Below are 72089 nucleotides of genomic sequence, written 5' to 3'. Positions count from 1 at the left end.
GTCGGGTCGGGACGGGGCGGGCAGGCAGCGCGCCGCGGCTCCGCTCCGCTCCCGTCCAGCCGCCGGCGCGACTGGGGAGCCGGGAGGCGGGGACGGGGGAGGCGGCCCCGTGCCGCCGCCGAGGAGACGCCCCTGACGGGGCGGACCCGCCGCTGCCGCCCCGTGCGGGAACGGAGCTCTCCGCGCCGGGGGGCGCCTCGGCAGCTGGCCCCAAAATGGCGGTCCCATGAGGTGGCTGTGGGTCCCTGAGGGGCGGCCCGCACTTGCCCTCAGCCTCGCGCCGTGCGCGCGCTCCCAGCCGCGGTTTCACTCTCCCCTCATCTGACGGAGTTGCGATTTCACAGCAGACCTCAGAGAAAGGGTGGTCAGCATCCACCAAAACAAAAATGACACTAGAACAGCATAAGCTGGTGTACAACTAGGTACATTTCTGGCAGGTGGAATACTGTTTTTCAGGTATATTCCTCCTTTCTGCTGGCAAGGCACAGTTCTGAAGCCTCTGGTGAAAGTTCTGACTTTTGGTCAAGACAGGGCCCTAATTGGGACTTCTTCCTGCAAAGAAAAAAAAACAAAAACAAAAACAAAAAACCCACAAAAAAACCCATCACAATATACAACCCCTAAATATACCGAAACTTACTTTTTGGAGGTTTCTTCTTCACCTGCAGCCCACAACCCTGGAGGAGTCTGCTTCCAGAGACTAAGTAACAAAACTGTGATGTGTAGATGCACCAGCAGCAGAGATAAAGGGTGACCTTGTGGTGCCTCCTGCATGCCACTGCTGGGGGGGAGGCCTTTCAGCCTCCTCAGCACCAGGTGAGGCTGACAGCCACATTGCAGGATTGTCTAAATCATAACTCTGTAAAAGGCCGTTCTGACCTTTCGCCATTGCCAAGATTTTGGCCTGTTTGTTCATGTTAGAAAAAGTACTGAAGACTAAGTACTGCAAATGCATTAAGAGCAAGGCTGTCTCTCCACAGGGCAAGTTTCAGGTTCCGGGCTTCAAGCAAATTGCAAGCTACATCACAAAGTCCTGGTATTAAGAGGAGATCCAGATGGCCAGTTTTCTATTCATTCAGTCTTTGACCAGGAACTTCTAGTTGCACAGAGCTCTTTACAGTAGCATCACTCATTGTTTACTCATACAGCAGCTAGACAATATATTTCTCTGCACCCTTGTACCACATATGAGCCATTGGGGCCACCAAAACATATACGTACTCCTGAACAGTATCATTTTCAGAAGCACTTGCTCCTGATGCAAGAGGATGCCATACCTCACAAGCAATCCAACATTTTTACTGCCACCAGGAGGACAAGGAAGGGGCTTTGCTTTACAGCATGGAGTACATAACTTAAGTCACCAGTAAATGAAAGGCACGGCACGCATCTATTTATGGCAGTGGGTCACATCTTCACTACTCAAATCACCTACTCATCTGTAGCTCAAAAGGAGCTAAGGTTTGCCACCAGAACCATTCCCATCACATAGCTACTTGAACAGATAAATTGTCATGACTGAGAACATCAGTCACAATGCAGCCCTGCACCAAATTTACAGTAGGAATAGCCCCATGTGGTATACTCATGCCAATGCTATTCCACTAAGCACCATAGGTTTCGTCCTCCAGAAATCAAGGCAAAGCACAAAATCTCAGAAACAGCACCTTGCTGGTATATTGAGAGGGATAGCATGACAAAGAACAAATAAAACGCCAAGCTCTGTGGGAGCCTCTGCAGCTGAGGGGCAAGACAGGTCTCTTATCACAATCTCATGTCACAAACTCATTTGCTCCCCTTTTTCAGCTGCTATTTGACAAACTACTGGCAGGCTTGTAATTTAGGGGCATTTCAAATGATATGTTAGCAACATCTTAATTTTCTGGGAAACACTGAGATGAGCTTCATGTGATTCATAACCTATTTAACAGCAGCCATCATGCTCTAGGTTGTATCACAGCTGCTCCCTCCCCCTCCCCCTCCAAATTTCCAAGAAATTTGGTTTGTTCTCTATTCTTCCCATGGCAAGGAACAGAGTCCCAACCTCATTTCCCAAGTTGTCATTAAGTACAGTCTAAAAAGTTAATAAATTCAGCATTATAAAATGATTGTCTCATCCCCTTCTGCAACTGCATGTACTTATGGATTCTGTTTATTGCAGCTCAGTCTTCTATAGCTCCTGGTTTTGCCACACATCTTTTTTGTTACCTGCAGCAGACAATCCTCTCCTGCCTTTTGCATCTTCCATGCAAGCAGTTGGCCCTTCAAGAGAAGACAAAAATTAGCACAGTGCTGCAGCATTCCTGGTAGCCTTCTCTCAACAAAGAAGGCATCCCACACTGAACACGTCCCATCCACCTTGCTCAGCCACAGCAGCCAAACAGAGAGACACTGAAATGCTGCACATCTCTTGTTCAGAAGCATCTCCCTCAGCAGTGCCTAATCAGTAGGAAGTTGTCCAGTGTTCACCAGCCCTCATGCATCAGAAAAGGTGAGTAATCAAAAAGAAGGTGGATATTCTTCTGGGATCCCTTCCTATCTGCCACCAAAGAGTACATTATGGATTTGAATAGAATTCTTATTACAAAAATCTAGGGGGATCTCAAACTATTCAGCCATCTCAGGCTCATGCCATTTTTTCCCCCCAGACTATATTCTGTAATCTGTTCAAGTTATTCTTTTTGCATCCTGCTATTTCCTTTCTGCCCCTGACATTTTAGCTTTTTCACTTCTGCAAACGGTGTACCCTCTTAATCATTGCTTAGCTAAGGTCTTGTGTTTCATCCTTTAAATTTTTCTCATGAGTCATTTCTAGTGTTAGTAATACTGTTATACTCCAAATCCCCTCCAGTTTTCCCAACATCTCATAACGGTTTGCCCAGAAATGTAATCATACTAAAGCCGTAATAAGCAACTAGCTCTAAAATGCTTTTGCTTATGGTATCAGAAAATGACAGCTTTGCCCCACATACCTTGCCACTTTATATCTAGTTTGCTGTCAGCTATTAGACATAATACCAACTATTTTTTAAACCAGACATCTTTTGAGTTAGTGCATTTCTGATTATTTCCCACAGATATGCAAAAGCTCAGTTTTACAAGTTCAGTTTCATTTCTCTCCTGCATACGTAATTTCTCATGCATCATTTGTGTTCTGACCATCTTCTGATTCTGCATTGCCATTTCATTGGTGTACTGTTTATCCTATCATCAACAGAACGCACTGAAACAATGGAAGAGTTTATCCTTCAGATTATTTCAGGAACCCAAAGCTACCAATTAATACATTCCCTGCATCCTTATCTTTGCTAAAACATAGGGGGATCATATTTAGTGCATCCCCATATTCAATAGGACCACTGCCTGAGAAAAGGTCCAATTTCATACTATAAATGTAAACAGCCCCACTGAAGCCATGTCTTCATTAAATTAAAGGAATAGAAGCCCCACTGTAATACAATAAATTGTTTAATTAGGCATATAAGCATTTCCACTTTCCTTTGAAAGGTCTTTTTTCCCTCAAAATGAGCTAGAGGAGATTACATCTTTAAGGAATGCCCTCACAAAACTTAGTAATTAGTGTTCAATCCCCCCCATCACCTCAGCCCCTTGAAATAGGTCTGCCTTATATTAAAAAAAAAAAAAAAAACAACAACCAGACATGTATATTAAAAGCAAGAGGAATCTGGGAGCAGTAGGCAGCTTTGCACTGCAGATAGATGCATTCTGATCTGCAACACGATTGCAAGTACAGTTTTAACACAAAATGGCTGTGTTCAAGAAACTCCACAGCAGCCTGTGTAGAAATGCAGAAAGCACCAGCAGACAATGGGAAGATCGGTACCGGGAATCAGCCAGGACAGGAATAGTGGACTAGTGCAGGTGGGCCACCCCTTGGCCAAATGAGGTATGTCAGTGACTGTGCCCCTCAGGCACCGCTGAAATCTTTGTGTTTCAGCACAGGGAAAGGTGTTAACCAACAAACCAGTATTTGCACGAAGAAAAATGAACGAGTGGTAAATAAAACAGTGCCCATGAAAGTTCAACACCCCGACATTTGTATGGTCCCAACACCAAATTTCTTCCCACCCCCTTCAAAAAAAACCAAACAAACAAACAAAAAAAAAAAAAAAACCCAGGAGCTACTGGAAATCAAGCACCTAAAATCTGTTCATTTCATTTACAGCCTGAAATTAGATCCAAAGCTGTGAAAATCCATGGGAAAAGTATGTGAATATTGGTTTCAGGCAGAAAAGGCTTAGAGAAAGCCTGACATTTCAGCCTGGCATTTTATTTTGGAGTGCTTCATCACCAGCCTTTGGTCCTGGTAAAACACCCTCAACCTGGCAGTACTCATTTGCAAATGCTGTGTCACCGCTCTCTTCTATCGCTGCACTATAATGACCCCCCATGAAGCCAGATCCTGGGTGTTAAAATCATACTGTCCATCTGTGAGCAAAGGCCCAGAGGGCTCAGCATGTATCATCACATGTGCTAATCTCGATTAGACTGATCAGCAAAATGATCCAAGTGCACTCCTGAGCACCAAGCATAGCAGCAGATACAGCTGTTAGTGCTTGCAGCCCACTCACTACTTACCAAGTATTTAGGTGTTTCTTTGCATCACACCAGGAGAGCATTAAAAAGAACAAATGAAATAGCTTCAAAGAGATTTATGAAGATACTCTAATGTAGAGAGTGGAGCACAGGAGAAAGTGCAAAGGCTAATTTGATTACATTGTTAGACCTGTATAAATTTAATAACAGACTCACTTCCACATTTCTCATCATAAGCTATTCGCATTCACTAACAGCAATAGCTCAGCACCTCACACTCTTGAATCCATCTTCCCAACCTACCCCTGTTAGGGAGAGCAGTGTTACCACTCCTGTACAGATAGATAGAAGCAGAAGAGATGTTAAAGATGCAGATAAAGATTACTGAATTGATTACTGCTCTTCTAGATCAAGGACAACATCCTTACAATATTAATGAAATGATCTTTTTCTTGCATCAATAAGAATCAGCAGATCTGAAGAAGAACTGGCTTATCTCCTTGAAACACTCGGTCAGGAGCTTTAGTAGTCACTGCACAAACTTGGGCAAGTGACTTGGACACATCTGCAGGCACCAGAGTGCTTTGTGAAAACCTAGCACTTGAATAACATACTCAAGGTCATACAGAAGGTGTGTGATAGACCTGAACTGAGCTCAAAAGCCATTAAAGCATCCATTTGCTCTTCATTCTCACTTTTCCTTTTCCAGCATGTCATTTTGGATCAGGATCTATGCTAGCAGGTATAGACATTACTATAGTTCAAGGGTTCACGTTCAGCACTTCACTCATTAAATGCACATTTGTTCAAGGTACAAACACAATAATGGATATAATGATGAAAATCACTGTATTAATGTATCATTTAATAGTGAAGTACATTAATCTCCTGCATACAGCGCTATCTAGAACTGTTTCTTCCTGAACTGTATTTCATAAGGTCAATGCCACCTTCTTTAATCTCTAAGGGTAATCTGGATGGCTACTCTGAATTTCTTTGATCATGGGCAGACCAGTTTTGTTAGCTCAAGCTACTGCCTTGTATTCCACACTAAGGCCAACTGCATCTATCCTTTGATCATTTGAGGAAAGCAAATCCATTCCATCATGCGTCACTCCTCAGCAGAACTGTTTGATACTCACTTCTCCATTTCAACTACCCCTAATGATTTCTCAAATAAATCACATCATTGTCAGTCACTTCATATCTCAAATATTTGCAAATGCTCAGCAATTTCTGCTGCCAACACATTCATTTAAGTTCGTATGAGACGGCATCTGGATCACAGCTATAGTCTTTGAGTCCCTTCCATCACCTAATTGCAACTGTTTTTAAAATGCGGGAACATATTTATTTCCTCTCATTTCTATGCAGTGTTCAAGTTGGGCCATTAAGTAAGCCTTGTGTTCCAAAAACACAGAAATATTTTGCTTGCAAAACTATAGTGTTGCCTCATGGAGAAAGTCCTTCAGCAAGTGTGAATATATTTAATTTACATGTGCATTTTTTAATAGTTTTAGATAACAGAGGAACAAGGTGGGATTAGGACCAGTTTTCTGTGACAAACTTTCTGAAGGATTTCTGGCAGAAATAATGACAATGTATGTATATACATTGTCATTCAACTTCAAGAATGAAAAAGAGAAAATCTGAAAGCTGTAAACAAAATATATTACTAAACAGCTTATCTGTGCTAGATTTAGGGCAAAAAAGCCCTAAGAAGTAGCCTTTTATACACAGCTTCCCATATTGAAGGTCCGGAAGCAATAAAGAGGCAAGCCTTTCAGCCAGCATTCTGTTTACAGCTAGAAAAATCTTCATTAATGAAGATGCTAAACAGAATCAATCTCATAATGACCCTCCAGAAACACCTCAGCAAGACTTTGTGCTGCTGATCCCCACACTGGGGGACTGACCATTCAGCCAGCTTTTAATCCACCTCACTGTCAACTCATGAAGCCCATACTTCTAACAGCTTCTTAGGAGGGTCTAATGGGAATGAGTAACAAAAGTCTCACTGAAAATCTGAGTAGACAACATCCACTGCTCTCTTCTTACCTACGCAGCCAGTCATTTCATCGTAAGTTTATCAAGTTGATCAAGCATAATTTCCCCTTGGTGAGTCCATGCTGACTACTCCTGATGACCTTCATGTGCCTGGAAGCATTCCCAGGATTAATTAACTGCTTACTCACTTTTCTGGGGATCAAGATGAAGCTAATGAGCCTGTAGTTTCCTAGATTCTTATATTGTAGATATGATGGACAGAGTAACATACACTTCTCTCCAGTTCTTGGGCACTGCTGATCACCATCATCATTAGAAGACAGAGCAGCCTCAGCAATCATGTATGCATCCTATCATGGCCCATGGACTTAAATGCAAATTTAATTTTCTTAGCTACTTCCTGACCTGATCCTCTTGTACCAAGGGCACTTTCTCCTTGCTCTACACTTCCACTTAGTCTCTAAGGTCTGGAATTCCTGAAGCCCATTCTTACTAATAAAGAGTCACCCAAGGAGGTATTCAGTACCTCAGCCTTGCCCCGTCCTCTGCCACCAAATGTCCTGACTCATTCAGCTGCAGGTCCACATTTTCCCCTGGTCTTCCTCTTTGGAGCCATTTCCCTTATAAAATACTTTTCATCTTTGACATCCTTTGCAAGACCCAATTCCAGCTGGGATATACACTGTCCAGTGTACTGGACAGTACTGCAGTATAAACACCATCTGCATCATGAGATGGCTATAAATAAGAATTGGCTTCTCATTACAAACTATTTCTCCTTTTATAGCTCCTTCTCCTCATTCTCTCAGTTTCATTCCCCTTTCCGTCTCTTCTGAGATCATCTGGGCTTTGGCACCTTTGCTTAATCCCCTCTCAATTCATGCTCTTGTAGACTCTACCTTCCCACATGCAAGCTCCCAGACACTTCTGGCTCCTGTTTTCTGTCTTTAATTCTGCCCACAGCTAAATACAAGAGTTAGTGATTACAATTCCATTCAATCAGGAGGTGAAAGACATGGGGGCACATACAGAGAAAGTAGAAAAAGAAGAGGCAATCAGATTACAGCTGTAGCCTAGAGCAGAATATTTCATAATATGAACTTGTAATTGGTCTCTGGTCCAGGGCACAAAATAGACATTTTACCCAGAGCACAGTAGTCACCCAAAGACATTAAATTCAGGAAATACTGAGCCTGTTATAAACATTTAAACTTTAATAAAACCATTACATATGCACTGATTGCATAGTTCCTTTATACAGTGAAACTACATACAGCAGCAAATAATTAAATGAGCAGGCTGAACAGAAGTCATTATCAAACCCTTTACTCTTACTGAATGCTCATCCTTACTACAGCTTCTGGTCAATGCATTATTGCAGTTCAGAGCTTAGTCCCCAAACAAGAACCATCACAAGCCATATTCCATCTTAGCAGTGCATCATACAATAATAAGCGTAGCTAAATCAAACAGCCTTCACACTCTCTCACTTCATATTTCCCAGTACCCAAGCCCCTTAAATATCAGACAGTTTTGTAGGGCTGCACTGTTTCTGCACATGCTTATAATCACTTCAACACAAACAATTAAGTTCACTTGTCATATTTAAAGCAACAAATACAACACTTTCCACATAATAATAAAAGATTAAAAAACATATTTACAAGGGAGGGAATAATCATATCAGGAGATACAAATCTACCTCTGTCTTGCTGGCAGTCACCTAGGCAGCCCATCAGGAATTTGTGTGTTTGTTCTTTCTCACCCAAGTAAGATGCAATTATTCCAAGGCAAGCTCTGTTTCAAGGGAAGCATAGAATTCACAATCCCTTCTCTCTGAAGAAGTCTCCTAAGCAAAAAAGGATCAGAAATAAGATAAGCAGAGCTTATCAGAGATGTAGATCAGCATCCACAAGATACATAATATTATTACTTGGCCAGGAAAACTATCTGTACCAAGGATAAGCATTTCAGTAAATACTGTAATCATCACCCAGAGTATGCTTGGTTAATGGTAGATATTGTAAAGCCAATTTCCTCCAGACCAAGCTCCTTATTTCATTTACAAGAAACTTGGTCCTATTAACACTCCTCATAGTTGCCACTCCTGGATCTGGACACCTACAGATCAGGTAGCTTCTCTGGGTCTAAGTTAGCCTCTCCTCTAGAAGAAGGGAACATCTTCACATCCATGGAGAAGAGGCCGCTGCCAGTCTGCCCACACCTATGGGAAAGTAGAATATGCTCGATTTTTATATCAGCAACTTTCTCAGTATTTTTTCCTCCCACTGGAGGCAGAGAAACATACTGAGTAGGAAAGAAATCCTAATTTTCACAGGAAAGCAGCAACAGCCATGAAATCTCACTTGGGCATGGTGCAACACAGGAGTAAAGGCTCCTACTTCTTAGCCCATATTTATGAAGTAATGCAGTTCTCTCCAGTCTGCAATTGACTTTTTTTTTTAGCATGAATTCAAGACCTTGTATGAACTTCTAAAACCAAAAACTCTCAACACTTCCCAGTAAAACTACAAAGCAAATTTATCAGCGCTTTGCCATCTCTCTTCTTCAAGGAAATGTAATGGTGACATATACTTTATGATATATACTATATACTTATTAAAACACAATTAAGTTTTCTTGCAAAAATCTGTTATTTCACTGGTCTGACTTAAAAAAAAAAAAAAACTAGACTTTGTGGTATTGCCACTGATTAGCTCTCGTCTTCTCCATTGAAAGGAAAGGTTTAACACCAAATGTACACCTATTTCTTTATACAGTCTCCACTTGGGCTGGAAGCTGATCTTTTCTGATGTCCATATCCATCTATTAATACGGGTTCCACAAGATCAACTTTAACTTTCCTGCTTGTCAGACAATCCTGTCTGTCAAATTTTGTTCACACAAAAAAAACATCTTTCATTTACACAGAAGTCCAACATTCACACATTTCCAAATTTTTCATTAAGAAAAAGTCAGTTTGCTCAACCGGTGAGCAGGGATGGACACTACAGGGAGATATGAAGGCCATTTAGAAATCTGTTCTCCAATAGACTCAAGCATTCAATTTCTAGAAATTTCTTGAATCAGTCCCAGGAAAAGGTGTGAGCATCTTACTCTGCTCCCAATATCCAATGCACCTTCTTTCAGAGGAGAGCTTTATGACTTCTTCCCCAGCACATACAAGTTCTAGGGTAAGAGCAATATACAGCAGAACAGATGCTGCAGCAGGAGTGTGTTTACATGAAGCTGCTGACAGCAGATGCAAGCTTGTAAAATTAGCCAATAAAAATACCAGCATCACTGTTTACAATTACTCTGAGCAAGATGGGCTGCCAGCAAACTGGAAATTACATCACACTAGTATGCCAGATTAGAGATGCAGCATTTGGCGAAGGATCATAACTTTCAGGCTATAAGTAGGAAACTCATTCAAGTAGAAAAGAGTCAGCCAAGAACTGCCCAACAACCTCAGTCCTTCTTGTTTTTAACTTCTAAAGTGATTCTGTTCAGAGCTAAAACATAGAGCTACTGAAATAAAAAAGAACCAAAAGTACCCTAACTAAAAATGATTTATTATTAACTAACTAATCCCTTTTTTTTATTCTACTGTCCAGACAAAGCTAGAAATTGAACAACTTGTTTTTATAGAGCAGGAAGCTGTTACTCAAAGTACTGCCATTACTTTTTCCCCTCAGAAATAGGGAAAAGTTTGATTTTAATGCAAGTTTCTGTTTACAGCTTACCTATAAAGATATAAGAATTTTCAAAAGACTCTTCCAGAAGGTCAAGAAAACACTGAAATCCTGCCTCATTAGTTATAATTAGAAAGTCTGAACGACTCAGAGTATTATTCATAACAATATGTAAACTAAAGAAATGTTAATACCAACATACAGTCTGGAAGAACTGAAAGTCTTTAAAAAAATTGAAGTTTTATTTTTAAATGTAACTCCAATTACAGTCAGAGCAACAACCCTACACTGCAGCAACTAAGCAAAGTTTAGAAGTCTATTTGCCTGTCCTTTTTATTTTCCTGTTAAGGACTATCAGCCCTTACTGAAAAAAGCTTAATCAACTGTTTTTATAGCATTCTGAACTTAAAAAAACATTAAAAAAAAAAAACCAAGAAAAAGAGAATAAAATGTTAAAGAAACTGAGGAAACTCAAAGATCAGTTTAAGCACAAAAACATCAGCTGCTGTTATCAAAGTAAGAAAATAAATTTATTTGTACTTCAGAGATGCTTATAAATTATCAGTAGCACCTATAATCTTTTCACAGGAACACACAATGGTTTATTAGTTAAAACAGTTAAGTTATTAAGAATGCGATAAATGTAATTAAAATTAACTAGTTACACTTTACAATACAGAACTACTTTTTAATTAACTACAAATATCTTTCTACAACACATCTACAAAAATCACAGTATCATTCCCATAAGCACCACCGCTTCACTCTTCCACATTTTGAATAAGCCTGTAGTTAATAAATTAAAAACAAGAAAAGGAGAAGGGCCAACAAATGCAAATTTAATAAACTACAAAAGGAGAAGAACCAACATATGCAAATTTAATAAGCTCAAAAAAAAAAAAAAAGAAAAAAAACACCCACAACTAAACCCTGCAATAGTCCATTGAAACAGCCAGCAAACGTAACCTAATCCAACCAACAACAGAGAAGAAAAAAATTTAGCAAAAAAGCAAAACACAACTGATACCCCTTACCCACAAAGCACAGACTTCGGGGCTGCACCCGAGCAATAAATAGTTTGAGGCTTCCCCAGCTGTGTCCAATCAGCAGTTAGTCATTAGTGTTATAAAGGTGGCACGTGAAAGCACTCCTGCCATTTTGTCTGTGAGCGTGGTAAGAGAGGGCTGTGCTCTTGGGGGGTTATGATGTGCATTGGGAAAATGGGGGTGCTTACTTTGATAACTTAAGGGGCAATTTTAGTTTGCTGGTTTGGTTTTGTGAGTAAGGTTGCTGTTATTCAGCTTCTTGTGAGGGACTTAAGGTATAGCGAGCTACAAGCCTTGAAAACTTCTGAGTTGTGACTGTTTTGTTATTGAAATGCAGGTTTTAAGGCATTTAGAGACTTCTATAAAGCATCTTCCCTTGCAAAGCCCTTCAGGTTTTTTTTTGTAAGTAACGCTTTGTGTTTTTTTTTTTCTTAAGCAGTTGCTGCAAAGTGTAGGCTGGTGCTATTCAGGTGTGTTGGTGTACTCTGGCTTTCAGTTACATGTATGTTTAATGTTAACTATCAAAGAGCATCTAGGGCTTAGGAGGTAGAGGAGGCTTTTCTTCAATATGGTAACAAATAAGCTCTTCTCTTTCCTCAGAGAAATAATCTACTAATTTTTTCTTCGAGTTTCTCCATTACTTCCATATTTCATATGAGTAGTAATTTTATTCCTGTAAGATGCTGAACTGGAAGAAGTCTGCTGGTCTCAGCTTCTGGAACATAAAAAGTGAGCTATTAAGAGATGAGCTTTTGCTGTTACTCCCTTTTGTAACTATTTCAGAAGAGGGGCCAAAATAAATTGAAGCTTTAAGCTTTTCTTAGGGAGTATAAAGCCTGATTGTTTCAGCTGGGTTAGTTAAGCTTTGCCTGCTGGGTACAGGTGAAAATTCTGTGTGATTCAGTGCACCATGCACAGCTGTGCATGCATTGATCTGGTTTTGCTTCTCTGCTGAAGTACATACTGATCTTAATGTTGTAGCTAATTTTGCTAATGTATGTGAAGAAATTTTGGATGTATGAAACTAGGCATATGCAAGGAACTATGGAAAAATGACTTGGTCCTGTAATAGAAAATTGATGGTTTCTCTAATGCTGTGGTAACTGTGTGTGTGATGTGTATTCTTTGCCATCTTCCCCACCCAACTCCCTCCCACTCTGTCTGGGACCTAAGGATTTCAATTGTGCTCTACCTGTCAACTGGTGCTTGAGTGCATTACTAAAGAAGTCCCTCTGAGATGTGGGTGCTTGTACTTAATAGGCTAAATGGGCTATTTAAATCCTTGATGGTATGTTAACTGTTCCTCTCTTGGTTAAGATTCTTGTGTATTAAACAAAGACTGCTGATGAGACTTCATATATGGTCTTTACTAAATAAGAATGCAGATAGCTTCTCTTACAATTGCATAGTACTAAACGGCTTTACTCTTGCTACTAGTATGCTTTTTGAAGTCTGTTAATAGTGTTTGACTCTCACTTTGCTTTGTTCTGTTAACCTGCATATCTTAGGTTCACAGTCTGGAATGTGTATGGTGATATTTGGCTTTGTGAAGCCTCTAGAAATTGATGCCCTAGTCTTTCTATGCAGCATAAGGAATGTTCTTACTGGGCTCCCTAAGGGCTTTTACCATGTTAACAATAACTGTAAGGGGCCCTTCTTTGTGAGTTGTATATTCCTAGGGGAGGGACAGTTGGTATATGCATGGGAAGAATGGACAGCCCAGGCAGCCATCCCTGCCTTCCAATTTGTGAGTGTTTGTGATACCTCAGCAGGAAAAAGTTGTTTCTGGCAAAACCCAGGGTTTGCAAAGTTGGTTGACTACCTCTCCATTGATATAATAGGATATATGGTAGTACTGCAGTCATGGTGGACTTGCCTCCCCAACTGTCTGTTAATGTTCAATGGAGAGGATGGGCACAGGAAGTACCCCTAAGGCCCTTTTGAAAAGTTAATTCCTTTACTGTTGAGTTTAGAGTGTAAGTTGTCCCAATAGAACATTGAGGAATGCTTGTGAAAAGCTGTAATATGGATGTACACCTGATGGTAATATGTAGGATCTACATAGGTGATTTTTGGTGCCTTTAACCTGTGTAACTGCAGAATGTATGGAAATCTTCACTAGGAGTGCTTGTTCGCCTTGGAGGGTTTAATGTGATGTAATTCCTGACCTCATTTTGACAATTTCACTTCTCTTGCTGGTGATATTTCCATGGTTTTTATTTCCAAAGGACTATTTCCTATGCTAATTTATAGAAGTTACTGCAGTGGAGAAAGTAATTAGTGGGTTAGTTTTCTTCTAACATACAACTGCCATGGCCAGTTGATTTTGATGGCTTCTCAATTTTGTATGTTTTTCTTATATGTACTTGTGCTGTATCTGATAGTAAATGTTACCTTTCAACAGACAAATTAAGAATTAACTTTTGGTAGCAAACTGTAAAGATTGGACTTGCATTTTTTTTAAATAAGAAATACAGATCATGGAGTTGGATCATGATATGCCAGATATTGTCAAGACCATGGGAAATGGCTCATGGCTTATGAGCATAAAGTCTGAGGCTTGTTGCAGATCACCACCAACTCTTTCCCTCTGTTTAGAACTGGGTATATTAAAGCCATTAGAAAAGAACATGATTCCTGTCTCTTTGGATGACTAGTAAAAAAAATCAGGTAATACTTGTCAAGTAATCTATGCAATATGTAGATGGGGGTAAGGGTTGGTTTTTTTTTGTTTTTTGTTTTTTTTTTTTTTTTCAGCCAAAGTCCTGCTTCTCATTTTAATGCCTGCTTGGCTCTACCTGCCAATGTTATGTTTAACTGTCCATCAGGAGACCAGAGTAGCATGAGGGCAATGCAGGAGTGATCAGGTAGTTGTGTTGGTGTGTGTGGATACATATGACAGAGGTGTTGGCACTTTCTGGAAGTGGGGTTATGTGGCTGGTACTGGACTCTTTACTTTGCAGATGAGATACAAGTTTGCTTTGTAGATGAAATGAAGTTGCCTTCATTGTATTTGTGCTATATTGGGTCTTTCTCAAATAATTAGTTGCAAGTATTTCCTCCTGTTAAGCTTCTGATTTCCTCTTGTTTTCATAGCACTTTGCAGTCTGGCCTCAGGGCAAAATATTCATTAAGCTGCATTTCAGATAGTATGAATGCTCATGGGCTTTCCTCAAACTATTCCCCATCTTGAGGAAAACTGCAGAGCTAGTGGTAACAGCACAACATGCTTCTTGGTGAAGTAAGAAGCTGTTGGCCTTGGTTTAAGAGGTTTGCCTGAGGGAGATGTTGCTTTGGTTATTCATTGAACTAACATTCTTAATCCAATTGTTCAGTGGTTGATCAAAACATCCATGCAATTCTCCACAATGAAAATGGACTGAAACTGCTTGGAGTGAAACATTTGACTTAACCAGAAGTTAAGATGCTGTCTCCAGACAAATGTAAAATTCCTTGTTTTCAGTCTGTAGGGAATTCTTGGTATTTTTTGAGTTGATATATTTCAAGCCTCACCTGCAATAACAAATGTGGACCATAAATGTACTGTTGTCAGTAGATCAAGACTCATCCTGTGTGCAGGAACTGAGTTAACAATTGTAACAAATGGCTTCAGATTACCTAGCAGGCTGCTTCAAGGGTGTGATCTTTCCTTCCAATCTTCCATACTGAAATTTTTGCCCTTCTAGTCTGTTGCAGAAGAGACTAGAATTTTAATATTTCATTCTCGTTTCTCTGAGCTATTTGAACAAGAGGTAACTTCTGTCTAGTGATTATTGCATAAATAAGATAGCTTATACATGTCCTAAAAGCAACATGCGGCTAAATACTCAATGCAAACTTGACAGCATCTGAATGAGGCACCATCAGTACCATTCAAGGGTTGCTGGCCTCCCACAGTGTGCAGAAAAATAAGTTGCAGCTCAGAGCTGAAGTTTAGATAATCTCATTAATATTGGGCTGCAAAATAACATGAGAAATTTGACTTGGCAAGGCAAAGGCAAACAATTAAACAAAGGTATCTGGGGTTCTTGACCCCAAAAAGTAGAAGCTGACTGAAGATTGATAGAGAATATGAAATTGTTTCATATATTTCACTTCATTATGCTGTTTGGTATTCCTAACTTGTCTATATGTCTAATGGAGAACAGTTCTAGATTTTCCAAATGTTTGCTGTGCATAGTTAAGGCTGGAAAAGGAGTCAAATGCAGGACCTTCTTGAATTATACTTGTCTTCTGAAACCCTCAGCAAGAGTTTAGCTGCCAGTTTCTTTTCTGATATATCTTGTTTGCTGCTGGAAGCAATGAAGGGCTTGCCTCTTTTTGCAAAGTTCTTTAATACAGGGGAAATTAATAACTTTTTAGCTATTATGAAGCATCGTGTGCTTAAAATAGGCAACTTACTGCCTGTGCATTATTAATGTAGTAAATTCTAATGGTTGTGTCAAATGTATTGGCATTTGAATCAAGGGCTTGAAATTTATTTAGTGAATTGACTTGATGGATGATAACTGGTGTTACATGCTGAGTTGACCTGTGTGGTGATAGGGAAGGAGTGTAAATTGAAAGTGCTCCTGTTTTGGAGATGCTGAGCTCTTGGTCCTGCTGTGAGGGTATAGTAGCACTTGGACTACCTATGGCTCAGAGTATGCTCTGTGACTCCACTGTATTTGATTTTGATGTCTGTGCCGTGAATTAAGGAATGTGTTGAATGTTTGACAGTGGCCCCTCTTGGTTGTATGGATGAGGAGCTAGAGATAGTGTGCTCTTAAATATTCAATTGTGTGCCCTTTTGCAGAGCAGCAGTAGCCTGCAGTAAGAAGATACTGCATACAATGAAGAATAGGTAGGGACCCCAAAGTAAAATATAAATGAACGTCCTGTCTTGTTGTGCAGTTCATACAGGCTTTGGTCATAGAAGGTGATTTAAGGTGCAGGAATGTAGCCCTTGGTGGAGCACTACAGAAGGCAGTTAAACCTTGTAAGTGTATGTTAAAAGCTGTTTTGTGGGTTGTCAAGGATAAATGGCTTGCACAGCACAGGCAAGCTGCCACAGTCTGGTGTGTGAGTGCAACTGCAGGACATAATTGTTAATAAAATGAAATACTTCCTATGCTCTTCCTCTTTCAAAGATAGATGCTAATCCCTTGAAGTCTTACTGACCAATCAGGAGTTAGATGTTGTATGTAGGTAGAACAAAATGGATTTAAAGTGAATTCCTTGTTAACTGTGATCATACAACCCAGCAGCACTGCTGTACCCTGGTTTTAATCCAAGACAGCAGGCTTCTAAAACTTATGAGAGAGCTTGTGTTGTATTAGTACCAATCCTGTGCCTTGTCTTAAACATATTGGAGATACTGATAACATGATAGAGCAGATTGTGACCCTCTCAATTCAAATGGAATTCTTGCAAAGTCAGGTTCTAGCCAGGGGCTTGCGATAGTGTTCTTAGCAATCACGTATATTAATTATCCATGGTCATGCTGTGTAGAGGAAAATTGTGCCCAATATATAGTTTCTTTCAAATGTATGACTGTATCATTGTCAGCTGGTAATGTGGGTTTTTAATTGTAGGTGGAGAGAAATCTTGCCTACTTGTCTCCCTGATAGTTTCCTTTGCTAAAAATGGATCTTGACACATCTGCTTCATTGGAAAAACTACAAAACTGACAGTTGAAGAAATACAGGTGGATGTGAAAGTTACGTGCCTCAGGCAAATGATAGCTTAATTTGCTCTTTCATGAGTGAATAGGTCTGTCTTGCAGGAATGTATATTTATCTACTATCTTTGGTAGTAGATTGAGGCAAGATAATTCATCTTCATTCATTAGATCAATGTGAGAATGTATTCAGAATAGGCTGGCATGTCATCTGTTGTACTCAGGGTGGTTTGACTCGTAGTGGAATAATGTTGATCATAGTACAGCTGGGCTCTGATGTTAATGCATGCAACTTATCTCAGTGAATTTAGCAATTTGTCACAAAAGTGGTAAAATAGAGACCTGTGTTAAAGGTACACCACAAATTTTGCATCCTTGTGAAGCTTATGCTTCTACTTCACCTGTGGAGACTGACATCAGAACAATTGTGAGCAACAACACAGCACCTGTGGCTGAGGTTTTCCAGAAGCTTTCACCTGCTAGGCAGGTATGTGGAAGCCTGGGCTTTGTCAGAAGACAGAGTACAAAAATGTTTTGTCCTCTACAGAGGGATTTTAGGGAAGCCTACACCTTTGGGCTGAAGTGTGCAGCTCCTAAGGAGGGTAAATAATCCTATAAGTACTTAAATCTGTTTTTCTATGATAAGCTACACTTCAAAGACTGCTGAAAGTTGGAAACAAGGGTCACAAGGTGATGTCTGGATGATCTTTTCCTTTGCAGTATAATGACTTTTCTTCCTAAGGATTTGGCTTTAAAAGTTGCATCTTCAGGCAGGAGATGGGCCTATTTGAGGCTTAGGGACAGGAAAATGGCATTTTTTCACAGGGCAAGATGCATCTTCTACAGGATTCACAGCAATGTTGAAACTGCCTGAAATGTCTTGCAGAACCAGACTCAAATGTTCCATATGTTCCTGCATGCTCTATTTTACTGGGCTTTCTAGATAATCTTATTGGCTGAAATCACATGGAGTAATTCCTGGACACTGAGGTTTTATCACTTGTTTTTTTTCTATAGAATGGTAGAAAATGACAATAACTCATCCTCTGATGTGGGTTGATATCTTTGAGTAACTGTAACTTAGAAGTTAATCACGATGTCCTATTCTTGATTTCATAGGATATCCTGAGTTGAAAGGAACCCATGAGGGTCACTGAGATCACCCAAAATTCAATCCCTACATCTGAGAGTGTTGTTCAAGGGCTGCTTGAACTCTCAAGCTTGGGGCTGTGACCACTGATGAAGGGAGCCTATTTCAGTGCCCAGTCACCCTTTAGTGAAGAACTTTGTCCTGAAACTGAACCTGACCTTCCACTGTCACAGCTCTATGCTGTTTTCTTGGGTCATATTGCAGTCATTGGAGAGAAGACATCAGTGTTCTTTGAGCAACATCAGAAGCTGAAAGTAGTAGGGAAGGAAGCCAAATACCTGAGGAAATGTGCTTTGCTTTTCCAGGAACACTGCAGTTAAAGTTGCCAGGCAGCCTTAATTTGGCCAATTTTGTGTATGAAGCATCAACAGGTATCTAAATACTAGCGATTTCTGCCACAAGCCCCTGCTTTTGTTATGATACAGAATGAACTTTCTCTGTGGCTTTGTTGAGGGAGGACAGCTACAAGGACCTTTGCTTCAGTGGCCTGAATACAGATTACTTGACATATGTCTGCTGGAGACATGAGGATCTGACTCTCAGAAGTGATGAATTTTCAAAGCTGAGGCTGAAGTCAATGGGAGCTCTCTTAATTAGACTATATCATAATATGCATACACAGTGCTTGCTTTTGTGATTCTGTACATCTTGCTAGTTTTCTGAAAGCACACCAGATGGCCTCAATTGCATTATTTTGATGTGTGGCTTTTGGTCAACCTGAACATCCTTGTGGCTGCACCAGCTGCTCATCCAGCTCCTGCTTGGAAATATGTTGCCCGTGTTATGGCTTCACCTTGGGAGAGATGGAGCTTTGGCTTGGCTGAAGGCTTGCAGAGGAGCTTACTGACAGCAGGGAAAGGGTGACCTGATATCTTGTTTCAGACCCAGACCCTGAAATGATATATTTTTCTTGTGGTCCACTGTTTGACTCCTCGTGTGGTCACATCAGGTGACATGGCCAAGCTCTTGTGTGTCCTTGCCAGCCCTTTTGCTTGCTGTTGGTGCTGTCCTTGCTGACAGGCAGCTACTCTAACATCATGTGCTGCTGCATGGAGGCTCCTTAGTTCAGGTCCAGCTGATCTGCCAATTTTGCGCTGTGACTTAAAACTATTTTCAGCCTGTAATTACTACAATGAAAATACCAAAGAAATTGATTCCTTATATTCCTCACATTATATTACTCTGGATTCCTGTCCAAGTGCCAAGGGGTTAAATATGATTCATGTAATCTACTTTCTCACTAATCATTTATTCAATTACCTACTAGAACTTGAGCGAAAAAGACCAAAAAAGGAAAGAGGAGGCCAACCCACAGTGTATGTTCAATAAAGTGCTACAATCAACATTCAATCATTAATTATCTAATCAGCATTCTCTAAGTATTTTAGCCATAATCTCATTACTGTAATTAATTGCAAGAATCATTTTGTAAACAGCACAATAAAAGTATATGCAACATAACAGCACCAAAATTAAATCTAAATCCCAGAATGAATAACAGAGAAATCTGGAAGATATTACTAAGAGAGTGTCATTAAATAAGATCATATTTCAATGTCAAAATCTGGTGGGCTACTTGTGCTATGGGAGTAAATCAATAGTGTTGCATTGGAAAGACTGGGCCAAATCCACTTTGGTGCAATTAATCACAACTCCATTAAAACTCTGAGGGATGGAGGAGACTTCTTAGATAGTAAAAAATGAATCTCGTAGTTAGTGGGGCTGGCAAAGCTTCTCCAGTAAGCTAACTTTTTACATCTAATAGTTAAGGCTGTCTAAGTGCCTAATGGTATAGGGGAGCTAGTCCTTTTGCTCTTAATGGTGAAGTTGTGCTTGATTTTTGCATGTTGTTGAACAGCATTGTTTTTGAGTCCTGCTCTTCTGGTAGTGATAGTTCTACTTTTGCTTTTTTCCGGCTGCTTCTGGAATAAATAATCAAATGGTGCAGACAGATCCCCACAAATACCTGCTGGACTTACAGCAAAGGTATTTTATGGCTATCAGGATTCTATAACTAATATTCTAGCAGCACAATGGTACTGTCTTTGTTCTTACCAGCCATTTGACTGCGGCAAGTATTTTGTCATATTTTTCCCTCTTTTCATTTATTTTTTTCATTATTTTTTTTTTTTTTACGAATCAATGCCAGGATTAATTTAAAAGCTATAACACGATATATAAAAGAGCCCCAACAAGCATAGGGTTCGTTGTGCCATTGATTCTTTTTGAGAAGAATTCCCTGCTGACTGCAGTAGGGAGTTGCTCAAAGATATTGATAGCGCGTGTCCCTCTATAGAGGACTTAAATTAAAAACACAATACCTTTTAGTCAGAAAGGTCTGTGTGGAGTGCATTAGCTTGAGGAAAAGAACAGGATTGTATAAAAATACATGCTGTAGGGGAACTGTTGAATCATGGCCTGAACCTCTGATTGATCACCTGAGGAGAGAACTGAGTCAGCCTTGGGGCAGAGATGAAGGCAGTTCAGCTGTGTGACTGGAAGGGGTGGAGCCTGGCTGCATCCCTCCTAGGCTCATTGAAGGGCTGACTGCCACTGAGGAAGGAACTCTCTCTGGAGATCGCTCCTCTTGGAGTTTCTTGTGAGCCTACAATACTGGTGAACACTTTCCATTTATCTCCGTTTATTTTTTCCAGTGTGATAATCTTACCAGCCTAACTTCTCTGTGTACTTACTGATCATACAATACCATACAACATCTTTATGCTTTTTGATCTTACATACCCACTCACACAAGGGGGCAGACTCTAAACAACCCCTGCTAGAGAAAAATGAATGTTCAGATGGATGCTGTAACATAAATGCCTTCTACTACCCCTTCTGGAACTGGCAGAGCACTGGCTAAACAGAGCTCCTTGGGGGTGATGCCAAAAGAAGTACATCAGCTGGTAGCCAGTATGGGGAAGCTCTTATGCTTGGTGCTAAAAGCAGCATTTAATCTACCTGAGTTCACTGACAAAGGTCCAGATTTTTAAAGGAAGGCTTCCAAGCCTGATCTTGCCTTGTACTTGGTGTGGTACTATGCCAGTATGGGTCAGGATGTGCACTGGAAGGTTTGCTATGTCATTTAATGTATTTGAATTCCTGAATCCAGAGCATCCTTTAATTTCTCTGTCAAAGGAAACTCTACAGAGGAAATGCAGAATGCCTTGTTAATTCAGTTTTTAATGATGAATACCCTGTGGCTTTCTCTTTGATAATCACAGTTTGCCTCCGTGAGTAGGTCATACCTTTTTTAGCTCACTATGCCCCTTAATAAGACTGCAAATGCCTCCAGGGTAAAACTGAATGTTAGCCAGTTCTGGAGATGAGAGGAAGGACCAAGAATACAAAAATGGAGTTTTGGTCAGTGCCTATTTTGCAAGTGTACAAAGTGTGGAAATGCAACTGAGCCAGAGAACTGCAATTTATTGTGACCAAGTGTATGGGAACTGCTGAGTCACGGCCTGAACCTCTGATTAATCACCTGAGGTGAGCCTTGAGTCAGCCAGAGGAGCACAGGTGAAGGCAATTCACCTGTGCTGCCGGAAGGGGTGGAGCCAGGCTCCACCCCTCCTGGACCTATTTAAGAGCTGGCTACCAGAGAGGAAGGATCTCTTCTGGAGATCCCCTCTTTTGGTATCTTCTGGTGAGCTCAACCCAAGGGTAAGCTCTTCCACTTATTCTCTTTTGTGATCGTTGTCTGCTTTGCCTTACTCTCATTGATTGTATTGCGATTGTAACATCTTGGTTATACAAAATTATAACATCTTGGTTATACACCAAGAGAAGACATTTTAAGTCACTGACTAGTTTTCTTTAAAAAGATCTAAATGTTCAAGTATTTTTGGCTTGGAAGGATGATTCTGATGTTTTATAGAGTCCCCCTCGTGTTTAAATTAATTTGTCTTCAACAATGCCCTACTACATTTAGCTAGTATATCTAAACACCAGGATTAAACTATTTTTCTTTCTAGTAAAAAATAAAGTACTCTAGCTGTATGAATTAGTAACTTCAAAAGTAATAAATATTAACTTATTTTAAGACACTAGCATAATATTTTTCTGGTTTTGGACCATTAGATGATTTTTACACGTATGCTGTATTTGTTATGCTGCAGAGATGGCATGGGGTGCCTACAGCTGTTGGACCATCACTCAATTTATACTACAACTCATCGTGCACAGGAGGGGTGCGTCTATGTCTCAGGCTGCGTGAGGATGCCAGGACTCTTCACAGGACCTACGTAGTGCTCCACTTCTACTGAGTCCTTGGTAAGTAAGGCTGAGAGGGAGAAGACCTTGGGTTCTTCTGCTGGGGAAGCTTTGGTATGTGCAGAAGCTCTTCAGTCACTTTCAGAGTTTTGTTGGAGTGGGCCCTGCTGTGCACACTAGGGCACTGGGTTTTGAAGGGGAGAGAATGCTCTTCCTGTGGCCATTTGCTGGCTTGGAGTATGTGGTCTGGAAAGCATCCCTTGTTATATTAAACTGCTTGCTTCTCTGCAGTGTCTGGCATTTGGTGATTTTTAAGGTTTGGGTGCTTAGGAAGGTTTTGGAAAACATTAGCTGTCATAAAATGCAGTGTTTTGTATTGGAAATGGGTATTACCTTCCAGGTAGCAGTAATAGCTATTTTTTCCCTCAATGAATTAGATGGCACTTTCCATTGGCTTTAATCCTGACCCTCAAAGAATAGATTTTTACCATCTGCATAATAACTGAATTTGGGAAATAAGCTTTGGAGGGAATAGTAGATGCATCATCTGTCCACACGGGATTATTAAACTGAAACAGCTACGTGGTATTTTGTCAGTTGGCTCCTATCTTCAATTTGAAATCCGGACAGCTCAGTTTCTCCATTTACAGCTTTGAATATACTCAGGGAACTAATAAACTGAAATGACAGATGCAGAGGGATTACAGGATATCAAGCAATATTTTCCAAATGGGGTAACAACTGCTATGAAAAAACATTCTGTTGTAATAATGAAAGTTATCTTTTTACATCTTGTGCTTGCTGGACTTGAATCACCAAAGAGATGAGAATTTCTCCTGCAGATAAAACACTCAGTGAACCTGCTGTGGGGTGTTTGCCAGTAGTTTGCACTCTGGATAACAAATGTAAATAAGCCCTTCGCTATTGCATTGGGAAATAATGGCTATAACACCTCACTGCTTAGTCAGACTTCAATCTTTTGCCTCTCTGGAACTTCACCCTTTTACTGTAGCTGTATGAAACTAATGAGGTTTTGGTCAGTCTTTGAGGCACTCTGAGGCTGTGATGGAGTTGCTGAATTATCTGTCTGTACTCTTTCACAGGTCTCTCTGAGGCATGGGCTGCAATTAGAGAGCAATTGGGTGTGTAGAATAGTTGCTTCGGAAGCCCCCATGGGTTTTAGGACTCAGGAACTCCTGCTGCAAACAAACAAAGGCTGAGGCTTGGGCCATCTGAGAAGAGTTCTTATAAGTCAGAGGTGTGCAGAAGTCATTTAGCAATGGCCCTGTGGCAAGTGTGTACAGAGGGAGAGCATCTTAGCACTGAATTATGTGGGGGTGTAAGTACTTCAAATTTGTACTAGAAGCCTTCTAAGCATTTTAATCTTAGAGCAATGCTAATCTTAAGATCTCAAGACAAGAATACTGATTTACTTTCATTTGCTATTCGAAAAGCATTGCTACTTGAAGAAAAACTTTCAGGCATAATTTTAAGTACTTAACAGCATTGTGTTAATGGTCATTATGAAGAAAGATGACCCCCAAATACATTGTGTATTTTCCTCTGATTCTCAGTCAGTGACAAATTTTCTTAATACAGCTTAGTAATATTGCATAAAGGAATTCAGGGGCACTTGAGACAGAAAACAAATTGTATGGTTATATGTGATGTGTAATATAGCACAGAATTTTCTGAGCCTCACAGATGCTGTGACTCCTTCAAGATTTACTTGTCTGGCAGTTTTGAAGCTGTGTTTACATCTGTGTAATGGCTGCAGATGTCTGCCAAAGAGGAAGGTGAATAGGCTTTAGGATCAGCTTGGACAATTTGCATGTGTTTCTGGTATGTATGGTGTGTTCTCCCACAGTTTTCAGGGTGATTGCGCTTATTTATCTTTCTCCAGGAAAAAAAAAAAAATCCATCTTTTGGATGGAGAGAAACTGTGTTTGTGCAGCAGAAATAATAGGCAAGCAAAGCTGTGTCTTGGTGAAGCAAATGGTTTTTGCAGTGTAGTTGATTTCCAAATACTTGGTCATTGTTTAGGAATCTGTGGGTATTTTCTCACCTCTGATTCAAATCGTTTCACCTTCTGTGAGTATTCTGCTTATGCAAATAACATGGAAAGAAACTCGGGGTGTTTCTCAGATATGAGTTTCACTTGTTGCAGTCGTGTGCCAGTCATAGTCTTGCCTGTATCTGAACTGACCAAGTGAGCATCAGAGGCAGAGGTGGGGCAGCTGGGACCTCTATCACTGTTCGGGTAGTGTATATTATGAAGTGCTTGAAGTGCCATTTTGTATAGAGATGTGCAAATACTCTGTTACCTTTGCCTTATATTAGGCTTTTTAACAAATGAGTGAACTGTAGTCTTGCTAGTCTGCTGTGTCATTCACTCATAAAAGAGTCAAATTTAGAGGCCTGTTTAGTTCCCAGAAAAAAAAAATGGCTTGCCCTGCAGTAGGGAATATATAATATGCTCTTTAACTTTTCTCTGTTCTTCTTGAGGATGTTTTTCTGGAGCAAATACCCTCTTTCTGCCCTCTTAAGAGATTCATAAGCTAAAGCATTTTAGATTTTCTTTTGAGTTTCAATCTTATCTGGGGATAGCATTTTAGACTTGGTCACAGGTGTGATTTGTAGATGGTGAGTATTTTAGCTGAGATGAAGAGATAACTGAATGTATCACTGCTATCCTTTGTTTCTGTCCCATCCTATTTACTTTTCTACACATATGCACATGCAGTGTTGGTGCAAGATCACAAGACATGCTTACTGAGCTTTGGTCCACACTGTGTTGAGGGTGAGATGGCTGCCTACTCAGCTGATGAATAATGGGATTCTTAGAATCTCTGACAAACATTGAACAGTTGGTGGTGGTGGGAGAAGTGGCTTTTTGTTTCCAAACAGCTGAAAAAATTTGAAGGCTAGTGTGTTGTGCCTTGGATATCGCTCTCTAAGTCTTAAAGCTGGGATCTGTTGTGGTTCATGAGTCATAATCTTCCCAGAGACTGGTGACAAGAGGACTACAAGGGAATCTGTACAGGGATGTGTGCTGCTGAACTCTTCTATCTATCCTTTGGAAAAGGCGGTGGAATGTGCTGGCAGCAGATTTGACCCCAAGTTGGTGGGATGAATAATAAGCCCAAGCACAAGGCTGCCATGCAGTGGGCCCAATGCAGGTTGGAGTGGCTGCCAGGGACCTTATGTAATTCAGTAAGCGTGAATGCCAAGTCCTGTCCAGCAAAGGATGATTCAGTACAATGTGAGCATGGCTAGGTTTTTGTACAGCAACGTGTCAAGCTGTTCATAGCAATTATCTCAAATTCATAGGGCAATAATAAGAGCAGTGCATGACCTCTGAGGGGGCAGCCAGAAAGGGCCTCAGGGTTCTAGGTATTATCCAGTCTTGTGCTCTGGTAGTGGAAAGAGGCTGCTGACATCCTGGGCTGTGTAAGAGCACAGGCAGCAGGTGGGAGGAGCTGACAGCCTCCTCTCCTCCCTGCCTGATGGGCTGTGGAACCTCCTGGGAGGAGGTTATTAGGGGCTTCCCTCTTTTGCTAAAACTGCTTGATATTTTGTCGTGATGAATATGTGCTCCAGAGCCACTCAACCCTGGAGGAAATAATTTACTTCTGGGTCAGTTTGCTGACTTGTTTCTGTTGCAGTCCTTAAATTAATCCTTTCAGGAGTGCATATAACAAACTGGAGAACTGGTATTTTATTGCACTTGTGGCCAGTATTTGAATTTCTGTTTTCTAATTTGGGTATCTCTTCTCAAACACTGCCAGTGTAAAGTTAAATCTGTCTCTGCCTTCTGGCTTGAATCTGTACTTGCAATAAAGCTTTTAAGAGCACAGTGTCATTGAATCTGGTGGCCACTCAGACATCTCTATCCATCACTTTTCTTCAGAAGCATGGCACAATCTGTTATACAATGCATATAACAAATATAGACCAATTTCAGCTCCGCTACAGCAATATTTTTCCTAAACAAGATCCATAGCCTGTTAATGTTAAATATTAAATGCAAATATGAGAAAAATCTGCTTTTTATAGAGAAGATTATTGATTTCTTGGCTTTAAATATTAGGTAAGACTAATTGCTCACACGTGAATTTGAAGTTTTTGTATTTCAGAGAAGCTTGCAATCCTTAACACCCTCTCCATTCCCTGCAAACATTTAGAACAGCTATTTTCTCTTTCAGATGACAATTTTCATTTCAAGCAGGCTACAAGAGGTCATTTAGCTAATTTATGTGGAGATGAGGGAGCGCTGGTTGCACAGGCTTGAGAAATCAGGGAGATATGTAGCAAATAAGACTGCAGAAATAGTTGATGAAGTGCCATTGCTGTCAGCATTTGCAACTGTAGATTAAGGTGTTCACATCCTAATTTAGCCTTCTGCTTGAGGCACACCATTAACCTCCTGACAGCTAGCAAAGTGCATGCACTGTGGATCACCTGATCATTTTTTCCCCAAAATGTTGACTGTTTAAGTGCTGCAGAAGTGTTAAGGCTTTCTGGCCATAGGCTCCAGTTCTAATTTTAAGCTAAACTGATTACACGGAGACACAGAGCTGATGCTATTGAAAGGGACAGTGTGTTGTCTGTGAAATACAGACAACATTCTCAACTATTGTCACACACATCAGCAGCCTGGCTTCTTCTCTCCAAGCTGCATTTCAGCAAATTCCAGAATAATAAAAATTCAGACCATGTTATCTTCTATGAGTAATTCTCCTGCTTATGCTGTGTTATTCCAGGAACTGTGCTCTGCCAATGCCAACACTTGGCACAGATCTTGCTCCGACTCTTGCCCTGCTTTTAAGCACATTTTAACTATCACACATAGGAGATTATGGTGTGTGGGATATTTGTTTTTCTGTGACAGTTCTGTGTTGACTTTGATATTTGATAGAGCTCTTGTTATAAACCTCACTTGCATTCATCTTGATATGGGGTGAATAATAATGGAATGCTTTCCTAATGCTGTTCATCAGTATGGTTTACACAGGCTCCCTGATATGTTTTATTTAAATAGTTCATATCCAGCCAGTAAAATGTTTTCATAAAAGCTAGACTAAATCCTAGGATTTGACAGGCAGTCTGAAAGTGGGATCCTATCCATGGCTCAGTAAGGTGTGTTGGAGAAACAGTGGTTCTGTGGTCTTCTCTACCCAGGCAAGTAGGGCTGCATCTTTCTTTCTCCTCAGCTTGTTGCAAGTTGATCCCAGCATAGATTTTATTTAAAATGATGAGATAAAATGTTTCCAGTGGGATCTGCCACTTAAGCAGGGTAGCTGAAACTATTTCTGGATTTTCTTGTTCCCCATTCGGAGATGCAGGGATTTGCAGAATACTTTGCTCGATCCTATCATTTTTTCTAGGTGGAAGAAAATATCACCTTGTTCTTGGAGCTCTCTGATCTTGCAGCACTCAACTACTGTGAAGAAGGTTTTATGCAGGGGTGCAAGTCAGAATAGGTCTGAAAAATGTAATATTTTTTCTGCTCCTGTGGCAGCCTTTTATCCGGAACTATACCATAACCAATGTTAGCAAATGCGTAGAAGTTTCCACCTCCAATAGGTTTCTGTTTTAATATGAAAACTAGATATTTTCATGAGAAATGGTGAGGTGTGCTCCAGCCTATGTTTTTTTTTCTAAAAAAACAAACTTGAAATGTATTTGATCTGGGTGCAGCTACTGATGCTTGTTTGGTAGCTTGAGACCTGTGAGGGAGTTGTATCCCTCTGTCTTCCAAGACTGAGTGACCTTATATCTGGGTAAGTCACTCCCTTTTTCCCCAAGCTGGGGAGATGATTTCCCATGTAATGTTCAGCATTGTCTTGGGGTATATGTGTTTCTCTGTAGTGGTTTGTTGGGTTGGATGAATCCAGGCAGGCTTGTTGAAATTTTAAGCCTGGTTTTCACTGCCCCCAGCAAGTGCTCCTGTGGCTGAATTGCAGAGGCATCAAAGAAACATTAGGGGAGACCTGTCCCATGCTTAGAGTGTGGCGTTTTCAGCACACTCCAGGGTGAGTGTTCTGTGGCTAGTACTGATGGTGGCAATAGTAATAAACTTGGGAAGGAGAAAATCAAAGATAAATGTATGGTCATGATAGTCCTATCTATGAGAATTATTGGCTCATTCAGTGCAGTGTGAATCAGTCATGGTTTTCAGTGCTGCAGGTTCCAGTGTTGCAGTTTTCTGCTGTTTCTTCCCTCTGCCCTGGAGAGGCAGGGGAGAGCCCATTACTTGCCTAACCAGCCTTGCATGTGAAACCTGAGAGCCAGTAGTTCCTCAAATGAGAGGGTCCAAACTGTCTGTGCTGCACAGTGTAGGAGTGACCATCAGCTGATAGGAGCAGAGGTGACTGTGTGAGTGACAGCTGGCAGAGAAGCTTGTATTTTCAGTGCTGCAGTAATAAGGGCTTAGGAAATTGATATTTTTATTAAAGATGTGAATGTAAAAACAAGCATAGCTCTGTGCAGCATTAAGTCACTGACTCCTAGATGCTCTGATGGGAGAGTGGTTGGCTTATACTGCAACAGTGCTAAACAACAGCCTTAGTGTAAATGCAAATTTTGTCTGAAAACTTTTAACATGTTCAGTGAACTGTACTAATGGTTACTTTTATTTCAGGTTGTTGCCTTGCAGGTCAAATACATGCTTTGTACTGTATAAGTGGAGGAGATGAGTGCTCATTTATCGATGAATGTCATGTTTATGAAAAGTAGAAACTGTTTTCCAGTAGTTCAATTGCTTCCAGTAGTTCCAGAAATAGATGCTTTTCTTTTCACAGTACCCTTAGCCTTTATGGGGGAAATGGTCCTAAGAGCAGGTAACTTCTGGACTAGCACTCTTTTGGTGGTTTTCACTGAACACCTTTAGGGGACTTTTGGGTTGAGCTTTGTTGTGAGTGATGCTGTGAGCTGCCAATGTTGTTCCAGAGTAACACAAACCGATAGCAGGAGGTATTTAACAAAAGGAAGGCAGCATATTCAAATGCTGCAGGGAGTAGAAATCCTTTCCAGCCCTCAGCGAACAGGACTGTGTGAGTTCCAAAGGGGATAGATGCTTCTTGCTGCTGAATGCCTGTGCTAACTGTATGCACTGTTGGTAAACTCTATGTATTATCTATGAAGAACTGCACTATTCTCTCCCATTACTATTTTGTAGCAAGGTGATAAAAACCCTTGCTTAAATCCCCAACCAGCTAAGAATCTTGGTAGAAAGTAGTTATTACAGAGTCTGACTTTTCTTTTGAGGTATCTCAGCATTTAGTATGTGCTTGTATTGATTCTGAAGCTGTATTCTCTTCTGTGGACCAGTTGTCTTTTATTGTGTGGGCTTTGATTTTTTTTTTTTCTATAGGCTTTACCTTTGCAATTTTTTTTTTTTTTTTTTGCATATAATTATTTCCAGAACAAATTTCCAGGTGTTAGAGCCCATTTTATTTTGTATGGTGCTGGGAAAATGAGCTTCCCTTTCCAGTGATGTGGCATGTTGTGCATTTCACATAATGTATTTGATATAGGCACTAGGGTTTGGCTTCATCTGCTTCCTCTGCATTATTAATAGCAGAGTGTGTAGGTGATATAGAAGCAAACCTAATAGGAGAGATGTCTGGCAAGGAAGCAGATAGGGAAGGAACCATGAAAAACCTACAAATACAGTTCTCATGATAATGTGGTCATAGCTCAGATTCTGGCCTGGGATAGAAGATACCAGTATTTCCCAAAGGAGAAAAATAAGTCCTATCTGAAATAACAGATCTCTATTCTTCTAATGTGCTGTGTTCCTATTAGAATTTCTTTATGGTTGAAGATTCTATTACACTTTGAGTTGCTCTGATCATGGATTTGTCTGCTCTTATGGAGCACCATTATAGGCATTTACTGAGGGGGTCATGATAGGAATTCCTCAGCTGTAGTGTCAGGTAACAGTTACTATAGTGATTTTTGAACTACAGTCCACAATGTTTCTTCTGATTGCTAAGGCAATTGGAAGGTTAAAAAATGAGTTCAGTACAATGTGAAGCCTTGTACAAAAATCTAGCAATGTTCAAGTTTCACGTATTAGTGATTGTCTCATAAATTCATAGGGATAATGAGACTGGCATTTGTACCATTTAACTTACATCAGTGTGTGCTTACATGTCCTCTGTTCTGCTTCTGACACTACTGTGCAGTACTGCATCTTTCAGGCTTTCAAGGTATTGCATCTGGCAGAGCAGAAACATGGCTTCCTTGTAGTGATTTTCTCCCACCTGTGTGGCAGAAAGCACCACTTTCCATTTACTGCTATATGCTTATATACTTCTACAGAACGCCTACTTAATGCATGTTTCAGTACCCCTGTAGGCCTGCAACTGAGTATTCCTTATTTTTCTTAAATGTCTAACATTGTTTTGCAATTTCTTAAGTAACACCCATGAGTCTCAGATAAGATGAGGCCCCACTGAGGCAAATACTGTGCTACTGCATAGTAGAAGTCTCTGCTTTAACAAATTTACAGTATAAATCCTGTTCTCTTGATCAACAATTCACACTGGTTCTACTGTGCTATTCTTTATTACTTCTGAAGCTGTAAAATTTCTCATTTATCCTCTATTTGATCCTGTAAATTGCAGAATGAAGTCCCTAGATTGACAAGATGGTTGAGATGGAGGAAGGATTAAAACAGTGGAGATGGAAAAAAGTCCATTTCTGAGTGATAACTAAACCATGGAAAAATGACTGATATGACAGGTCCATAGTCATGTGATACAGTGAATGGAAGATAGGAGTAGGAGACTGCCTAAGCATCACCTTGGATGTGCAATTATTTCTGGGAATTCTTCACCTGTAATATTTATTTCCTAATCACATAGAAGCCTTCCTGTGCAGTGTACTCCGTGTGTGGTGCTGGTTTGCTGGGTCAGTTTGCAATGTAAGTTGTGCTTGAAATATCTATAGGTTTCCCCCTACTTTTGCAGGGAGATCAGTGTCTCCATGGGCCTGTTTTAACTCAGAGACCTGCTATGCTTGCAGTTTTTTCTGAATCCACGTGTTTTGGACAAGTTATTGCTGTTTTTGCATAAGGCACTTTATGTGGAAGGTTAAACAGATATTTAATAGCAGAGGAAGCTGTATGAATGTAAGTGTAACTCAAGTTTTCCATGATATAAATATATGTAAAGTGCACTTAAGTGTATCCTGTGTGCTCTGTATCTTTTCCTTTTTGAGATCCAATGGGGTAAGTTTGAGCAGTGTTACCCTGCAGAGATGGTACAATCATCACAGCTGCCAGTAAGGCCTACATTAATGTGTCTTGAAAGTGATTAATGGATTTTGACAGTATCAGTGCATTTCATATTTAATCAGATTATGCATTTGTTAGGAATGGTGCACTCCTAACATCTGCAGTCAGAACCAATGATCTGCATCCAGATCATCAGTTTGGCAGAAGCATGCAATGTAATATATGGCAGGTCTTTCACAAGCTAAAGCTATGTGCTACTCATGGTGTTTGTAATATCACAGTTGTTCACTTACAATCTACATGTGTGTTTCTATGCTTATTATCTCCTGTTTGAAAAACCCACAGTGGCAAAGCTTATGGCTTTAAGATAAACTGAACTAAGTATTTTACTGAAGTAAAGGCTAGTATGAGCTAGTGTACATAAACCTCAGCTTATACATGCCTACTGTTCGCTCACTTCCTAGCTCTGTGAAGTGTGTTTTGTGTTGCTTCAGTCAGGTTGCCTGAAGGTGAGCCTGTGAGCTTGCCCCAACTTTCTCTAGGTCTCATGTTCATCACTGGTTTAGTTGTGCTGTACTACTGTGCTGTGGGAGGATGGGGACAAGTACTTCAGCAGCAGAGGTTTATCTGTATAATAGAAATTCAAAGGCTGTGACTTGAAGGTGATAATGAACATATTCAGATGTATCTTTAAGTAAGTGGGAGTCACTGCTTGGAAATATCAGAATCTAAATGGATGAACTTTGTCTGAAGGCTTTTTCAATACATCTTTTAGAATATTTCAGCTTTGAGATCATTTCTGTGAGAAGAAATGGTCTGCATTAATAGTCTTTTGTTTTGCCAGCCCTTGAGACACTTCTCAAGTGTAATGAGAGAGCCTGAACATAGTCTCACAAATACACATAGGTTGAAAATTCAGTTGAGAATTTCTATCTCTGATATGTACATCATGAAGGACCTCCTGAAAAGCTGCTGAGGATTTTATTCTTGGGTTCTACTGCTGTGCTACACAGTGGTTACGTATGAGAAAGTCTTTGCAGAGAGGGTGCAGACAAGGAAAGGCGGTAGAGCTGAAAATAGCTTGCACAGCACAGTGCACACAAAGATTTTGCTAGGCACCCAACAGGGAACACTCATTGGGGCAGCTGTCCTGAAAGCAGGCTGGAGGGATATGGCAGAGGATAAGCTGTTCTATAGAGTGAATAAGTTACTGGTGGCATCCCACAGTGAGGAGCAATTGTGGCTCTGAGCAGCCCTATTCTCTCATCTTTCCTGATGTCTGAAGCACTTAAAAGCAGACAAAAAACCCCCACAAAACTGTGTGCCTTTATCCTAGTTGCGCAGTCTCCCTAGGATTTGTTGGGTTGCCACCATTGTTAGATGAAATCTAGCCTCTGCTACATTACTTAACCCCCCCACCCCCATGGGATCTGGAAGCAGAGTTTAGAAGAGAGCTGCAGATTTCTTGGGGAAAGGATGATTTCTGATTTCTAATTTCTTCTTACTCATTTCTTGCTGTCAGTGGCTTTATGATATGCAAGGGCTTAAGCAATCTCACACTTCTTTTGGAAGATGATGTTCCTGCTTTGACAGACTGAGAAGAATTAATTTTCCATTTAAATACCAGCTGTCACCCCAGACTGGTTGCATGACCATCTACGTCTGTGGGGCAATTTTCTTTTCAGAAAAACAAGTCATCTTATTTGCTCTGTGAATCTTTAAAATGGAGGATTATTGTTTTTAAATAAACAATAAGTAGTTAAAAGACATTCCAGCCGACAAGAATAGAATAACAACCTATAATTCCCTTGTCGTGACTATTGTGAAAGGCAGTATGTTATTGAACAGGCTTCTCAAGGCAAATAGACTGAAAGAGATGACAGAAGTGTCAAAATGTGTCCAAATGTCCAAGAACAGATGCAGGGAGCTGCTTTGAGAAATTATATGCTGGTACAATGTAAAGATTACAGTGATTCATAATTTGCTCAGACAAATAGTTAGTCTTAATATCAAGGAAAGGGATACATTCTCTTGTTCAATGTCATCTCCAAAGTAGTCTGAGAATATTTTGGATTTCAGTCATTTGTTGTACAACTTTTTTACAGTGTGGTTAGAGCCCTGTTGTGGAAAACCATGTCTTTAGCCCGTGTGGGGGAAAATGATCCATCCTGATGTTACAACAGTCGGAAGTTGTGAAAAGAATAACAAAAGTGATATGTGACTAAAGAAAGAAAATAGGATGAGACTCCCTGATTCAGAGGAACCACCTCTCTTCAGGAGAGCTTGTGAATATGGTTCTAAGCAAAGAGCAATGTAAGTGCTAACAAATTCTTTATTAAGGAAAACCTCTCTGGTAATTTATTTGGTGTGGGTGAGATTGGGGCCTGTTTTCATGATGTTGTAATATAGTTTGGATATAATAAATAAGTTAAGGAGAATCTTTAAAAGAGCTTGACTGCATTTGGAGCAGAGTATGTGACACTGTCCTAAACGCCAGGTAAATGTTGGCTTAATGAACACTGTTGGCAGTAAACTCTTCCCCTTTGCTTGTGTGTTGTTTTTTTTTGTTTGTTTGTTTGTGTTTTTTTTTTGTTTGTTTGTTTGTTTTCTGCTTGCCATCTGGGAAACCTGTCCTTGTGAGTTTGCCTGAATTTTAGCTGTTGACCACTGGAACTTAGTGTAGGAACAATGCCTGGAGGGCTTTCAATATGTCGCTTGCATATTATTGAAGAATTGAGGCTGGATTTGTTTTCTTTGAGCACTACATTTAAGTTCTGAAAAATTCTGAAGTAATCCCAATTTTTAAAGGTGGGAAAAATCATAACCGTCAAGACTTGATGAACTTAAGAACTTGGGAGCTGATATAAAAACTGGCACAGGCTTCATTAAAGTCATGCTTCATCCATTAACCTCTGGACTGAGCTTGCCATGGTTCGTCACTAAAAGCAGAAGTCCTGTGCCTTTGACACAAAGACTTTTTTGCCTGTTCTGTAGCTACCCAGCCTCTCAGAGAATAAACCAACCTCAGATTTTGAAAAACACCCAGAGATGGGAATTTCCAAGTCAGTAGTCAGTCTGTCAAATTGGAGCTTTTGTGGTCAGGTCTTTGAAATGCTGTATGCTTTTATGTATGTCTGCAGACCTCATCCATGCCTACCAGATCAATGCTTACACCCTGATTTTTAAACTAGGTGCCAAAGAAACATACCTACACATGCATACTTGATGCCCATTGTGGAATGAGTATTTGTCAAGCACCAAGCTCTGGCAGTATGTGCATGTTTATTACAGCTGAGACTTTATGCTGTGAACTTCTATGTTGTATACGTTTAAGCATCTCTCCTCTCCTTGTTAGCTTACCTCCCTCAGGATTCAGCCTTACATTGCAAACAGCTTGAAATACTGCAAAATAAAAGCAATATGAAGGAGCAACACTTTGCCTGATATGTCAGGCTATGCTTCTTCCAGTCACCAAGCTTGAATTTGTAATTTCACTTGAAAATAGTCTGCTCTAAGACTTGGGCCATGTAGAGTCGTGGTGAAGGGATAAGCAGAATACGATATTCTCAGAAATAGCAGCAGAATTCCTCTGCCACTGGGGGGGCAACATCTGTCATGTCCCACTAAAACAAACTGGTTCTTACTCCTCCAGCATCCTGCAGTGCTATGGCTGCTTGTGTTTTCATTTCAATTACTCTGAAACTTTTCTTTTCTCCCTTTTTCAAGTTTGGACTGATTGTCCTAAGAGCCCTGTGTTATGTCAAAAGTTTAAAAAATAAAACAAAAATAAAGGGGCAATGAAAAAATATAAGCAACTTCTAAATAAAACAGCTTATTCTACTGTGGAGCAAGATGGAATCAAGCAGTACTGAGCTGGTTACCCGAATTATTAGTAGCTCCGCACAAGTGCTTATTCAAGAAAATCAGATTCTGTATGCATTTAATTTCAGTGGTATTTAGCTCTGGCTCACTCAGGCTCTTCAGAAAATTGCAGCCAAAGTCTGAGACATGACAGTGTTCCCTAGCAGATGAAGTTTTTTTGCAGGTAATTTTGTATCCCTTGTGAGCTTGGATCATGGGTAGAGAGAAGAATCAGATTTGTACTCTAAAATTTGTGCTTCTACTGTGTAGCCAAATGTGCTAAATTCAGCTTCCATTGTTTCTGGTGCATTTTCAAGCCTTCCAGTTTGTCATTTATTAGAGTAGGAACCATGTTCAAAACTTATCCTGATATTTAGCAATTAATATTCCTAAGCTATCCTTTGGTCCTGTCAAGTCTGTCAATTACTGTTCTACTTCTCTAAGGTTTAGCAAAGCACTTGTATTAAGAGGATACAATTCCCAAGTTTGCTGCACTCAGGTGTCTTTTGATTTAACTCCTCTGAGTACTACAAATATATGTATATAAACATTTTAAAGATGGCAGTTGCAAGGTGTACAAGGCTCCTGTGAAAGCCAGTGAGTGTACCAAAGTGCACTATAAAAGCTGAAATTCATAACTATTTTCTTTTTGAAGGAAGTTTTTCATAAGATAAGAGATCATTCTTATTATGCTGCTCCAGTACTTGCACTGGAAAACTTTGAAAAAGAATACAGAATAGATTTGACCTTAGAAAGGAGCATGATAAATTAGACTTGCTTAAGAATTCAAATTAGATTTGCAAACTGCTTAGCTTGATTCTGAGCCAAGATCTTGTAAAGACAGGGAAGATGACAGTGGCAGACTAGACACTTGACCATTAAATCTTACAGAAGGTCCTTTTCACTTTGTCCAGCTTTTTCCTCCTCTTTTATTTACTCATTAGCAAACACTGGTCAGTGATATCCTTCTACTCTGTAAATGTGGGAGGGGAATTTTAATTTTTTTGGCGTAACTTTCTCTTAATGATTTTGTCTTTCCTTACTGAAACTCTTCAACATGTTGAATTGGGGTTGCATAAAATATTCCATCTTTTCTAAGGGCTACAGAAAGAGAACGTTGCTTTTCTGGTGAAGTATTAAGAGAAGGTAAAGGAATCAGCTAAGTTTGAAGTACAATGCAGAAGGATTGAGGAGAAAGTTTTTTTTTTTTTTTTTTTTCTATTCTAATTCACTGAGCATCTGGTGTGAGGCATCAGGGACAAGAACACCTCAAATAGTGGGCAGTGTTGTGGGCTGGATCACTTCTGCAACAGTTCATCCTTCAGAGGCCAATCTGCTTTCCAGTCCTTCACAGATTACCAGTAGAATGGTGAGCTAGGTCCTCATGGTCTGATCTCTTACCTGAGATGGGAGGAGAAAATGTGTAGTGACAAAAACAAATAGAAAACAAACTGTTGCTAAAACAGCATTTTGCTTATACAGATCCATGATTTTTTTTTAACCTATTTGCTTTTTTCACTGCAACGCACTGAGCAAAGCAGAATAGCTGGGATGGGGTGAGAGAGGAAATGAGAGTAAAAGATTCAGCAGCTGAAAAAAAAACTTAATCTATTTGATTTGTTTCTGAGGCTGAAGCATGGTGGGAGGTGGAACCTTCTTCAGAGTCAGGAATATAGATTTTGGCCAAAATGACAAAACGGTTTGCCTACATCCCATTGCCTCTAAATATTCAGGGTGACTCTGCATTCCTTCCATTTATTGAGGAAGAATGAATTAGAGGATAAGCAGCATCAGATTAAGTCAGGAACATGTGGACTGTGCTGTTTTGATTGCCACAGTGGTACCCAAAAAGAAGGCAGAATTTGCCCTTGGTCTCTCATTGAAGGAGTAGAAGACAATTCCTGCAGCTTTGCATGGGTCTTGGTAACTGGGTTTAAGGCCAGGGCCACCTGCTTGCTTGCCTTCTGTCTATGCTGTTCAGTGTGTCCAGGATCCCCTGCCAAGCTGCTTGAAGCTCAGCTCTAGCTGGATCTGTCTGCCAGGGCTTTTACAGCTGGAAGCATAGAATCAGGAAGCTTACTGGATTTAAAGTGTGATGTATTTTCAGCAATTGTTCAACTCCTCCTGCTTCTCACTCAAAACTCTGGCTTTTTTGTGTCATGTTTAGGGGCAATTAAATGAAAAAGGATTTTCTGGGGAAATCCTTCACTTAACTTGAGCCTGTGAATACAGTAAGATCCCTGCTTTCCCAGGCACTTGGGTTCTTGAGTTGGGGTAGATGCTCCTCTGCAAAACCCAGTGCATCTGCAGCATTTTTTTTGAATGGTGCAAGCATATGCCTCCCATCTTGAGACAGCTGTAAACCAAAATGCAAAATGTTCACAGCTGCAAGGCACACAGAGTGGGTTGTCATGTCCTTTTATTGTACCCATCTTCCAAAAGCTACAGAGTGGCCAGTCCATGTTGCCAGCTCCATGCTCTGTTGTGGAACAGTGGAGAGTCTTGCTTGGGTTCTGCAAGCTCTGGTGTAGCCCTGGCACAGTATCTCGCATAGCAACTGTGGAGAGTGATCTGGTTCCTGTGCTCTGGATGAGTTTGTTTCATGCCTTGCTCTGACACGTAAGATGGAAACTCTGGAAAGGTGAGGCTCACAAAAGAAAGGATCTTGAAATCTTTTGGCTATCCCCATGGGGACTCTGAATTGCTTCAGTTATTTCTGTGGATACAACAGCATTTTCTCAGTGCTTCTTTTCCACGTCTTTCACCAACCATTTTTCTACTCACCTTGCCAGCTTCTCCCATTGTTGTCATCCTCAGCAGCATTGCTACTGGGGTACTCTACTTCTTCCAAGGACTGCTGATGAGCAACTGTACATGTACTCTGTGGGCTGGGAAATGCTCTTTGTATAGCTAAGTACTTGCCTAAATTGCTCTGGACTAAAAACAGAATAAGCAGTTTGGCACCTGATTTTTGACACAATGTTTGTTTTGCACAAAGTGAATTTTAATTAAATCTGACTCAATGTGTTTTCAGTATGAGAGTAGGTTAGTTACTACTGGCTGCTTTTGTGAAGGAGGGCAGGAAAAATAAGATGTCTACTCTTGAGTGCTCTGTGTGTGTAGCTGTAAATCAAGGATAGGCACAGATGCATAAAACAAAACTAATGTTGATTTTTAAAAAAAAAAGTGAATTTGAGATATTTAAATATTTGAATAAGGCTCTTGGATTATCTGCTGTGAATCATTTTGACTGGGTCAGCCTCACACCCCAGCAAAGTCTGTCTGCAGTGGTGACCATACCAGGTGTTTCTGGGGAGCTGTAAGTATTCTATAGTGCAAAAGAAAGTTTTCTTCCATTTCTAAGTAGTAAAAGTTGGTTCAACTCTGAAAATAACTTTATTTCATCTTTTTCCTTTCTGCTGATAGTATTCTATATATTGAAACAAATGCTGCTGTTTCAAATGCTTCTGAGGTATCTTCTATTGGAATCTTGTGGTAGAATTCTGCAGATTAGCAGTGGGAAAATAGTTTTATCTACACTGCATCTGGCATTTTTCATTTTCAGATCGGCCACCAGTCTTACTCAGATTGTGAACAATAACTTTTGGAGGAGCTAGTTCATACAGTTATTCTTGATGTAGCTGTTGTATGAATACCACACTTCTGTATAGTTAAAATATTCTTATAACAAAAAACATTTCTTTTTCTTTGGTGTATTTTCTTAAAATTTATATTTACAGTATCTCTGGAGTTTTGTTGGAGTTTGGTGTGAATACTTGAAAATGACACTATCTTTAAAAACTGTAATACAGATGAGAATGCTGGCAGCTGCATTCAGTTCAGACTCCAGTGCCTAAAGATTAACTATAATAGTGCAGTATTTCCTCTGCATGCTTGGTATTCATCTCTTCCGTAGAACCTACTTCTGAGATGTCTGAAACCCGTGATGATTCCAGAAGCTACACTGTAGGAACAAAATCAGGTATATCCCGTGTATAGTGGTATTCAGGGACAAAGTGCCTAACTGTACTAGAGCACTTCTATTGAAACAACAGTGCTGTCAGAAGAGTACTGATTACAGCCCTCCATGAAAAATTAAATACACAGATAATGTATCATTTTTAACTCACCAACTACACTGCACATGAGTGGTACATGGGAATCAATTCCCTCGTTAATACAAATTGGTATACATCTTTTTGCAGAATGTTGAGGAATATCAGGTTATGAGAGTTCCTGTGCACAAGATCTTTTATTGTGGAAGTGACTTGTATGAAATGCTTTTTCAGTTGCTAAGACACTTTGCTGAGAGGCTCTGTGTATGTGAAAGGAGTAGAATTGCTAGCACTTAAAGTTAGAATAATATTTTGCTGTTTACTTGCAAAGGTAGTACACCCTTACAAAGGAATCTGCATTTGTAACCTAAGGATGAGCCTTCAGATCAAGTGGAATCGTGGAATATCCTGAGTTGAAAGGGATCCATGAGTCCAACTCATAATGCTGTGTGGATCAGCCTAAGTGTTGAACTGTATCTCTAGAAGAACTCATTCTCTATCTTCCTTTTGTGTCATTCACATTGCTGTTGAGCTGGAGTTCGAAAGCTACTATTGTAAGACCTTTTACTGTCTTGAATAGCAATTCAGTCCTGATTAATATCTGTTTATAAAATAGTAGGATGGAATTAATGCAGTTGGTGTTCAAAATGATCAGTTTCTATCAGCTGGTTATCTAGCTGTCTTGAAATGAGACCATAACTTTGTCTCAATCTGGTAGTTATTATGTATTTAATAGCACAGGAATTTTTAAAATTGGCCCAGACCTGTTTCTCCTGAAGCAAGTGGTAAAATTCCAATTTCTTTAAATAGAAGAAGGATTACATTATTGCTGACTGCTTGTAAAGTCCCATCTGTTAACATTCAACTTGATTAGAAATTTTCCATACATCCTATTTTCAAGACTAGATGACTGTATGTTCACTAATTAGAAGCACTGGTAAAATATTTACTATCTGAACTCTTTCAAACACATGAAAAGATTAATGAATTCTACTTTGTTTATTTTTTTCCTTCAGATTTCCTTAAAGGAAATCTCTACTTTGCTAACTGACAACCATAAATATTTCAAAACTTGTTCCTTAACATCTTGAGTGGCTATAAAGAACCTCCCCTCACACCTCAGTCTCTGAATACTTACAGTTAACTGTCATGTGTTCATTATTAAGAGATCCTGTGCTTTTTTCAGTGAACCTGCAGTAGGGGAAAAAGAGCTCTTGAATCCAGGGCCATAAGCCCTAGTGTTGGTTGATGTGTCTTTCAAGTCCTAACTTTTGTCTGAATAAGGGAGCTTGGGCTCTTGGCTCCAGGATGTGGCTTGTGTGCTGGAGTTGGTCCCTTTGAACTGCTCACAGAGTGGCTTTACAGTCTCTGCACATCTCATCCTGTGCAGCCAAGCAGGTGCCTGCAGGGTTATTGACTAGGCCCTCAGTATCTGACCTTACTGGGCTGTAGACAAAAAAAGGCAAGAAAAAAAAAAAAAGCTCCTCTACAATTCTAGAATATCATTTGTTTCCCACTTTAATGCATATGGTATTCGCTGAGGTTGTTTGTAAATTACATTCTCCCTGAGTGGCAAAAGCACCGACAGCAGCCAGATGGTTAGCAGAAATGTATGATATAAAGACTGTGACAACTTGGTGCCATAGTTCTGAAGCTTACTGTCAACTAAAACAACTTTTTTTCGAAGTTCAACATTTAAGCTTAGTGGAAAAAAAAAATGCAGTTGCTTTTGGATTAATAACATTATTACTGTATTTAGTTGTCTTCTCTCATACCTGTCCTAGATACTACATCTAATAGCTGAGATGAAAAAATACATAGCAATATAAGTTACTACATTATATCACAACATGGTAGTCTAAATCTCCTTTGTTTGAGGAGAGTCCTGGTTTGTGTCCATACAACATGTAAAAATAATAAAAAAACCTGAAGAAATCATATGTCCCAGGAAGTTATTTAATAGAAGCCAGAAAGCACAATACTTTTTTATGTAGCTCAGAGAAGAAACCAATGTCAGGGTAAATACCAGTGTTTTCCCTAGGATGAGACAGGTTGACCACTGCCATAATAAAAAAGCTGTTATTTTTTCTACAAGATCCCTAATCATGCTCTACTGAAAACTGTTCTTCGGGTGGAATTACCTTCTGCACATCTCAGAGGTGATCCATCATGGTGTGAAGCAGGTGAATATCTGGCCCAGGGTGTCAGAGGACGCATCCCAGTTCACAGGCTCTGGATCTGACTCACAGCTTTAAATGTTTTCTTAACACTAAGTGGTAGACAGGACAGTAAAAGCATTGCCCAGAGAGCTGACTACCATGTTAAAGCAACAAGAGTTTTACTGAGTATCTGTCACTCATCTGTTGCAGCATCTTAAACAAACAAACAACAACAACAAAAAAAACCCAACAAAAAAGATGACAACCATACATATTAAAAAAAATGTAGTTGAGTCCCATTGTGAGATGGTGCTTCAAAGAAATAATTTGAAGTGGGTTCATTGCAGAGACTTAAACTGATGTCTTTGAACTTCGTGAGGAAGCTGAGGAGAAATGAAGAATTACAGAAAATAACCAAGTTGTTTAAATAATTCAGTCACCTCAGACACCTGCTGTGAGTGCTATGAAGTCTTATAAGAGAAGCTTAAGTAATGAATGAACTCCTGTGGGAATCCTGGTATTTTGATAGAAGGGGCAAATTTCACAGGGCATGACAGGATTAAGTGGAGTCTAAGCTTAAGGGAATCAGGTTTCAGTTCTCAGTATGTGTTGCAGGCTGTGTAATGGTTGTATCACTATCGTACTAAGTACTGCATACAAACCCTAACTGAAATCAGAGTTGCATCATGCTACACACAGGATGAATGGCCTGAAGTGAGGAGCCACTTCCTCTAAGAGCTCCCTGTGCAATTAAGCAACAAAAAGGGTAAGAAGTTTGGTTTGCCCAAAGCTTCGTGGTTGTGGTGGTGAATCTTGAAGCAGCAGTCTACTGATGCTCAAGTCAAGGCTGTTCTGCTTGGTCTCAGTAAAATGAAGATTTGGGCTCAGGTTTGTTCATGCAAATAGATGTACGTCCATGCTACTACAGTGAAATTGTAGTTACAGGAGAATTGTATTTGAGCAAGGAACTTAGAGCAGTAAATGACCACATCATGTCTCATCCAGTGTTGAATTTTCACCCAATCATTGGATAAGGTTTGCTTTGCTTTTCTGTAGTAAGCCTTTAGAGTAACAAAAAAATAAAATACGACGCATTTGCTTTATTATTCTTTCATAGCAAACAGCACCAAGTAAGATTTAATATTTTTAAAGTGACTTGGCTGTGGGTGGTTGTTTTCTTTGACATGTCTACTATAGGCAAACTTGATTCACATCTGTGTATACCATTAATTGGACTGATGTGTATTTGTCTTATGCTACTTGTTACTGGGAAGCATCTTGGATACCTATTAGACTTCTGCCAAACAGCCTTAGGGAGAATTTTTTAGGAAACTTTGGTGCCAAACTCCCTTCAAGTGTTTCAGTTTGTTCAGAGCAGCAGCTGCTAAAGCTGCTCAGAAGCTTCTATGTTACTAAAATTCATCCAGGCAGTGGAAAAAATCTAGGGTTTGAATGCAGCTAGTAATGCTCAGACTGGAATCAGAATGTTGGTGTGCTGGGAATGCAGCAATCAAAAAAACCTCCAAATCATTGCAGATCTGACGTATCCATCAATCTTCAAGCAGCAAAGTATTTAAGCCTTGCTGAACTCTTAAGTACATGCAGATGATTTTATGCTAATCCAAAAGAGGAATCTAATTATGCTTTCTGCTGCTATCATTTAGAGATTGTCTTTATGGAATCCCTTCCATTTGTCCAAATTCGATATCCAAATGTTGGATAGAAGGGAAAGCATTGCAAAAGGTTTGTTTTGCTGATACTGGATTAGAGTGAGGGGCATGTGATTAAAAAACATATTGTGATACATAAAGTACTTGCATCCCACAGTGCGTGTGCATATATTACTCAAATGAGTTTGGTGAATTCATAAAGCAGTGCAATAGCTGCTAAACAGGGCATGAATCTGTTGTGTATGTTCATCTTGTATTTAAGTCATTCCACACTGGAATTTAGGAAAAGAATATGTATAACAGCAGTGGATACCTGCCAGAATTAACTATCTCAGTGTAAGGAACCAGCCCCCATCCTCACAGTGGATGTTTTTCACTACAGAATGAGGCAATATTAATGGGTAATCTGCTTAAAGGTTGAAGGAGCATAATTTAGGGGTATGTCTTGCTGTAGGATTTGCCTGGTCAGTGGGCTCTTGTTGTTCTGGCTAGTATCTGTTGCAGGAAATGGAGGCAATGAGGTAACAAAATATACATCTCTGGATTCAATGAATGTCTTAATTGTTGTTCTTAACACCTTTAGCAAAGTCATTATATAGGGTTTTGTTCCAAGAGAAACGAAGCAGTCATTTACATAAAAACAAACAAGAAAACCAGCCTTCCTTCTTGAAGAGGAACTTCTTGTAGTTCCTTCTGTCACTACAGGATTGCCAAAATCAGATTTTCTTTTGTCAGCTTGGAAGATTCTCAGAGGAAAACTCTCTACGGGCCTCATTTCAAAGTGCCTCTTAAGTTGGCTATGAGATGGAAGGAAAGAGATGAGCTGTTAGTCAACTTGAGCACAGGATACTTATGGACTTAATATGCCTAAAGTATTTGTTCTTATGTCATGGGATCTGATTGAGTGTAGTGATGGTCCTCAGTGCAGGCATTTTGGTATTAGAACATGTGACCCCGATGTCACGAGATGATGAAATAGTAGGTAGTGTCCTCTCTTACTGAGAAAGTAATCTCTAGGTAACGGAAGCATTTCCTCATAAAGACATGGAGTTTTCATTAGAACTTCTGTAGTTAATGAGACTTGACCTCTGCCTCAATATTTTGTTGCAATATTTAAGCTCCTGTTCAGTACTATTAAAATCTGAGCCCTCTTTCTATCTGTCTTCCACTCTCAGCTGCTACTTCATTACATCATTCCCCATTAGTAAAATAGGGAAAAGTACCTTCAAAATCCAGAACTTTATGTTAAGCTACTCGTGCTCCATTCTTAACTTTCTTTAGTAACTTAATTGGAGTGCACTAATTTAAGTTTCATGAGGCAGGGATTCCTTCTCCTTCCTCAAACTATGGTCATGGTGAAGTTCTGCCTCCTCTCTAACTTTTCAGTCCCTTTTCAGACTATTGCTGAATGTTGTTGCATGTGCTATTTTAGCAGTGATTTCAGGCACATCCTAGTGAACACTTCTCTCAAATACCAAGATGTAGAACTATGCAGCAGTTTTATGGCAAATAATTTAAGGCATGGCATATGTGAAACATTTCAATAATCCTTTGTAGACCCAAAGTTGGATCCTTCTTTAAGTACTTGCTTTGCAACAGTATGTGGCCCATATGCATACTTGCTGTTTGGGTGCTGTTGTTTTGACTGGCTTTCTGCAAGGATAAGCCTTACCCTTTCCATAAACTGCAATGTGCAGAGAGTGCTCTTTAGGCTCCTAATGTGTTAACCAAAGTGACAGGCCAGGAAAAGACAACTTTGTTCTGGTTGAGGTTTATATGTTGTGAAAAGCACTAAAACATGGATGCCTTGGAGAGCTTTCTTAGAAAGTGGATGTTTCAGAAAAGCAAGGGATGCTAAAGTGAGATCTATGAATGTATTCTGAGGGAATTTATCAGAAAAACAATTTTTTTAAAGGTGCCTTTTTTTTTTTAATCTTTTATCTTTCCAGAATTCATTCTTGCATCCATCACCAAACTTTATTTTAGCTTTCAGGACTAATTTAGTTCTTTTTGAAGTTTGGCAAGACTTTACTTCTTTCCCTTAGTGGATTTGGCTGTTATCACTTTGGCTAGTGATTTATACAACAGAGATGCACCAATGTGACTTCCCATTACTATGCTGCATCCAGTGACAAAGTCTTTTGAGTATTTAGGGTCTGTATTAACACTGGGCAGTTTTCCCAGTGGCTGCAAAAGGATTTAGAAGTGCCAGGGACACAATTTTTCAATGGCACTTGTACTGCTAACTTCTTTGAGTGCTTTTTTAGAGTTCTGTAGCAGCACACTCCCATCATGGCACAGGAGCAATCCACTGAAAGCAAGACAGCATCTAGCCTCTTGTCTTTGTACAAAACAAACACGAACTTGAGAATTTTTGGACAATCCCAAATAAAGAAAAAGACTCGTGTCACAGTGGGCAAGGGGCCTGTTCCTTGAAACACTCTGGATTTTGAAAAGCCAGAAAAGTGTGTTGTTTTTTTTCTGGCCTGTTACGTGAGCCACAGGGGACAACACAGTTATGCTGCAGCACTGCTCGCAGAGTCTCTACTGCTCTTCACTATTGCTTGACAGTGTCTTTGGGAGTGAAGTTTGGGTTGTGCCTTAGAGTCACAGAATGGGGTTCCTGGGAACAGTCCTTTTGGGGAGAAGAAACAATCCAGCCCTGCACCTTTTCTTACATAAAAAAATTAAAATCTGAGTCATTTGAATATTAAGGTTAGAACTGACAAGGTTAGAAAAAAAACACTAAGATAGTGCAGTCAAACATCCCCACCATGCCCACTAAGCCATGTCCCTTGGTGCCATATCCATGTATTTCTTGAAAATCTCCAGGGACTTCAATGTTAAGATGGAATTTATTAATGTTCATTTAGTTTTTTCTGGCCTTTAAAATAAAGTGGATTGTGAATGCCTCCACCTGTCCCAGTAAAGGGACTGATGCAGTATGTTTATTCCATTAATCAATGGAATCTCCAACAGCTTGCTCCAACTATAGTTGCTCCAATTATTTATTTTGCTGCCATGAGGAAAAGGACATCTTTGAACAGAATGATCCCTCTGTTTGCAGCATGATGTGTTTTCAGTTTAGGTAGCCAATGGGGCAAAAAAACTAGGCATGTATCATTTAGGCTCACAAAGGGCAGAATTTGACCTGTGAGGAGGTGGTATTCCATTCATGAATTTTTTCCCTCTTGGTGTTGTGCAAACACAGCCCAAGTATGCTTCTCCTCTGTGCTGAGAAAGCAGTCACTTGCGTTAGATGTTGATATCTGTTTCTTCTGATTGCATCCAAAGAATCTCTGCACTGAATTCCCAGACATGTAGCATGAGTCCACCTTCCCTTTATAGCCTGACTTCTCACCTGTTCATGGATTTTCTTCACAGTGTGGTCATTTGCTTTTGTCCAGGTCATCGTTTGCTACTCCCAGAACTGCCCTAGTATTCTAACAATAAGTATTCTCTGCAGAATTCCTTGGAAAGAAATGCACTGCTTATTCTTCTTTGTATCATATGCTCTGAAATTCACACCCACCTGAAATACAGGGGAGAAATCTGCTATGAGTGAGAGCTTTGGCACTGAGTGCTGTGAAGTAATTACCAGCATGAGGCAAGGAAGCTTGCTCATGCTACCTCCATGCAAGCATATACCTGCAAAGCCAGAGTTGACACATAGAAACAATGGCTCCTTATCGATGCAGAGCAAATTACTCCAAATGGTATGCAACAATCTGTATATCTGAAACCAGGCTTACTGAAAAAGATGAATAATGTAAGTGACTTTCAGCTATTTGAGTGTGCATTCCAGCTTGAGAACTCATTAGCAGATCATAGAGTGCAATTTGCATGTACTAACACAGCCAGGAGTTACCCAAGGAACCTAGAGAGAATGACACTGCAAAAGGAAACTTCTTGGTTCAATGATATCTTACTATGGATGGCTTGAAGCCAGAATATGTACAGCCACCTAATGTACTGCAGAAACCTGCTGTGGTTTTGAAAGGATAGGGAAGAGGACTAAACAAATCTACTTATTCATACATGTTTGAAATTCTTCAAGGTAATATGGAAATGCAGTGTACTGCCTGCAACTAGTAATGGCAGAATCAATGAAGAGCTGGTTGAAGCAATGGCATATCTTATTTTTCAATGGGCATGGCTCTCCACTAAAACAGATTCAGTGCAGAGGTTTTCTTCTATACACCCACTCATCTAGCAGGTTACAAGCACCAGAACAACAACAAAAAAAAGGCTGGGAAGAGATTTTCTTGCAGGCTAGCACCACTGGGACCCACAGCTATGCCACCCCTTTGTCTATCTTGGCCTCAGAGATGCAGCTTGTAGTGAGTGTGCTGCAAAAAATCCTGTGGTACTACTGGTATTTCCCCCCCCCCTTTTTTTTTTCCCCCAGGACACAAAGAGGAAAAACCTGCTTCTCCTGATACCTTTCCATTCTTTCATATGGCCAGAGGAGGTGTATCATTTTGTCTTCTCTACTCAAATAGCCCTGAAACCTAAATTTTACATAATAAGAAAACGTGAAATCATGGGATGGTGATCTCTTCTGCGGAAGATGGAGCTGTCCTTCCCCCTCTGTGTAAGCAGTGTATGAAATAGCTGAGATTGGACATTGGGTATCAAAGGGGCAGAGAAAGTTCACGTGCCTACCAGAACCATGCCTCTTGGCTCTAGAGAGTGGCACGCTGCCTGAGGAGGAGGAATGGCGATTAGCTATAGGATTTAAATGCAATCATATGCTCTGACCCTAACTACTGAATTGTGCTTCCCCTCAAGCAGATGCTTCTCCTATAGTTACAACCAGCCTGGACTTTTTAGTCATGCTACAATTCACCACCACTGAGCTGATCAAATTATCACAGTGTCTGGTTTACAATATCACTGATTAAGTCACAGAGGAGGAAGCTAATTATAGAGGAGCATGCTATTTGCACACAGAGATGCTGTATCAAGCTCTGCAGGAGGCAGATGGAAGTATTTTAAAAGAAGAAAGGGCATACGACAGCAAAACACAACTTTGGTGGGAATTCTACAGTCTCTTCTCCTCTGGAGGCATTTCTTGAGCATGGCGATCTGAGGAGCTCTCAAAGCACGAGAGTAGAGCGTCAAGAGGTCTGATTAATTTTATTACTTGGATATATGATCATTACTGACTAGAATAGCTCAAAGTTGCCTTGAATGTCAACCTATCAGCGTATTTGGCCTTGAACAAGCATTACATAATTACACTGAATCACAAAATCAGAATTATGGGATTGTTTGGGGAGGGGTTATCTTAATACAGAATGATCTAATTTGTATCGATCTTTCTGTAGCATGTTTAAGGATAAGTGTACTTAGGACCCAACCACATCATAAAAACAAGGTCTGGAGTCAAATGGGCACAACCACAGTGTGGGTACTTACTCAGAAAATTCATTGAAGCAAATAGAGCTATCTTCAGCGTGCTTGAATTGAAATGTTTTAAATGCAAAACAATTTAATTTTGCTTACATTTGACGTTATTTGCTACAACAATCAAGGCTTCCATTGCCTTCCAACTTTACAATGGGAAGCGCAAGTTCTGGAAGATGAACTTGACATTGCCTTAATTTGTCTCCTGTGTGATAGTTTACAAAGGGAATATAACAAAGAACTGCTGATGCAACAGCTTTTACATACATTTAGCATGAGTGTTAAGGCCAGAGAAAGATACAGGGGCAATTAAGGCTCACCTGCCTTGTAAATCGTTTGGTATAAAGCTTTCTCACTTGTCACCATAAAAAAAAAAAAAAAAAAGAAAAAGAAAAAGAAAAAGAAAAAGAAAAAAAAAAATCTATGGGCAACAAATTCATCGAAATGCTGCTTTGGTTGTATGGGAAGCCTGAAGTGGAAAATAAAGCTGCTTTGGCAGGATGGCTGGCAAGCAATGCTGTATGCAAGCTGAACTTTTTCCAGTGGTGATGTGAGCCAATCCTGGCCCTTGCTAAAGCTGGCAGATAGGAGTTGAGTCTGTGAACTACAAACACGATTTCTCTTATAGGAGCTTAGCAGAATGGGAGATCTGGAGGGAATTTCGTATATGAACCTCCTACAATCAGATCTTTAAGCCCCCTTTAGGTCAGCATTAGTGCAGATAGCACAAGCAGAAAGAGGAACTGGATTACCTTGCTTTGGCTGGTTCTGAAAAGGCATTTAGCATACTATTTTCAGCTTGATAGGACCAGATAGCACAACAGGAGGAGGGAAAGACCATTATTTCCTTTTCATGTGAATGACTATGGAGAAACCAGGTGGCAGAAGAAGCACTGACTTGCCGAGACTAGTGTTGAAATGGGGTCATTTATTTTGTTTCTGTTTATAGAAAGCCTACATAGCAGACAGTTGGATTTTGAGATTTTCTCTCCATAGCGTGACAAGAAATTTTTTTGGAAATGTGATGGAAGAGTAGGAGATGCTGTTTGAACAACCTTTATCTGGGGTATCAGTAATACCACCTCTTCCACATCATCACTAAAAAAGCCTAAACTATCAGCAGGCAGTTGCTGCTTGCAGTCCAACAACCTTCTTTGGGATGCTGAAGCTTAGGCAGGAGAGAGACAGGCTGTCAGTGCATGTTCACACGGAGGAAGGAACAAGCTGCTTGAAAAACATATCTGAGATGGGAGCTATTTTTCTTCAGCTGGCACAACCTTAGCTCCATATGGAGCCATGTGCAATGTGGAAATACTTGATGGGAGCATCACAGAACCAGGCTAGCCTCTGGTTCTTGATGAGAAGGGAGGATTAGCAGTCTAAACTGGGAAAAGCCATCCTTTCACAAAAGAAAATGAAGTCTCCCAACTGGAAAGACAGGGAGAGGTGATCTGGTATACGGAAGCACAAAGTCTGCACACTAAACAATGTCCCCCAAAATACCCTATTGTACTGTCTTAAGAAAGTAGGTTGCTAAGTCCTGAGGTAAAAGCAATTATTATTGCTGTAAGTAGGATCAGTATATGTATCCTGCAGAAAAGGAAGAAGTGAAATATCAACTTTTTTTTAGCTTTATAAAAGCAGAATTGCTTTCTTGGTATCTCCTTTGGCTGGCCTCCTAAATTCTTATGAGTTAATAGCCAATACACTACAGTTTTCAGCTTGATTTCTCCATAAGTTGCAAGACAACTGTAACATAATCTTGAAAGAAAATAAGTCATTTTAGATAATTGAGTGTTCTTGTATTTACCTTCTGAATCGGTCTAAGGAGGGTGCTGTGGACAAGCTTGCTTAAATGTTTATGAAGGTCTAAGTAAAAATCCTAATGAACAGTAATCTGTATCTAATTTCTCTAAAGTAGTCACTAGCCTGAAAAATACTGCGTGTATTACTTTCTATGAGATGCGTTTACCTCCTGCAATTTATTTAATTCTTTTTTAGTTTACCTTTGGCTGGTTTTGTTTTATACCTAATAGTATCTCTGTTTAAGTGCAGATGCATTGCATTACTTTTTTTTTTTTTTTTTTTTTTTTTTTATAAGCAGTTTTAAATAGTTCAGGAATAAGATTCTTCAAGCTGCAGCTATAATAACACCTCTAATGTTTAACAAGCCACAAGAACTGGAAGAATAGAATAATTTACTTGGCGCATAAAAGAGCAGAAGTAGTTACATAAAATGAACATATCACTCTGCTATTATTCCTATTCCACACAGTTCCCTGTAGCTTATTTCATTTTAGGCTCTTCTTTTTTTGGCAGGAAATTAATTCAATGATGATACTCTTTCTTCTGGGTCAGAGAGACCAGGTTAGCCAGAAAGAAATGACTTCTCAGAAATTGAAAGATATTATGCTTCCTGCCTTTCAACTCTGTTACTAGGACAATAAACGGATATATATTTCAACAAATACAAAACAAGCCCAATTGGAGAGCTGCTCCAGAGGAACTCTGAAATGAGACAAAAACAGATGAGTTTATAGAATTGGAAAAAAAAAAAAAACAACAAAAAAAACCCCCTGCATTACTTACATCACTTTTCTTGAAGGCATAAGAAAATATTAAAAAATCATTAGCTAGCTTAGTCACCTGAAAATCTTTGGGAATGACACTTCAATTCCACTTTCTTAATGACCATTTGAGTTTGTGGAACTGGAAAGACAACAGAATTAATTCTTCTGGAGAAGCTTCTGTGCAAGGAAGATGACAGAGCACCCCTTACAACTTTGAGAGGAACTTTGCTTAAAACATACCATTCTAATCAGGTCCTATGTCAATTCTGGTCACTGTGGCTAATACATAGCCTTATGCTGTCTGCAGAGGTAGTGCTGGCAGCTTGAAGTTGTCAACCAGTGCTCATCAAGTTCTACAGAAATTTAACGAGACATCTAGAAAACTTCCCAGTTGTCCTCTAGTTTTATGTCTTTTAAGACTGTGTTTTGATCATCCCGAATTGTCCAGTTTTTGTAGGAATAGCATAACATTTGGCTGACATTCTCATCTGGCAGTCACAGGGCTATCTTCCCAGTAGGGGTGACTTGCAACCCTTTCATGAAAAAGCAGGCTTTGGGGCCAGATGTTCCTCTACTTACAATATATATACTGCAGTACTGAGCCTAGTAACTCAGCTGACAGTGACTCGGTTCCACTGAAATGCTAAAGGCCCTTCTTCCCGCCTCCCCCCCCCCCCCCCCCTTTTTTTTTTTTTTTTTTTTGGTGTAAAACAGTTCTGCTGCTTGTCTTGGATGAAGTAGGGGAGATGGGAATTTGTTGTTTTATAATGTACATTTTAACTCAACCCTTTGTCCTGTCTTGGTGTAGGGGAAATGACACATTCACGCACAAAGTAATTGTGTTCTGTGATTGTTGAAGCAAGAGCAATTGTTTTTCATTAAGCTCATTTTCTAGTGTGCCTTCCAGCTTTCTAAGTGAAAGATGAGTTTGTGGAATCCAAGCCTACATTTAAGACTTATGTATGTTTCAGTTTCCCCCAAGGATTTTGCAGAGACCCAAACTGCAGCCATCAGTACTGTGGGGATGTATTTCCTTAGAGGGAGTGACCAGATGAAAGGTAATCACCCTTCTGAGAGTTAGCACTGCTGGTGCTTTCAGACTTGGAAATCCTTATGACAAAAGGGATGGCTGAGTACAGCACCTGCAGGAAGTTTGGCTTTGAATAAATACATGGGTCACCATTAAAGTAATACCATCTATTTATTTCCATGGAAACTACAGCAGATACAAAGAGAACAATAGTACTATTCGATAGAGAAAATTTTAAGTTACAAAACACTATTTTTCGGCATAGCCACAGTCATTATAGTTGCTTTGCGTGGATGTGCTGTTAGAGATGCTCTTCATTTCATGATGTAACAGCTGTGCATGGCTGTCTAAAATGTGTCTTGTCTCTTATGTTGCTGTTACCGCTGCTGAAATAGACCACCCACCACTTCACTGTGTTCATACTGACTGTATGGACTCCATCAACATTCAGCAAGTGTTGATGAATGTCAGTGGGTGCCATTGCTTCTGCATGGAGGAATTCAACAACACAGCTTTGCTTCATACGCCCTTCCACATCAGACGCCATTCTGTCAGACTGCCACCTGCTGCCATCATTCACACGGCAACAAAACGGAACCGAATATTGGTACGAAGGTTCAACCTCCACTGCCATACCATCAGCATCCACCTCTGACATAGTGGGCCAACATAATAGAACGAGAGGCATTACTTTCAGAGCAGCCCTAGGAGCAAAAGATGTGAAGATGTGGTATTTACATCTCTGCAGCTCACCATTGACCCTACATTTTTGCTTTGGCTCCAGCTGTTTATGTGATCCTACAGTATCTCTGATAACATGGACAGCAGGAAATGATAGGGCTAGGAGAATAACCATTAATTCTGAATATAGTCTGTCTTATGCTTAGATCTTATTTGTACTGCTACTCTTAGATTTAAGCCCATAATAGGCCATGATTACTGATAATTATCACAGCTGAGAAATCATTGCTGAATAATATAATATTTTGAAGGGAGATAGAGGGGCAACAAATGAGGAAGTCTGGTGTTCTGCAAATTATGGCTGTTCTTGCATAGTTTTGCCTTACTGAGAAAATGGTCTCTACTTTCCTCTCAGCTTTTCCTTCCAGTCCTGCAGGGCAAAGTCAGGACCTTTGTGAAGGCAAGTTCCAAGTTTAGGTATCATAAGCTTTTTCTACGACTGATTTAGTAGGGTGTAATTAACTCCTCTGATATGTAGAGGTTACTCTTGCAGAGTTACCTTCTACTATAGCAAAGCATACTATAGATAAACTCTTCATGGCTACAGCAGCCACACAAGAGCAAATTTGAGTGAAGTAGTGAACAGAAGCTCCCTCTGAGGAGCTTTCCCATCAGAAATCAAGGCACCCCCTAGCAGTGATGCCTTGATTTAAGCTCTGGGTCTGTTCTCAATTAGCATGGTGTGGCTAAGCCAGATGCAATGAATTACTCTTTCATCAACACCTGGGCCTTTCCTCGGAGAGGGTGCGTGTGCTGATAGCAGACCTGTGGCAAACACATCTGCAATACAGCAAGCAGGGGGAGGGCTGGCAGGCCTGAGGTGCAGCTGCTGGAGTGCATGTGTGAAGAACTGCACAGGTGTGATCATTGCATGCACTTGGCTGAGATGAGCTGTGGTCTTGGGCATCTCTGTGGTGACACAGGCAGAAGCTGCAGGGTCTTGAAGTTAGAGCATTGTAGTCTTTGCAAATGTAAAGGGAAAAAAGCTCTTGGAGGCTTCATTTGGATAGGAGCTGTGTAGGGGCATCGGGAGGGCAGGCTGACTGGAGTTCCTGTGGCAAAATGAGGGCTCCTCTTTTTTTAAAGGTAAGCCATGTCAAAAGGCAGTATGTATTATTAAATAATGACCGTACTTTGTAGTTTAAAAGCTCCGGTGCTCCTCAGAGAACTGTAGCTCTGACAGGGTTAGGTTGCCTGTGAATTCACCTACTTTTCCTGCTATCTCCAGCTTTCCTAAGATGTAGGAGTGAAATGCCTACAATTTATTATGGTGAAACTGGCCCCCAGAGCCTGATCCATACTCAGGTCTTATTTCAAGTGGCTGGAATGAGGCTTGTGTTTATTTTTGGTTACTTTCAGGCTGGCTGTTGGCACAGCACCAGGCTAGCAGTGCCAGAGGCAGCTGGGTGTCTCCTGCCGGGCAGTACAGACAGGCTCTCTCTGTATTACAGTTTGATGCAATGGGAAGACTAACTAACTGGAACTGTGATAATGAAGTGGCTGGGGGGAAATCAGGGTGCAAAGCAGAACTTGAGTCTTAGGAAACGAATGTCGGCAAAGTCAGGCAATATTCATGAGATGGAGAACGGGCTGTCATAGGATGTGAGGGAGAAATGTGTGAGGTTTTTGTGCACATATTTGTCACATTTTGAATTTAATTCACAGGATGGGTTGCAGTCCAAAATGATCTTGAAGGCAAGGTTTTTATCCAAACTTGGCTGTTGAAAAGCAAATGGAAGTGGGCTATTATGAGGGCAGTGGGGTGAAATGGTATCATAATTTCAAGTTTGAATGCATTTACTTGTAAGGAAACTTGACTGCATGTGAGTTTTTACTGTTGCATGGAGCTGGGGAAAGGAGATCCCAGCATAACATCAAATGAAATAAAAGTGAAATAAATCTAGACAGCAATGGAAAGCTCTTGAGAAATATGGAATTTCAGTGATGGGCAATAGCACAGCCTGTGAATTCTGAGTAAACCTGAATTTCAAGCAAATTTTTTTTTCTTTTTTTTTTTTTCAGTGACCTGCTGAGCTGAAAAGGAAAAGGAGGATACCAGACAACAAGGACTTCTCTCTGGAGAGCAGCTAAGTTCTAAATCAATCCGGTGGTGTTCTTGAAATATCAGTGAATGTTTCCAAGCATTCTATTAAAATTTCATGATCAACAGTGCTGAAAGCTGCACTACGCGCAGGCTGAAATAAGTGCTGACAATTCACTAGTATTTGAATTTAATAAAATGTTGTTCACCAATGTTAGCTGCAATGCACTGTCTGGATTATCCTCTTGATTAGAAATTACCTGTCAAAACAGTCCCTTTTTGTTAGGTGAGTGTAGATCAAAGATAGTATTTCTTGCCCTCTTGTGCATTAACTGCCAGAAATAAGTGGTTGCTTATCCAAACTTAATCTAGCTGCTAAAGAACGTTGTCTTTTTCCTTTCTGTAAGCATATTATGATCTGCATCAAAGGAATACCTGCAGGCCCAGCGGAGTTTAAGACTCCACAATTCCAGTCAGAGGCAGTTCCTGCCCTAAAGACTTAAAGTGTAAATAGACAAGGGCTACGGTATAGGGAATGGGGCAGGTATTTCAAAAGAAAGTAGAGCATGATTGCAAAGGCTACTGTAGTTATCATTAGAAAGCCTGGTGCATTCTGTATTGAATTTATGCTACTTATGGCTTTAGCTATCCCATATGCTACTCAAAATGGGACTTAAGTTATCCAGGTGATTCTTTAAAGATACACATGAGGAACTGGATTTTTATTTCACATTGAATGCAAATGGTGTTTTCTTGTTGTTGGTTGGTTTTGTTTTGTTTTTAGCACCTCAGTTTGAATGTAGACAGAATGTTTACATGTTATGACACTGACTGTTGGGTTACCTAACTTTTGACTGCTAGATAGTTAAGGTTCAGTATGTGTTGCTGTGGCTGTTTATTTTCTTGCTCAGTATCTTTTTTCTTTATTTCTTCAGCAAGTCAGACACTTTCAAATCCTAAACACATCTAGGGGATTTTGAAAGCAATTTTTTCCTGTGTCTTTCAACTACTTGGCTGTCTGTGTGGTGCTCTGGGGTAGTCTCACTAGCTTTTGTTGAAGCTCTTTCATTGGTGAATGATACAGTATTCAATGGAGGGCAGGTGACCAAATCTGTCTCATGCTACCACCTAGACTGAATGGAACTTGGCTTCTTAGCTGTGCTGCATGGTTTATTATATATATTTTTTCATATTTCAGGATTCTTTGGGGATGGTATCTTTCCTGGGGGATGAGTTGATGGTGAGGCACTAGAACAGGCTGCCTAGAGAAGCTTTGGATCTCCCATACCTGGAGATGTTCAAGGCCAGGTTGGCTGGGGCCAAGGGCAGCCTGATCCAGTGGGTGGCAGTCCTGCCCAAAGCAAGGAGGTTTGGAACTAGATGATCTTTAGGATCGTTTCCAATCCAAGCCATTCTAAGATCTGTAATGCTCCTTGCTCCAGGAATTGCTTCCAGGAATGTAAATATATATATATATATTTTTTTTAGTTGATAATTGGGTGCATATTATGGAACAACTTCAGGAAAATGAATGAGAGCCTTCTCTCATGTCCTCTTATTTTGGCGTGTCCTTTCTTAGATTATGGGAAAACTGGATTTACATCATTGCTTAATCTTAAAACAACAAACAAAAAATTAGGGGACAGTTAGGGCTTACCAACACTTCTGTCTTGATAAATGTAACATTCTTGTCTTCTCTGAGGCATTTCATATTTAATGCTGTGTAAGAGGCTTTCAGTAATTCTGCAGCAGCTGGCAATTTCTGAATGGTATTACCTTGAGGAGATGAGCATAGGCTTGTCTAATACTGAGAATTAAATGATGATATTTGAGCAATTAAATGTAATATTGCATGTTTTGTAGTAAGACAAATTTTTCTTGAACTCCAGGTGACTCTGACTGCTAGAACCTTTCATGCACAGTCTAGAATAGTCCACTAAAGCCCTTGCTTTGACTAGCTGTTCACAGCTTCAGTTAATTGATTTTTTTTTTTTCCCAAATAGTGGCAGAGGCTGCTGACCAAACTCTGAACTACTTATTTATTTATTCCTTAATGGAGTTCATGCATTTTTAGATACTGTGGTCTTTCTTTATGTGGCGATTATCTGCCCAGTATTTGCTTATAGATGTGAAATTTAAGCAAACAAGCATACTGATGTTTATAGCATTTATCAGGGGTATAGTATAGCAAAACAATAAATCATGTTGTGGGACTACATTGCCTCATAGTAATAGCCATGAAGCCTTCTGTGGGAAGACTATTCATTACAAATTAGCAAGCAAGCAAATGTGTATTCTCAAATAAGCAGTACCTTGCTCATTTACTTTGACAATTGTTTTTTAAATAATTCATGACAATGCTTCATTGTGATCAACTAGTAAATATACCTTAGCAGTATGTCTCACTGGAGCAAAAAAAGGAAATAGTAACATGCAACTTCCTTGCAGCAATATTGTGCTAAGTATTTGAGAAAGAAGCTTGGTCTAGTGGGAATAATCATGCTTGTACAGTATGCAAAATGTGGATGAGTAGCAATCAGTGCACCCCAGAGACTCTAATAAGCACTGAGAGAGAAAAGTAGGGGCAGCAGGGTGTCCTGTTCCATACAAGGATGTAATTCTGCCATTCCACCATCTCAGAAATTTGGTTTGTTTATGTCTAACTGCCATAATTGCAAGCAATGTCAAGGCAACAGTTTGGATTAATTTTGAAAGTTCTGTTTATTTGATGCTGGGTGCAAAAGATACAAAAGATATGTATAGAAGCTTTAAAATTTTTTTTTCTATTTTTTTTTTTTTTCCTAATACTGTTTTGAAAACTGCAAAGGAGATGCAGGGGTGGTGCAGTGCTAAAGTGGATGCTTTGAAGATGAGATGATGATTTTTTTCTACTGTAGATTTCTTTGAGATGGGGAAGGCTTCAAAGTTTTTTGTGTCCCATAGTTCACTCACTTTTGTGGAGCAAAATGTGCTCTGCAGCTTCAGAGCTCCAGTTTGAATTCTTATGGTAAGAAAGACAGGTGGGAAATAAAGAAATGGCAGGTGGTTGTATCTACCTTCAGCCAAATGAGTTAAACTGGCTTTGCTAGGCATTAGTGCTTAGAGGCCTTTGCTTAAACAAAACATGGAGCATGTCTCTTACGATAATAGAAAACAATTTCATACAGGCACAGATGCAAATTTGACACGAGAAATTTTAGCTCCCACTTTTGTTCAACTGGAATGCTCCACAATTTCCCTGTTGTCTTTGAGGACCTTCTTATCACCTCCATCTAGTTGACGGTTGGTCTGATGCATCCTTTTTTGGGGGCCAGCATGTGTTTGGATTTAATACACTGTCTCTTCCGAGGATATTTCCAGGATGGCAGGATAAAGAAGCCGTGTTTGGTATTCTGTCTTTTTAGGGAGATTGCTCATTGTAACCACTCCTGCTCCCATACCCCTTCCTTTTCACTAGTAGTCTTATTTTGTACCTCTTTTGTTGGATAATTTATCCTTAATTGAAAACTTATTTTGAATTTGTGATGTCAGGAAGGATCTTGGCCATGAACCAACTTTCACTCTGCACTGCCTGTTAGCAGTTCACAACGTCCTTTGGGTATTGATTGTCCTGTGCCAATCCTTGTATGGCACACAGCGCAGGCAGAGCACAGATAATTCATCTGTGGTAAGCAGAACAAACTAATGTGCGGATGTTTTAGTCAGTATGGTGGCTGTTGCTACAGAGCCAACATCTGTTCAAGGTTACTGTACAATGGACATCAGAGATTTTTGCTCGTGGCATTTTTTTCTTCTCTTTTCTTCCCAGTATGCTTAAAAACAGGGAAATATCCATGGTAACTGCATGTTATGTTGTGGCAAATGTTGAATTTGTGTATGTGAAACAGTGACAGCTGCATGGTACCACTTCTAAGCATTTTCAGCATATGTACATTGGGCAGGATAAGAGGATTACATCATACATTACCAACTGTAAGGCATCAGAAATTCAGTATCCTGTATTTGTACTTCTCTTCATGCTTTGCTTTAATCTATAGCAGTGAGGTACTGGGAAAATACTCCTTGCCAGCAAACTCTCCAAGCTTGTGAGTTTTTGGAGAGTGTAATTAATGTCCTTTGAGACACTTCCAAGTGAGAAGAAAGAAAGAAGTGTAAATTTACTCATACTTTCTATTATTTCTGGGCTCAAAGCTCCATGTCCTACTCAGAATCAAATGTCACTTTGAGAAGCCCCTAGAATTAATGACAAAGGTCAGGTTTCTGAACAGGACTGTGTCAAGTTCTCAAGCTGTTTTTTGGGTTTTGTTTTGAATTCGACTGTGAACAAATCTTTGGGCATATTAATGGCTTTCTTGAGAACCTGGACAGTGGTGAAGAGACTGTGAATTGAGGAATTGCTGTACCCAGTGAGAGGAAATGTCCAAATTAAGAGTAGCCTATTCACTGGGTGGTGTACAGTACAAATGCAGAGTGTTGTGATAACCTTTATGAGATTTTGAAACTGCTAACTGTTGATTTCAGTGTTTAAAAATATAAGCAGCTAGAAAGCACGTGTATACTTTCATCTGCACTAATTTATTTGGCTGCCTGGTCCAAACCTGCAATGTAACCCAAACTGATCATGGCCCGTGAAGAGAGAATTCTGTACAAATTTGTGTGTCCAATTTAAGTCTGAAGGGAGAAAACCTCACTTTTTCTAGGAGGCTGTAACTATGGGACAGGTTAAAAATACACTGTGATAATTGGATTTTCAGCTTCAAATCTTGTTTGAGGAAAAAAAAAAAAAAAAAAAAAAGATATAAAATCATAGTTTTGTTGCTGAGGCTGTGTTACAGGGCTGTCTCTTATATGTCTTCCTGCTTGTTAAGTTCAGGTAACCAAAACTCACAAAAATATATTGCAAACTGAAGACAAATCTATGAAAATGAGTATGATTGCTTATTCTTTGGTCCTATTTTCTTTGGGATGTGCATACAGTATGTCAGTTAATGCTTCCATTGAAGATATTTTTTTTCCCCTCTGGTGATTCAGTCGTAGCAGTTGCTGGAGTTCTGCTGTTCTCCATAAATGAAAGCAGAAAAGGAGTCAGTGTACGATAGGCACTGTTATGCTGGAGTAATACTGATTGATGTTGTACAGTGTTCGGAGCAAGATTCCTCCTTCTTCTCTGTTTTCAAGGACGTTGTGCATATCCTCTTTAATATTCAGAGTTGCCTGTTTTCATTTCCTTTTATTTGACTATGGGTTCTGCAAATTTGGCTAGGACCCGAAATCCTCCAAGTTCAATAAAAACTACACACATTTCATTATCCATGTTCACACTTTTTCCCAGGCCAGCATTTAAAAACCTATACAAGAAATGAATTTAATTATATTGTAAAATACAGAAATAATTTCCAGATGTAATATTGAGACTCTAGGGACAGTAACTTTTTGTTTCTTTAAATATAGCTTGCCTATTTAGGTCATGGTTTCAGATACAGTGTTCTTGGTCCTTGTAACAGATTTCAAGGAAGACTCAGTCTCTTTGCATAAGGTATTGCACTGCAAAATGCGTTTGGTAGACGATGGCCCAAACCATGTGGGTTCAGAATCATTGCTTTTTCTGTGTCCAGTGAAGTTGGTGGATGTGTATCTTTCTGTGCATGTAGACTTGCTGATCTAAGCTATGGATTTATATTTTAAACTTCAAAGAACAATAACCTGTTCAAACATCCATGGGAATGAGAGCCTGCTGGTACTTCCATTAAAAGGAAATGTAGAGACAAGCACAATGGCAAGAATGCTGAAATGAAACAGGTATTAAAAGCAAAACGCTGGACTGTATTAACAGCAATGGAGAACTGCAGGGGCAGATCTGGTTGCTGCATTGACTGGATTTTCAGGATTTTTGCAGAAGTGTGTATCTATAAGAAGATTGCTCTTTCAGAAATCACAGCCATAGATAATTTGCTCAAGGCAAGTAGTGGCTTACAGCAATAGAGACTTCTGTCCCTACAATTGCTCAGTACCCAGTGTGTGACTTAAGTCTGTGTAGACACTTCTGCATGCAGAAAGCAATCAGGCAAGTCTGATAATCAACTATTAACATCAATCCATCTGAATATGAGAATGATGCATGTGGTATTAAATGCTTTTTACAATAAGAATGCTCTATTGCCTATGAGCCACTGCTACTCAGGATTCTCAAACAGGCTGCTATTTCAAAACAGCCACATAAGCTTGGGTTTGATTTATTTCTCTTTGATCTCTAGGAGGATTGGGGATGTGTTTGTTGATAATAACAGATGCAGTTAGGTACTTGAAACCCAGGTGTCCAAGCCCATACTCCTGCAGTCTTTAGAGGGAGTCAGTAGAGTGTTTTTCAAGTTTGTGATAGCAGGCCTGAAATCAGAACTGCCTTCTCCAGCTAAGCTGCAGTGCTTGGCTCTGGCAGGGCTTTTGGACTTGTTCAGCTGTATTGTAAAACACTCTTTGAGTTGTGACTCAACTTGTTGGCAGCCATGTTATTTGTGTGTATTTATTGTTTAGACTTGATGAGTGAGTTCCAATTTATCTCCATGTTGTGCAGAGTTCTGTCCCCTCCCAGTTCCTTGTGTCCCCTCAGCCTCCCTTGCTTACAGGGCAGTATGAGAAGCTGAGAAACAGAAATAGATCTGTACAGCAACAACTGAACATGGGTGTGCTATCAGTATTATTTAATTCCTAAAGCCAAAACATATTATCCAGATGCTATGAAAAAAATCACTCCTGCTCCAGCTGAGATCAGGACATGGTTATACTCAGTGAAAATTAATGGCTCCTGCAAATTCGGTCTCCTCCTTTCCAGAAACATTCTTCAGATTTTAATAGATATAACTGATGGAGCTCTAGAAGCTAGAAGTCTATATGGCAGTGAAGACAATCAGGTAAAGGTTTACAGATTGTGTTGTCAGGTCCTGCTGGTGGTTATCTATTTTTAGAAAATCTAGATACGTTCTGTCCCATAGGACTGTTTTGATGGCTGTAACTATGATCTCTCTTGTTCACAACTTGTCTCTCCAGAAGAATACGTAGCAACCTGTGCAGAGCTGCAGGTGCAAAATGCCCAGGATGTGGTGGTGGATTTTTTCTTTTTTTCTTCCGGTGGTACCAGAACAGCATTCCAGGTATCTGCAACAGAACAAGTAGTGGAAGAGTAAAAGTATTGATAGGAAGGGAGAACTTATGGCTACTAGTAGCTGTGTGTCATCTTGGGGAATAAAAGTACTCCTTTGAACAGTGATAAGTAGAAGACAGAATGCAAGCTTCTTAAATCTCTGATGGTTAAACAAATTATGTGTATGTGTGTAGATAGGTTATTTAGAATTATATGGTGAATTTAATTTAAATTGATCTTCAAAGGGATATCAACAAACTGTTTCATTTGTCAGGGGAAATCACCTTTTATTGTTTTTAAATGAGAATGGTAATTAGAAGGAAGTTTGGGTGAAAATTGATTCTTGGGCTAGCTTGTTACTTCACTATTCACTACAATACCAAAGGGAAATAGCCATGTCCCCATCTAATCTGAACCCATCAATAAGTGCTCAAAGATGCACATGGCTTGTTAATGAAGTCTATAATTAAAAGGAGGAAGGGAAACCCTCTGGACTAGGACCTGAATAAAGGGTCGGCTTTCTCTCTTGTTTCTTGTCCTTTCCCTTCATGTTCTGCATGGTCTAGTCTTAACTCAGGATTGCTGCTCTCATTATAAGTATTGTTTGCACATGAAATAGAAAGGTAAAATGAGAACTATAATCTGATCAGCCTAAGAAGCATAAATTCAGAACGATAATCTGATCAGGCTGAGAAAACTAGTGCCAATTTCAAATCAAGAAGAGATACTATTCTCTAAAGTAATATGCAGATGCAGTGTGCTCAAATAGCAAGGTTGATATTCCCTTAAGTTGATGTTCCTGACTATTAGTGTGGAAGGGTAAGGTCTAGATTTTAACCTAAAACCATTAGGGGAATCTGAATTTGCCAGATACTTAGCTCTTACATCACATAAGCAGCTGGACACTTTAAGGCAGAAGCACCTCACGTTCTCGCCATCTCCATGATCTTTGCCTTACTTTTTATGCATTTGCAGAGTGTTGACTTTTTCTGGCAATCTGTTTAAGGAAAACTGTAAACTAAGGAGTGCATGTAGTACTTGGGTTCTGAAGTTTTGAGGTTGTCCAAGGCCCTCTTCGTTGGTAGGGCTTTGTGCAATAATGAACCACTGCCTTGGTTTTTTTATGGTACCTGTGATACTCAGACATACCTTCCTTCTTTCCACAGCACCATATAACCATATATGTATTTACCTTCAAGAGAAAATGAACATGAGGTTTCAGTTCCAATTTGTTTGTTTTTTTGAGTATAGCTATACGCGAGAGTAAAGAAGGAAATAAAATAGGAAAATTGTCCTGGACATTTTAACAAACAACTGTTGCAAAGTAATTTTATCTTTCACACACAGTTCCTCAGTCCTGTCAGGGGTGACCCAGTCTGAATATGCAGAGTGGAGAAGAGTGTTTGGGTTGGTGAGGATTTCTGCCAAATAGATTTTTGAAACATTATTGTTATTCTTAAGGTGTGCATACTCAGCACAACATATTCATTCTTGGTTGCCTCTTCATTCTTTTTGCCAATTACAGCAATTTATTAGCGCATGAATATGCAACAAAATAACCCTCAACAGATTTTTTTTTATTTTTTTTTTTTTCCTCCATCCTGATTATGAATGTAGTCTGCAGGTTTTTTTTTCACATGCCTTTCCAGCTGTTGGTGCATATTTCCAGAATTAGAATCTTTCATCTCTTTTTTGAATGGCTTTGATTAAACCTACAGGCTTATCTAATGCTGGTTATTTCTCTTGGTTTCAGAACTAAAATAATAATAGTAACAATATTAAAAAATAAGAAAATCCACAAACTTGTATTTTCTCACCACAATTCTTGTGAATATCAGATGAAATGCGTGAGGAAAGCCACATGTGTGTCTGGGCCTAAAAGACATGTCTTAGAATAGATGCATGTATGTATGGCCAAGAATATGAATTGCATGGTGTGGGGGTTATTGTGGAGATATATGAAGGCAAATTGTGTTGGTGGGCTTTTTTTTTTTTTTTTTTTTTTCAGTCTTTTATGCTAACAATTAAGAAAATAAAAGGTTTCAGGCTTCCACTAGCTGTATCATTAGGATAGTTGTGCTATGAAGTTAGTGGTCGGGTTTTTTTGTTTGTTTTTTTTGTCTTGCATCACTGTTGCCACTCAGGTGAAATCTTAAAAGCATGTGTATATATTCATAGATCTTAACTGAGGTACAAGTTCAGAATCATTTATATTCTTATTTAGTTGCTCTCATGTTAGTACTGGACAACTTTGGACATAGGACAGTTTTTGTTGCAAGTCTGTGGATTGTAGGTGTTGCATTTTCATAACATCACCTTGTCAGTGTGTACCTGATCCAAAGAGGACTGGGAATATTGTTTACAGCTGTTGGCTAACTGATGAATGACTGGAACTTAAGTCTGTGAAGTGTTGCAATTTTGCACTTGTCTGTCCAGCATGGGTGCTCTGGTTGCTGAGCTCCTTTGAGGGAGTAACATGTGCTGTAGTGGGTTAGGTCCACTGCCAACAAGAGGCAAAAGACAATTTAATAACGATGCTGTCCACACAGACTGGCCAGCTGGACGTTTCCAAAGCAGGTGGCAGTGTCTTTATACTTGTGAGAGAAAATAAAATATGAGAACTTTAAATTGGACACATCATCTCCTACTAAAAAGCAAATTAGAACCGTCTTGTTAAATGCAAGCTAGAAGAAGCTGCCTCCCATGTATTTGATCAGATTGTGTGGTTTTGATTGAAATGATTTCACTTTTTACTGAGGATTTACCTTTTTATAAATTATGTTTAGTTAACTTGAATGTGAAATGAGACATCTATCTCTGGTCCCTCGATAACACTGAAATTATACTAGTTAGAATTTTACAAATCTGACAAATCCCTGGTAATCGCTATCTGAGTTGAAATCTAATTAATAGTAGTATAGCATTACAATCTTACCTCCTTTGTGAAATTTAATAGTCACTTGGTGACTTTCAGACACTAGCTGCCTTGTAGGCATACATGCTACTGCAAAGGAGCTAGGAATATGCAAATCCTAAACACTCAGCAGTATGCACTTTAATGTGGTGTTGAGCCCTTTCCTGAAAGCTTCTGTTCCACAAAGAGGAGATTAAAATAACATTTTCCTTGTTTTTGTTTTTAATGGAATATGGGTGATGTTGGGAAGTGCTCCTCTAGATTTTTTTGTCTTCAACTCCATGTGTGGTGTGTGTAAGCTGGAGAGAGCTGATTTATTCTTTTCTTTCATTTCTCCAGATCCATGAGAAATATTTCTTGTTCCATGTGTTCGTAGGACTATGCTTTGCTATATTGTCTTAAGTTCCTTTGGCAGAATAAGGAATTGTTTTTCTTCAGTGGAGTTTCTAATATTGCTCAGCGAAAGCTATATATTTTCTCTCTCAGTTTAGCTCTGTTCATGATTTGGTACAGAAACACAGTGGAAATTAGGTCCAGTGAACAACTGCGATTAAATAGCTGTTCAATTAAAGGTCAGAATTTCAATTCCTTTCCCTCAGAATTTTAGCGTGCACCTGAAGTGGTGCACACTGATTATCAAGTTCTCTACCAAAGCAGCCAATCAACTTGAACTCAGGTCTTTCAGGGAAGGAAATAAGAAGGTGGGCATTTGACTTAGTTTTCTGGTAACTTAAGCTCCTTAGCAAAGCTTCAGACCTTCTAGCCTGTTTTCAACACAGGCAATTGAATTTTGTATTTGTAGAGAACTTCCCCATCCAAACAGACTAACTGTGGTGCACTTGGATTTCAGTGCAACTACAGTGCTCAAATCCACAGGTGATTTCAGGAGCATATAGATTTGGGTATTTATAAAGGTTAACATAACAGCACAAGCAAAGTGGTTTACTGGCTCAGTATTATGTGATTCAAACAGAACCATGATCCAAAGGAAGAAATGAAGAGCAAGAGGGAGATTTTATTTTTCTTCTTCAAAATCTGACTCTTTAACTGGTTGCTAGCTGTTAAGAGGTTTGGTACAAGACCTGATTGTTATAGTCAGCCGCTTGGAAGGAGCTCATGACACTCCGCGGATCTGTTTCAGACTTAGGTACATCCTTTTGGTTTTGTTTTGCTTTTTTTTTCATTTAGGTAGCATGGCAGATGAGATGGGAATGTGTCGTGGTCCAACATAACAGGATCAAAACCATCTGGAAGCCAGCAGCTGTAGCTTTACATTCTTGTAATACAGTAAATATGACCAGAAAGAAAGTATCCTACTGTTTTGTATGGATCTGCTGACTGTAACTCAACTGATCAGTTGTTTTGCATTCAAATTCTAACCAGAGTTACTGTAGTGTGCTCTGCTCACAAGGTCACCAAAGATGGAATGCAGTGTCGGAAAAACCACCTACTCTAGTTTGTCCCTTGTGTTGTAGCTTTTTTGGAGGTTAAAGGAATTGACTGGTGACAAGAACCTTCTGTTTGGTTAGTTAATGCAGGTGTGAAGTTGTGTGCTAGAATGCCTGCAACTGAAGGAAACATTTCCATGATTTTCAGATAAGCAATCTGTACATTAAATGCAATACTGCACAGCAATACCTTGCCCAAAATCCTAGCACACTGACTTTCATTTTTGTTCTGATGAGTGCAGGCCTGAAGTGAAGTGATAGGACGGAAGAAGAGGAACTGTAGAAAGTGCAAATGCTTTGAAAATACCTAGAAGACTTCTAAAAGATAGAAAACCAGTGAAGTCTTGGGACAGCCTACAGGCAAACCTAACTTGTCTCTAACACATATCTAGTCTGGAATTTCATCGTACCTCTGATTGAGGAAAGAAAGACCAATTAACTTGGGAAAACATGGATTGCATTACATATGCATTCACTGCCAAAGGGGGAGAATGTCGATTACTTAACACAAAAGTGCTGGAGCCATTAGTACAGCCTTTTAGAGTTGAAATAAACATGTGTATTATATGCCTGTAAATCCCAGTGGACAGCACAACTGGTGTCATATTCCACAGTGGATCCATTAGCAATATAATGTCATCTAACCACAGGCCATGCTAATGGTTTAAATTAGAATGTGTGGGTATTTTTCTAATTTATAAATGACACTGCTGTGCGATTAAAATAAACCTCTTCAGCACAGAACTGCCTCTCTTTTATGAAAGCCCTAGTGATGCATCACTTCAAGCAATATCAGTGAATGGGAAGGTGTGAAACTAAGATTTCTGACCATACAAGAACTAACAAAGAGTTCAGCCAAATAAAATGCATTCATGTGGTGCTTAATAGCACTGAAAAAGGGACTGGAATGTCTTAAAAAGCAACTGAATTCCAATTTTGGGCAGGTGACAGAGGACATACAATAGTATGTCTGTGCAAACTTGTAATAGCTGAAAATAATTGGCTCCACCACACTACGGGCAACAATGCCCCACTGGCAATAGTGATGCTAACTGCTATGAGTAGAGAAAGGAGTAGTTGTCATGAGTCCAACACAGAAAGAATGTCTATAAAGTAAAATTTAAAAATCAAAACCATGACCTCAGCACAGAAAACAGAAGAAAGTGAACTTGGCAGCTGTTACCCTCTTTCATGATTACTTTAAATATTTCTGCCAAAGGTATGGAGGATACTACTGGAGGTTTAAACCTTTTCAGAAAACATGGTGCTCATGTCCTGTACAGCTTCCCACACAATTCATCCATCAAAGCATTTCACTAGAAGTCTGTGTTACAGTGGAATGCAAGTGATTCATGTTCTCCTCTGGACATTGATGCTTTATAGCTAACCAACAATACTGTTAGCAGTGCTTCCCTTAAAGTTGTGTATCTACTACTGTTTCTTTCTGAAAATGCTGACTTGTTTCTCTTTTCTCATCTTTCATATCGCCTATGAGCTTAAAAATTCATGTTCCAGTGAAAATAAAGAGCTCCTCATAAAATGTCTGATGGGGTGCAAGTTGAAGGAGAAGACTGGAAACAACCCCTTCTAGTGAATGAAGAAGCATGATAGAGACATTGCACTCATAAGAGCTTACCTGAAATGCTCTTATTTCAGTTCAATGGGATGCTAACTCCAACACAGTTTTCTCCTAAGATGTTGGAGTGCGTCAGTCAGTTCAGTTCTGATTCTTTACTGGTAATTCCTCTTTACTACAAAGGTGATTTGATCGTAATTACAGAAGCTTCCTGTCCTACATACAGTGGTTCACTTGCCTTGAACTGGCTGGCCTACTGAAGGCTGTGAGTAAAGCTCACAGACTGCATAATGGACCACATCACAGCCCAAGCTTACATTCCTGTTTTATTGACACAACTTTTTCAATAAAAGCACTGGAGTGGTGCGGTACCTGTTTTCTAAATGAGTTTGCATGGGTCAGCTACTAGAGTGGAACAAACCCATGCTGTGCTCACTAAATCAAGAAGTATTAAGTAGCATATCCCTGAGAGAGGGAGGAAAACTGTAATCCAATTTGTTGTATGAAGATGACAGCAGAAGTTCAGATAGAAGGAAAGCAGGATGAAGCATTTTGGGAAAGTGATCCTCTTCAATCTGTATTGGAAAAGGGAGTGAGACAGCCTTCAGGGGAGTAAATGATTCTAGTATTTCTACAGTGAAATAAACTCTAGACAGTGAGATAAATCTTAACTCCTTGCTGTACTATGTCTCTCTTTGGGAAAATACTTGCATTTAATTTTCCCGGAAATATTTTCTAACTCCACTGCCTGTTTTGCATGTTTTATCTATATATCTATGCATGCTTGAGGAGTGCTGTTCAAGAGAATGTTTTAACTTCCTTGAGGTGTGTGGTTAAATCTCCCATGCATTATTTTTACATATACCCTTTTCTGAAAGCCAAGTACATCCTAGGAATTTGTTCTGATGCCCTTAGCTGAAACACTGGCCTTGGATTGTAAAATGGAAGGTGATACTTGTGATACTGGCTTCTTTTTTAACAACTTATTTCATTCTATTATTATTTTTTTTTTTACAGTTAAAGCCAACTCTCAGATAGTTTATTTTTCTCTGACGGAGCTAAAGGGAGCTGAAATATTTGCTTAGTTCTCTTCATTGTGGGGGACAGGACACTATCTATGGGAACCGATAAGAAAGACATTTTAAGAACTGCCTGTAGTTGACACCTGGCACCGTGTGATTTCTCTTGGACAGGCTAAGAGGTTAAATTGCAGCTGTAAGTAGAGCTGTGGTACTCTAACTGTGACTCTTAGCTCCAGAGCTAACTCTGATTACTGCCAGCATCGGCTGACAGGACTTTGTAAGCCCCATGCTGAGCTCAGGCAAAGTGGCAAAGCTCTGCCCTGACTCTGCAGGTCTGCTTTGTGAAGTGTTGTTCTGCGGTGAGTCCATTTAGCATTAGTTAAGTGCACAAAGTCATGAGAACTTGCCAATTCCCAGCTGTATATAGGCTAAAAAAAGGATACTGTTGTCACCAACCTCAGTTGCTGCACTAGTAGATGGTATCTCTAATGCCTTTCCTAAGACTGTAGCTGCTGTGTGGTGCAGAGCTGCAGAGAGACTGGCTTTTGCAGCTGAGATGCTGCAGCAGCCTTTCTGGCCTGCTCGTTCACTAGGGAGCACAGCCCTTTTCTTCTAAAAAATAGTATATAAAATTGAACAGAAGATAACAACAAATGAGTTGCTAGCATTTCTGACGCTCTAAAGAAAGCAGTGCTGGCTTGCATTCAGTTTTGGCACGTTACACCCCACCCCGCTTGTGCTCAGGGTGGTGGTCTAGGACTGTGTTGTTTAGATTGAGATGTCCAAAGCCAGGGTAATTGTGATTAGATAGTATTTCAGTACTAAATGTGAAGAGTGACCAGTTTTGAGCTGGGTGCGAAAAGGCTATACTCCTTTTGTGATTTCTGAGCAGCGTTATTTGAAAGCTGTAGTCGAGCTTGTTCTGTCTTACAGTGAATGTCCCTGATGTTTTCTTTCTTGACCTTTGAAAACTTCTTTTAAGGCAAGCAAAAGGCCCTTCTGTATGGCTTACACCAGTTCTTTTGCTGTAGAGGTAGCTTATGCGAACATGCATTTGCATCTCTTGTAGGACAACAGTTTGAATGAGCTGAGTACAGGTGTGGTTTCCCATTTGCTATCACTGTTTCAGGGTTTATCATGACTGTTAATGTTCTTATGCAATTGGTGTTCTGAAATAGTACTGCCCTTCTGCTTAAGGACCTTGGGATCTGCTTGACAATTTCAAAATTACCTAAGGGAGCTCTATGGGAATTAGACCTCAAATTCCTGAAATACTTAAAATATTAAATAAGACTGCTGCATGTTCTGAGGTACACCTAATAAATAAAGGGTAGGCTCTCAGCTTTATATCTGTCTGGCTTCCCATCTTTGAGTGAGTGAAATTTTTTCAAAACGTCACTGCACCTTTTCCTAAAGAATCTTGATTGCTAAAGCCACTTACTCCTTACCTCAGTGTATGATCAGTGTTCAGTGTTGCATAGAGCCTTTAGCTGAGCCAGGAAATCAGTCTTATGGTTCATGTTTGTATGACTGAGGATGCTAAGAAACGCGCAGTCATGTTTTTTCCTTAATTCAAGTGAAGTTAGGATTGAATTTGCATTTCCAAGTTAACAAATTTATCTTCAGCTGAGGTAAGGAGATAAAAGTTCAAAAACTGGGATCAAAGATGGGAATGCAAAATAAAAGCTGGCAGCATGGCATAGTTAGCTCATCATATTTTTCAATATCAGACATTAACGTGTAATGTAACATGGTGAAAATAAAACACTCAAAGTGAACATTTGGTGTTGAAATGTAGTTGAGATAACTGAACAGTCTTTTTGTAGTTGTCATGTTTGTGAAGACTGTTAGAATATTCCCTCCTTAGACGGGAAGCTGATCCAAAGGAGATGTCTGGTATAGGCTGCAATATAAGCAAACATCAAGTGGCTTTCAGTTTACAAACCCTTTCTGCAAACTCTGATTTTTCTCAAGCGGTCATGTTCAAAATGCATGCATAACTCTACCCAACATGCACAATGCCAAGTGAAAAGCTTTGGCATGGGATTGTTTTAGTTTGGGTATCCATAGCTAGCATTCTTGATACAAGAATACAGCTTAAATGAGGCAAAACAACAGATATATAACTTGAAACATTAAAATCGGTTGCTGAAGTAAACTAGAAGGATTTTTTTTTCAGTCACTTTTCTTCCCCCCCCTTGAGGGAGTCAGCTTTTATCACACGCCTTCCTTGGCATGTTTAGGAATGAGTGCTTGAGGAACTTGGCCTACACATGGCAGCAGCAAGGAGCAGCCACAGGAATCAAGGCTCTGAAACTGCAGCAAGGGCTTAGCATGAAGGAGGTTTGTGGAATGAAGTTGGTGTGATTCACTGCGTTCACTTGTGTCAAAAAGGAAAAGTATGCTTTTGAGAAATTTGGAAAGCTTCATAACAATTTTTATTTTCTGGTTTTTTTTATCATAGAATGGGCTGACTCATAGGAGCCTTTAGGGCCTTAACATTCTCATCTTTGATACCCCTGCTAAGCTTTTCAGGGTTGGATTGCCTCAGCTACAACTGAGTACAATAAAAAGTGAGATCATCTTCATAATTTATCTTGATGACTTAGCTTCAGTAATGATATACAGGACTTTCTCTTCTATAGTAGATTCTTCCTTCCAGCATCTAACTTGGAGAACCTTCAATGCCCACACTGTAGCTTTCTCTCAAGTGCCAACTTAGCAGAGACCTCTGTTTTAAATGTCATGATAGATTGCTGTGGTGACAGTTCTGTTGTGCAATGCTGCCAGCAGGGATGGGTTGGGACTTAAGTGAATGAATATAAACTAAAATAATACATTGTCTTAGTTTCAGGCTTATGAGTAGCGGAGTAATTTCCTTTTTA

At 39.8% G+C, this 72089-nt stretch overlaps 1 long non-coding RNA gene across 1 annotated transcript; it reads left to right on the top strand.

Annotated features, from left to right (window-relative positions):
* The first annotated feature begins 21736 nt into the window (after nt 1–21736).
* LOC122156676 lies at nt 21737–55154 on the top strand. The gene is made up of 3 exons (XR_006167608.1): nt 21737–21777; nt 22233–22386; nt 55088–55154. It is a non-coding gene; the product is annotated as an uncharacterized LOC122156676 (long non-coding RNA).
* The last annotated feature ends 16935 nt before the right edge of the window (nt 55155–72089 follow it).

Source organism: Centrocercus urophasianus, unplaced genomic scaffold (genome assembly GCF_019232065.1).
Source record: "Centrocercus urophasianus isolate 14NV4802_14NV808 unplaced genomic scaffold, USGS_Curo_1.0 seq_13, whole genome shotgun sequence".
NCBI classification, from domain to species: Eukaryota; Metazoa; Chordata; class Aves; order Galliformes; family Phasianidae; genus Centrocercus; species Centrocercus urophasianus.
The sequence above is the reverse complement of the archived record's forward strand: the minus strand, read 5'-3'. Positions and strand labels throughout refer to the sequence as shown.